At 37.5% G+C, this 72,089-nt stretch overlaps 4 protein-coding genes across 4 annotated transcripts in view; 1 reads left to right on the forward strand and 3 right to left on the reverse strand.

Annotated features, from left to right (window-relative positions):
- LOC146881575 (uncharacterized) overlaps nt 1-8,693 on the reverse strand; it is an 8,800-nt gene extending 107 nt beyond the window's left edge. Inside the window, exons 1-9 of the mRNA XM_085669244.1 lie at nt 8,355-8,693; nt 7,497-7,908; nt 7,254-7,393; nt 3,513-4,008; nt 3,026-3,144; nt 1,851-1,913; nt 331-430; nt 142-224; nt 1 (exon numbers count right to left, since the gene is read on the reverse strand). The exon at nt 1 is cut by the window's left edge and continues 107 nt beyond it. Of these exons, the coding sequence (XP_085525370.1) occupies nt 1; nt 142-224; nt 331-430; nt 1,851-1,913; nt 3,026-3,144; nt 3,513-4,008; nt 7,254-7,393; nt 7,497-7,908; nt 8,355-8,693 (1,753 nt within the window). The remainder of the gene's footprint in view (nt 2-141; nt 225-330; nt 431-1,850; nt 1,914-3,025; nt 3,145-3,512; nt 4,009-7,253; nt 7,394-7,496; nt 7,909-8,354) is intronic.
- A 19,527-nt stretch (nt 8,694-28,220) lies between these two features.
- LOC146881576 (uncharacterized) lies at nt 28,221-30,311 on the reverse strand. Its single transcript, XM_085669245.1, has 4 exons — nt 30,252-30,311; nt 29,373-29,552; nt 28,760-29,050; nt 28,221-28,634 (listed from the first exon to the last, which is right to left on the reverse strand). The coding sequence occupies exons 1-4, from the start codon at nt 30,309-30,311 to the stop codon at nt 28,221-28,223; spliced, it is 945 nt and encodes a 314-aa protein (XP_085525371.1).
- Nucleotides 30,312-30,759: 448 nt separating this feature from the next.
- On the reverse strand, nt 30,760-31,452 carry LOC114170203 (uncharacterized). Its single transcript, XM_028055689.1, has one exon. It carries the CDS (start codon nt 31,450-31,452, stop codon nt 30,760-30,762), a length of 693 nt encoding a protein of 230 aa, XP_027911490.1.
- A 28,721-nt stretch (nt 31,453-60,173) lies between these two features.
- On the forward strand, nt 60,174-60,631 carry LOC146881577 (transcription factor MYB114-like). The gene is given in 2 exon segments (XM_085668531.1): nt 60,174-60,226; nt 60,427-60,631. Coding segments are annotated over 2 exon segments (258 nt in total).
- The last annotated feature ends 11,458 nt before the right edge of the window (nt 60,632-72,089 follow it).

The following is a 72,089-nucleotide window of genomic DNA, read 5'->3' on the forward strand; positions in this document are numbered from 1 at the left end:
TCTGCCATTAGCACAATTTCATACCCAAGCAACAAATCAATTCAAACCATGCACTCACAGTCACATATAAGCACGAAAATCACGGAATAACATCAAAACAACCATTTTTGTACCAAACAATAGGGTTCTAGCTTCCCTTACCTGGAAATATGCTAGCAAAACGACCCGACACACCCTCGATATAGAACGCACAAGCACAACAGCTCTAGGAACGAACGGAGGAGCTGAAAAGATAGAGGGACAACAGCACGATATGGGTCACTCGGAACTCTAGCTGGAAAAGAACGAAATGAACAATAAAGACGAGTATGGGCTAGCCACAGTATTTACACGGAGAAGGAAACAACTTCGAACCAACTTGAAGACGGCAGGAACCTAACCCTAGCAGAGCGTATTTTTGGCGCACGGGGAAAAGATGACGGCTACGTTTCTGAAAGTGAAAGGAAGTGTGGAATTAGGGCAACACTAGAGGCTTTTATCTTATGGGCCGACCTTTAGGCCCATTGCTGTAGGGCAGCCCTTAAAAGGAACCAGAATAAAAAGGGGGCCTTACAAAATGTATCATGTATTTTTTTCATAATTGATTTTTAATTGTGACTTACCATAATATATTTTTCTTTTAATAATTATGTGCCTCAATTTTTTATTAAATTATGATAAATTGTTTTTCAATATTATGTACAAAAAATATATATTGATAAAAAATAAAAGAATAAATTCATTATTAAAAAGTGATAAAAAAGGAAACTATTGATGAAAACAAGATAGCTTATATTTCTTCACATATTTTGAAACATTATAATCAAATTGTTTAGTAGAGAAGCAATTTTTTAAAGCATTATACTAATGACGAAATATAATGATCTCAAAATTATATTATTTTGGCCCCTCCGACATTTTTAGTCAAGATCCGCCACTATATATATTAGGCAAATCCTGTCACGTATATGTGTCCTATACTTTAAGATACTTTATCGATACTTATTAATGAAGTATCTAATTTATAAAGTCATAGTACATTACAAGAGTATTTTTGAATAAAGACAAATTTTAGTGACAACAAATATTTAGTCATTATACCATGACCAATTTAGGTACCAATTTAAAATAGTTCCAAACCATTATAATTGATCTCTAATTTGAAAATTAAAATAGTTTTTATTATGAATTGGTTTCTAAATTAGTTACTAACATTATCTACCCATGTTTTGACTACTAAAATAATTGGTTTCTAAATTGTCCACTAACATTAGCTATTGATAATGATATATTTATTATATTTCACATATCTATAACATATCATATCCTATTATTTTCAAAATAAACATATCGACGTATCGAATACATGTCGTATCTGATACACGTATCATATTCGTGCTTCATAGGTTTGTTAACTTGATACTGATTTCAATAAAAAAATCCTTTAACATAAAATAGTGCTTTAAGAATAAGAACTACATAAAGGAAAACACCATTATGTTACAACCATTACTACAATCTCAATTACGTAGTCATTTGGAAGGTTCAAGTTTAATTAACATGTACATTAGCATAAAATGCGGCTAACAAAGTTTTGGTTCCCAAAATACACCACATGTTGATATTGTAACGTCCCAATTAAATGGATAATATCAATTTAAACAAAACACCACATATAAAATAATATCCAGAGAGTGCGGGAAAAAGGTAAGGAGGCACACAATACCCCAACCATGTTCATACAAAAGAGAGGAGGCACTACACTGCCTAACCTAATTAAAATAAATCAACAAAACACAAGTTCTCGTACATAAAGATAAATCTAGACAATAAAACTTCTTCAGCTGAGGGCTCCCTAGTGAGCCCCATACCCGTCCATAACCATCAAGCCGTAGCATCCTCATTGCAATTACCACCGCCACGGGTTCTCGTATCTGCTCACATCAATAGAATTGATGATCATTGCAAAGGAGGAAAACCACACACAACCATACAAACAAGCGAAAGGGTAAGCTAGTGCACAAAATTCATACATCATAATAATCATCATTCAATCATATAATCAAGCATAATTGACGGAAAACTCTCACATAATACACCAAACCCTTTCAAAACTACAAGACTTAACTATCCGGATACGCATAATTAGGCACCACCACAAGACAGTGGAATTAAGTCCTAGCAGTGAGGCATCACCACGAGGCCTTCGCGAAATTACACTCTTATCAGAGGCACCACCACGTGGCCTACGTGGAATTACGTCCTCGCCTTGAGGCACCACCACGGTACTCGTGTGGAATTACGTCCTTAACTCGAGGCACCACCGTGAACTCCTCTTTAGAAGGGTCCACGGAATTATTTCCATTAGATGAGGCACCACCATGAGCTCTCACTACAAGAGTCATGGAATTACGCCCTACTCACACATTGAACATGTTTCACCAACCAATCAGAAGTCCCCATAATACTAACATCATGTATAACAACCCCATCATGCAACTCAGGCTTTCCAATTCATATAACACACAACAACATACCATTTCTACCGCAACCTCATATATCAATCATGGCATCATCCCTCAACCCACGTAGTAAAGCATTTAGATCAAATAGGCAATCAAACATCAGTGCACCATTCAACAATAGTACCAAACTCACCCCACAGTCTCGCTCAGGCTAACAGGTCCCGCTCAGGCGAGGGGGTCCTCTCGCTCAAGCGAAACCGTTCTCGCCAAGGCGAGATCGCGAAAGGGGAAAAGCGGACTCTACGAGGTCTCGCTCAGGCGAGTCCCTTCTCGCCTAGGCGAGACCACCCCTCGCTCAAAAATAAAAACCTCTCGTCTAAGCGAGAGATCGAGCAGCAGGTCCTGGGCGAGCCTCTGCTAATCTCGCCACTGTTCTTTCGAGTGACAGCCACCCACACGCACCCATACAATCCAACATGCAACTTCAACCGATTAAATTCACACACAGACCGTTCAATCATCATAGACTCATCAAACAAGCAGATTCTACCGAAAATGTGGTGAGGTCTAGCTTCCCTAACTTTGACAGCTAAGCCCACCACTGCAGCAGCCCCGCGAGCAGATTGAAGAGCTGGAGATAGTGGCACAGAAGGGAGATTAGGTTTACTACGGTGAACCCCAACATAGAACACAAAAATAACTTAGATAGGGTTTAAGGTCATGGAACAAACTTACGTGCAGGAGCAACGGGGTTGAACTAACTTGAATGGAACGGAGGGCCAAACCCTAGCGGAGACGGCAGTAGCAACTCAAGGGTGTGTGGAAATCTGTTTTACGCAAAAGTGCCAGAATTAGGGTTTTGGACAGCTTTAGGTCATTTTTTCCCTTATTGGGCCAACCCTCAAGCCCAAAGGTTAGGGGCAGCCTAAAGAAGAAGGGCAACACGAAAAAGTGGGCCTTACATTCTCCCCAACAAGAAAATTTTTGACCTCGAAAATGAAACTTACCAGGTAAACAAATGTGGATGCGATTTTCTCATGTCCTCCTCTAACTCCCAAGTCGAGTCACCCGTCCTCCGATCCCAGATGGCTTTAACAAGATTGACGACCTTTCCTCGGCGTTCCTCAACCTTGCTATCCTCTAAAGCGATGGGTGGTACTTCCACAGTAAGATCCTTTCTGATCTGTATATCCTTAGCTTCCAATACATGGGCCGGATCGAACACATATTTCCTCAGCTGTGACACATGAAACACTGGATGGAGGTTTGCCAACTGAGGGGGTAAAGCTATCTCATAAGCCACCAGCCCAATCCTCCTCATGATCTGATATAGGCCAAGGAATTTGGGAGAAAGTTTCCTCGAGCGGAGAGCCCTTCCCACACCAGTGGTTCGGGTCACCCTCAACAACACATGATCGCCAGCTGCGAACTCCAAGGGTCTCCTCATACGATCTACATAGGCCTTCTGCCTACTCTGAGAGGCTTGCATTCTGCTCCTCACCATCCTCACCTTCTCAGTGGTCTGCTCTAACAATTCTGGTCCAACCAGTACCGCTTCTCCGTCCTAGTACCAATAGAGGGGAGTCCTACACCTTCTACCATAAAGAGCCTCGTATGGCGCCATGCCAATGCTCGCATGAAAGCTGTTGTTGTAGGTAAACTCGATCAAGGGCAACACCTCATCCTAAGCCCCTAGGTGATCCAATATACACGTCTGCAACAAGTCCTCAAGTGACTGGATGGTCCTCTCTGATTGGCCGTTAGTCTGGGATGGTAGGCCAAGCTTGTAAGACCCAAGAAATTTAAATAATTAATTAAATAATTATTTAATAAATGTGGGTAGTAGGAGCCTTTGAGGGATTTAATGTGAATTGCTATGACGTGGAAAAGTACTAGTTCAAGTGGTTGAGAGTACTTAAATGTGTGAGAGGACTTGGGTTCAAGTCTTATATATGCCATTTGTGTGTTATTTAATTATTATTGTTTTTAATAATATGCTAGAGTATGCTGAGTGATAAACTGCCGCCAGACACATGCATTTTGCCTATTTTTTCTGGGTTCCTAATAGGAACCGCCTGGCGGTGAGCTTAGTGCCGCCAGGCGACGTAAACCCCGCCACCCAGTTTTCTGGGTTGATCATGAACTGCCTGGCGGTGAAGAACACCCGCCAGGTGATGCTTTTCATTTTGATTCGATTTTCGGGTTCTGCATGTTCTGGGTTGCTTTGGTTCGGTGGAAAAGGAATTTTAACAACATTTGGACAAAAAGGAAGGGATTAATTGTGAAAAGTCATGGTTGTGCGAAGGAATCAAATGAGATTGGCTATGAATGAATGTTAGGGTGGAAGAATTGGGGTTTTCAGAAATTGTATAACAAATTGCGTAATAAACTACAAACTTATTGGATGAATTGTGATCCTAAACCTTTGAGTGGTGGGTATTGAGTCGAAACTGAAGGAAATCGGATGGTTGGGATGGTTGAGGTTCGTAGGCGCAAGGGAAGGGTTGCTGGGTTCCTGGAACTGCAGGAACCGCCTGGCGGCACCGAATTAGCCGCTAGGCGCCACACCAGAGGTGCGTGGTGTGTTGATTCACGAAAAACGCTGTTTTTCGTACTTTTCGCGCAACAGTAACCGCCGGGCGATAGTTTAGTCCCGCCGAGCGCCAATCGTTTGATTTTGGGCGCTAGGCGCCACCAATATTTCTGGTTCGCACAGTTTTTGTAAAATTGCATTTCCCGGTTCGTTAACCGTACGATTTAGGTGAAATTTTGACAGGTGGTTCATAACATGTGGTTATTCAGTTTGAACGGTGGAGATTGGATTTGGAGATCAGTAGCTAGAGATATACATTACTTAATATTGCTGATTTTAGAGTTTGTAAAATACATGAATAAGCCCTTGATTAGTTCAAGTAACTTCTAATGAAGCATAATTGGGTTATGTGGTAAGTCTCTATCAATTTGAATGTTCCTTTGGGTTAGTCACATGTGGAGAATTGGTTTGGTGAAGGCATGTGTCAATATTAAATTGCATCGGTGCATAAGATCATGTGCTTAAAATTGTTAGAGTGTCGCTGCTTATATTTTGTTTGAGCATGCTTGGGATGGTCTATACAACTGGGGGATGAATGCATATGTGAGATCCTATAAGGCCTAGAACATTATAGATGGCAATGCTTTTCATTAGGGGTACTCTAGAATGAAAGCAAATGAGAGAAACCTGTGTGAAGTGTGCTTGAACCTGAACTAAAACCAGTAATGTGCAAGTACTGGTGTAGCGACTGACGGTACGTGTCCCCCGCTAGGCAATCTAGAAGCGGCAGCGCCTAGCGGTACGTGTTCCCCGCCAGGTGATTTTGCTGTAGCAGATTGGTGTTATGCTTGCTATGATATGCGTGATCTACAAGGCTTCTAGGATATCTTAAAGGTCGGCTTGCTGGTGTTCCTTGAGTTGTGGCTCGAAATGTATCCGTTGAGTTGTGGCTCGGGATAGGGGTTAAGCACGTGGTATTCCTTAAGTTGTGGCTCGGAATAGCATCTCTTGAGTTGTGGCTCGGGATGGCGGATGAACACGAGGAACCCTTGAGTTGTGGCTCGGGTTGGCGAGTGTTGCCGGTGTGAGTGTGGTGGTTGTGGCCAGTACGGATGGGTCCAGATAGATTGCCCTCCTCAGTAGTTGGCTGACGAGTTTGGTAGTCTTGGGACGTTGCAAACTATGTTCGCATTTGGGAACTCCACCTGGCGCTACGGTGTGTGATCCATAGCAATGATTTCCCGCACGTGCTCTATCGGTTGTGGCCGATAGGTATGGCAGCAAGTCACCTCGAAGTAATCACTAGAAGATGTAGAACACGAATAACGTGGTGGTGGCCATGTGATGTGATATCAAAGGATGGAATTCCTTTGGTGTGATTGTGTGATTGGTATATGTGTGCCATATATATATATATGTTTATTTTCTTAGCTCACCCTATCTGCTTGTGTTTGGCGATGATCATGTATGCGATACACGGGCGCAGATGATGTTGCAGGTGGATCTGGTGAGGCTTAGCAGCGGAGCGGGGAAAACTCATGGGAACAGTTTTATAGAGTTTTATCATTTATGGTTTTGGAATAAAGATGTAATACATTATGAGACTGTTTTGGTATTTTATTGAATTTTGAGAAGATTTGAACTTGGTGTTATCTTTATTATGAAATAAATTCTTTGAAATTCCCGCGTTTTTGGGAAATGGATTTATAATAAATGTGATTTTATTTTCTTATTTTATATTATATTTTTAAACCCATAATATCCGGTCGGGATGTTACAAAGCTCATATTCAACTAGGTCCCCAAAGCCTCCTGTAAGGTTTGCTAGAACCGGGATGTAAATCGTGGCTCTCTGTTAGAAACTATGCTCAACGGTACCCCATACAACCTTACGATCTCCTTAATGTACAACTGGGCTAACTTGGCCATGGACATCCTCAAGTTCATCGCCAAGAAGTGGGCACTCTTGGTTAACCGATCCACTATCACCCAGATGGTGTCATGTCCTCTAAAAGTCCATGGCAAATGGGTCACAAAGTCCATCGAGATGGTGTCCCATTTCCACATTGGTATCTCTAAAGGCTGTAGAATTTCATCGGGCCTCTAGTGCTCCTCCTTCACCTTCTAACAAGTCAGACAGGCTGATACAAATAGGGCCACATCTTTCTTCATCCCTTGCCACCAGAAAGTCTCCTTGAGGTCCTGATACATCTTAGTCATGCCAGGATGCAAGCTAAGACGAATTTTGTATCCTTCCTCAAGGATCAACTTCTTCACCTCTGTATCATTAGGTACACAGATTCTACCATGAAATCTCAGTATACCATCATTACCCAAGGCAAAGTCTCTAGCCTCGTCCGACCCAAGTTGTTCTCTGACTCGGTTTAGACTGGCATCCGACAACTGCCTCTCTCTAACTGAGTCCAAAAAGTTACTAGATATAGTATGGGCACTACACCTAATGGACTCGGGCCCCAACTCCACTTCTAGTCTCATGTGCCGTATGTACAGTCTTCCTACTCAAGGCATCGGCTACTACGTTTGCCTTCCCTAAATGATACAACAGTTCGAAATCATAGTCTTTAAGGAACTCCATCCATCTCCTCTGGCTCATGTTTAGCTCTTTCTGGTCAAGCAGATACTTGAGGCTCTTATGATCGTTGAACACACGGAATTGAGCACCATAGAGATAGTGCCTCCAGATCTTCAAGGCAAATACTATAGCTACCAACTCTAGGTCATGAGTGGGATAATTGCGCTCATGCACCTTGAGTTGTCTCGAAGCATACGTCATAGCCTTCTTCTCTTGCATTAGAACGCAACCGAGCCCAAGATGAGATGCATCACAGTAGACTTCAAACGGTTTCCCCACATCACCAATATAGGACCACTCGTCAACCCCTCTCTTTAGCTCCTGAAAGCTCTCCTCACACTTGTTCGTCCATGTAAAAGGTTGGTCCTTCCGAGTAAGCAAAGTCAGGGGCGCCACTATCTTGGAGAATCCCTCTATGAATCTCCTATAGTAGCCTGCTAACCCACAAAGCTCCTGATCTCTGTAGCCGACTTAGGACTTTCCCACTTGACCATTGCCTCGACCTTCGCCAGGTCCACTACAATCCCCTGGGCGGATATCATATGCCCCAAAAACTGAACCTCATCTATCTAGACCTCGCACTTGGACAACTTGGCATACAACTACTTCTCTCTCAAAACACCAAGCACCAACCTCATGTGTTCTGCATGCTCTACTGGAGTCCTGGAATAGATAAGGATGTCGTCTGTGAAGACTACGACAAACTTATCTAGGAAGGGTCGAAAAATCCTGTTCATGTAGTCCATGAACACTGCCGGGGCATTGGTCACACCGAAAGGCATAACCACGTACTCGTATTGTCCATACCAGGACCTGAAGGTCGTTTTCTGCACATCGTCAGCCTTCACTAAAATCTGGTGGTATCCTGACCGTAGATCTATCTTCGAGAACACCGACGATCCATGCAATTGATCCATCAAGTCGTCGATTCTCGGGAGGGGGTACCTATTCTTGATTGTCATCTTATTTAGCTGCTTGTAGTTCAGACTCAGGCGCGAGCTTCCATCCTTCTTTTTCACCAACAGAACTGGTGCTCCCAAAGGCGAAGTGTTGGGTCGGATAAACTGCTTCGCCATCAACTCCTCAATCTGTTTCTTAAGTTTGACCAACTCTGCCGAAGCCATGCGGTACGGAGCCATTGACACCGGACCCGTCCCCGGCACTAGGTCGATAGAGTACTCCACCTCTCTGTGGGGAGGTAGTCCTGGCACCTCATCGGGGAATACATCCTCGAATTCCTACACCACCAGTATAGCGGACTCCATCCTTCCTCCCTCCACCTCTAGATGCGTGAAGGTCACAAAGCACTGCGCACCACCTCGCAGTTCCTTCAGAACCCCTTGGGATGATAACAACTCAGGCTCCTCTGAGTCGGGGAATAACAATCTCTTCTCTCGACAGTCGATAAGGATGTGATTGGTAGAGAGCCAATCCATCCCCAAGATCACTTCCAACACTTACAGAGGTAGGCAAATCAGATTCACTTTGTACCTCCGTTCTTCTACCTCCACCAGACACCTAACGCACAAGGACGACGTCCTGACCAAACCCGATGCTAAAGTAGACACCACAAGTTCACACTGTAGCTCACACACCGGTTCACCCAACTTTTTCACACATGCATCTGACACAAATGAGTGTGTCGCTCCAGAGTCATATAGCACACAACAAGCTTTCCCAGCAATCAAACAATGGCCTATAACAAGGTTACTTGAGCCTGCAGCCTCTGCTCTGGTCATGGCGTACACTCTACCGGTCGCTTGAGGCCTGTTGCCTCTATGCCTCTGCTAATTCTGTGCAGGAGCCTATACTGGAGGTCGCGTCACTGCTCTAGCAAGGGTGGGCAGTCCCTCCCAAAGTGGCCTTCCTTACCACAGTTGTTGCACTTCTTGAAGCCTGCAAGTTGTGGGTAAACATTCCTCTTGTGTGGTCCCTCACACTAGTAGCACTGAATCCTACTCTGCTAGGGAGAAGACTCCCTAGACCCTTGAGACTGGAAATGGGGCCTAGTATAGGGCTTCCTCCTCTCTTCATGCCTATGCCTGGACCTAGTTGGTCCTCCTACTCTCTACTGGGATGGCCGTTGAGTCTCCACCTCTACCTTCATCTTCTCCATGACCCTTGCCTTCTCCACCAAGGCGGCAAAGTCCTTGATGGATAGCGAGGCCACCATCAGACGAAGGTCTCCACGGAGGCCGTTCTCGAACTTCCTGCATCGCCACTCTTCATCCAGTGGCATGGTGTAGAAACGGCTGAGATGCTTGAACTTTTCCGTATACTCAGTCATAGATATGTTCCCCTGAGTTAGCTGTAGAAACTCCACCTCTTTATCATACTTCACGCTGTCGGCAAAGTACTCAGAGAGAAATTTTCTCCTAAAGACCTCCCAAGTAACTACTTCCTGCCTCTCCTCCATCATGGACTTCATACAGACCCACCAGTGCTCAGCCTCACCCATGAGCATATACACCGCGAATGCCAGTCTACTCTCCTCTGGGCACATCTTGGCATCAAATATCCTCTCCAGATCTTTTAGCCACTGGTCTGCTACGTCCGGACTAGTCTTACCTCCAAACTTCACCGGGTGGTGTTTCGAGAAAGTCCTCTAGACTCCACTCCCTGACTGTAGGTCGTGGCTCCAGGCCAAAAGCAGGGGCAACTACCCTGTTCTCCTCCAGCTGGCGGAGGGCCTCCATATGCTGTATGTGAGCATCCTCAGCAGCCGCCCTAGCAACCTCCATCTGCTGCATCACCAGTTGTTGTTGTTCAAGCGCTGCCGTTTGTCGCTGCATTGATGCTTCGTGTTGTTGCATCATTGTCGTGCTTTGCTGCGTCACAGCAGCTACCATTGCCTCAATCGCTCTGGCGATGTTTGACACATCTCCCTGGGAAGATTGCGGAGTCCTACGAGATAGTGCCATAGTCCACTGGCACACAAGAAATCATATGGTTAGTCTTGACAAGACAGGAATTAACGAAGAATACTTAGAAAGTCGTAGAGAAAGCTAAGCGGACACCCAAGTCCACAGACCTAAGGATCGACCGCTCTGATACCATAAATGTAACGTCCCAATTAAATGGATAATATCAATTTAAACAAAACGCCACATTTAAAATAATATCCAGAGAGTGCGGGAAAAAGGTAAGGAGGCACACAATACCCCAACCATGTTCATACGAAAGAGAGGAGGCACTACACTGCCTAACCTAATTAAAATAAATCAACAAAACACAAGTTCTCGTACAGAAAGATAAATCTAGACAATAAAACTTCTTCAGCTGAGGGCTCCCTAGTGAGCCCCATACCCATCCATAACCATCAAGTCGTAGCATCCTCATTGCCATTACCACCGCCACGGGTTCTCGCATCCGCTCACATCAATAGAATTGATGATCATTGCAAAGCAGTAAAACCACACACACAACCATACAAACAAGCGAAAGGGTAAGCTAGTGCACAAAATTCATATATCATACTAATCATCATTCAATCATATAATCAAGCATAATTGACGAAAAACTCTCACATAATAGTCCTAGCAGTGAGGCATCACCACGAGGCCTTCGCGAAATTACACTCTTACCAGAGGCACTACCACGTGGCCTACGTGGAATTACGTCCTAGCCTTGAGGCACCACCACGATACTCGCGTGGAATTACGTCCTTATCTCGAGGCACCACCGTGAACTCCTCTTTAGAAGGGTCCATGGAATTAAGTCCATTAGATGAGGCACCACCATGAGCTTTCACTACAAGAGTCATGGAATTACGCCCTACTCACACATTGAACATGTTTCACCAACCAATCATAAGTCCCCATAATACTAACATCATGTATAACAACCCCATCATGCAACTCAGGCTTTCGAATTCATATAACACACAACAACATACCATTCCCACCGCAACCTCATATATCAATCATGGCATCATCCCCCAACCCATGTAGTAAAGCATTTAGATCAAATAGGCAATCAGACATCAGCGCACCCTTCTCGCCTAGGCGAGATCGCGAAAGGGGAAAAGCGAACTCTGCGAGGTCTCGCTCAGGCGAGTCCCTTCTCGCCTAAGCGGGACCACTCCTCACTCAAAAATAAAAACCTCTCGTGTAAGCGAGAGATCGAGCAGCAGGTCCTGCACGAGCCTCTGCTAATCTCTCCTAGGCGAGGCAAGCTCACTTTTTTACGCAAAAGTGCCAGAATTAGGATTTTGGACAACTTTAGGTCAGTTTCTCCCTTATTGGGCCAGTCCTCAGGCCCAAAGGTTAGGGGCAGCCTAAAGAAGAAGGGCAGCACGAAAAAGTGGGCCTTACATATATATATATATATATATATATATATATATATATATATATATATATATATATATATATATATATATATATATATATATATATATATATATATATATATATGGCAAATCCTAAAACCATTCAAAACCCCACATTTACACCTTTTTCACAAGTCAATAAAGGGTGTTTTCCTAAAATAACTCAAACTCTATCTTTAAAAGCTTAACAACATCACTGTTGTTGCTTAGACCTGTAGGCATCACAAAGGTACACATATTTGATTCATCAACACACCTACGGGTCTCAAACAAAGTCACATTTATTCATCATGGACATTAGGAAGATTGCATGCGCTGCTCTTATTGTTGTTGCCTCCGTCAGCGTTGTGGCGGCTACCGTCGAGGTTCCTGCCTCTGCCCCTGCACCTAGTAGTGGAACTTCAGCTGTTGTGCCCCTGGTTGGCTCAATGGTCGGTGCCTCTATCTTGTCTTTCTTTGCCTTGTGACACTAAGCTTTGATGGCAAGAGGCTAATTGAAGAATCATTAGCAAGGAATAATAGAAAGAGTTGATGATGTGATCTTGTAACAAATTCATTTAATATGTTAATTACATTGAAGAATACTTTATGTTATCTATGAAAATATAACATTAGTCTTAAATGGAACTCTAGTAGCATCATCGAGAATGCAAAAGTAAAAGAAGAAGAAGAAAAAAAACTAGTTAGAGTGGCTCCAACCCATTTTAAAATGAAAATAAATTTAGAAAAGCATATTTAAATAGTGTTGCTAAAGACATCGGTAATTCAACACAATGTTAAATTTTTAGTCGTAGACGTTATGGATGAATAAATATAAAAATAAAAAATAAATAACCATGGACTATTACAACACTAAAATGAATATTTCAATTTAATATTATTTTAAAAATAAGTGTGGAGTCGGTTAGTGGGACGCTATATATGAAAAGATATTTATAAAAATAAAAATGATGTAATAGTGGTGGTCATTGAGATACAGATGAACACTACAATTTAATTTTGTATTAAAAGTTAAACCATGGCATCAGTTAGACCGATGCTAAGAAGTAATAAGAGGTGTTTGAATTGTTATTTCTAATCGAGGCCCCAACATTGAAGGCAAAGATATTTATGAACAAGGATAAGAGGTGTTTTCTTTGTTAAGGTAATTAACATTGGTGGGTGGAGGTAAAACCCCAAAGCATAAATAAAGGGTAGTATTATGAATGAGTTCGTTAAAAAATTGTACTACATATTTGATTTTGACGTTGTTTTTATGATTGAATCGAGTGTTGTGGAGGTTGAGCGAAGACTTTTGGGGTGGAGGTGAATCCTTTCTGGGCGCTGTTGAAGGTGAGGAGATTTTTGTGCATGAATTTGTTTAGGTTGTAGGTATGTGCATTTTCAAAATGTCTATGCTTTTTGCAATGACTATGTTTTTTGTGTAAATTGTATTTGTGTTCTTTCTTTAAATTTAAAACTTGTGTATTTTTTATATAAGTGTCTAATTTGTAAACATAAACGTACAATGAAATTGAACTAGTAGTGTACTCCCATTGTGCTTATATCAATTTTTCTTATTTATTCATAGATGAAGATTTGGTTGTTAAAAATGACTACCAATAACCCATATCAAGTTTATGTTTAGTTACTAAAATATGAATCTCCAACTATCTTCCTGTAATGCACTCTTCAAGTAGCATTGGGGATTGTTCACCGGTGAAATAAATAAAGTATTTTTCATATCCTCAATAACTATTTTTTTTTTGGAAGAAGGTTGTAAGAAAGGTCATATAAGATAACCAAACTAAAATGAGAGTATATTGTTCAATATCGACTGAAAGCAAAGATTATTATTGGACTATTCCAAATAATTGTTTAATTCTATATTTGATTGCTCAATAACGGAGATTGTATTGATTTAGTGAATCAATTTAAAGTGCAAACATGATAAGTAGAAAATGCACTTGACTAGTATTTATAGTATTTTTTCTGGTCTAAAGAGGTTTGGGCCTGACCCTTTTCGTGGGCCCAAGACCAGCCCATTAGGGGACCTCCAGAATCCCCCACTCAGCCCCACTCACTCTCATTTTGTTGTTTTCCTCTCCCTCAATCTCTTTTTTCTCCAATAGAGCTCTGCTAGGGTTTTGAGCAAACTTTCCCTACGAGCTAGTCACGAGTTCCCTCCAAGTAAGTAAACCCCTCAGCCTATGTTTCTCTTCGTCTTTTAGCTCATAAGTTTTGGTTTCACTTAAATCTCTGCCTTGGTCTCAATACTTCTGTTTTCAGCTTCCTAAGCTGCTCTAGTTACTGGTGCTCCTCTACTAAGAGTCTTAATCGTAGCTTCCAATCAAAAAGGTAAGGGAAGCTAGGGTTTTCATGTTTTTGTAGTATGTTGGTTGTTTTTGCATCTATTTCATGTTAAAAATGTCTGATTGATGTTTGAGCTTGTATGAGATTGAACTGGATGTTGTGTTGGGTGATTTTTCTGACTTGCATGTATGAACAAGAACGAGAACTGATATTTTCGCCCAAGCGAGCCCGTCTCGGCTAGGCGAGAATAGTAGAAGCTCGCCTTGGTTTATGCTTAAGCTCTCGCCCAGGCGAAGAGCTTTCGTTTTGAGCGATGAATCATCTCGCTCAAGCGAGAGGGTCTCTCCTAAGCGAGAATTCGTGGAAACTTGGTGGGTGCTCTATGTGAGTTGTCGCTCAGGCGGGAGATCTTAGCTTTGAGCCAAGAGCAATCTTGCTTAGGCGAGGAGGTCCCGCCCAAGCAAGAACTCGCAGACGGTCCCTGTGCTTCCTGTTGGTAGTCTCACCTAAGCAAGAGCCTGTAGCTTGAGCGAAAGGCTTCTTTCGCCTGAGCGAGAGCCCATGGCTTGAGCGAGACTGGTGTAGGGACGTGCTGTTCTCTTACATGTTTTTGGTTGATTGGTTGTATGATTGATTGAATTACCCTATTTAAAGCATGAAGTATGTGAATATGCATGTATTACTTGATTCTATGAACTGAAATTGGTATGTTGGCATGAGTAAAACACGAATTTGTAGCTGGTTAGTTGAGAATTGGCATATGATTTGGATGATATGAGATAACATGTGGAATATGGTGTGAGAACATGGATGTGGCATGGGTTAGACGTAATTCCATGAATCTCTTGCTGACATTTCATGGTGGTGTGTAATGTATATAATTAGATAAGGATTCAAGTAAGGATTGCATCCAGAGACTCTAAAGAATCAATTAGTCTCACGTAGAGCAGACTAATTCAAGTGGTGAGAGTAGCGAGAGGCCCTAATCTTTGGTAGGATAATGGCCTTAGATGTTTGGAGGCTAACCTTGTGTATGGTAGGGTGAAACCCATTAGCAATGGCTCTGCAGAGCAGTAGAGGCCACCACAAGTGCAAACATCCAGTGAATCTGATCTCATTATATGTATCCGAATAGTGAATCTAAGATAGTGGTGCCTTTGACGAGTGCTTCAGTGCTGGTTATCCCTGATGTTGGAAAACCCTTTGAGGTTTACTATGGTGCCTCTCATGAGGGTCTTGGCTGTGTGTTGATGCAGGAGAGGAAGGTGGTGGCGTATGCTTCGAGGCAGCTTAAAGTACATGAGAAGAACTACCCCACTCATGATCTCAAGTTGGCAGCATAGGTCTTTGCTTTGAAGATCTAGAGACACTACCTCTATGGTGCACAGTTCCGCATGTTCAGTGTTCACAAGAGCCTCAAGTAACTATTTGATCAGAAGGAATTAAACATGAGGCAAAGAAGGTGGATAGAGTTCTTGAAGGACTATGATTTTGAACTCTTATATCACCCAGGGAAGGAAACCATGGTGGCAGATGCATTGAGTAGGAAGACGATGCATGTGGCACACTTGATGATTAAGGAGTTGGAATTGCTTAAGAGTTTCACAAATATGAAGCTTCAGGTGGAGTTGGAACCATAATTCATTTAATGTAGCTCTCTGACTATATCTATTGAATTTCTAAGATTAATTAAGGAAAGGAAATCAGGGGATCCTAGTGTGCAGAAGCTAAAGGAGCTGCTTGGATCAGATTAAGCCAGAGTTTACCTTGAGTGATATGGCGTGTTGACATTTACAGGTAGAGTTTGTGTGTCGGATGATACTGAGGTGAGAAGGTTGATCCTTGAGGAAGGGCATACGAGTCGTCTTAACTTGCATCCTGGCATGACTAAGATGTACCAAGATCTCAAGGAGACCTTTTGGTGGCAGGGTATGAAGAAGGATGTGGCATAGTTTGTATCCACTTGTTTGACTTGTCAAAAGGCGAAGATTGAGCATTAGAGGCCCGGTGGAACGCTGCATCGTTTAGATATACCGGTGTGAAAATGGGATAACATAGTTATGGATTTTGTTATCCATTTGCCACGAACCTTGACATGTGATGATGCGATCTGGGTTGTGGTGGATCGATTAACCAAGAGTGCTCACTACTTTGCAGTGAATCTGAGGATTTCTATGGCCAAGCTGACTCAACTCTACCTCAAGGAGATAGTGAGACTACATAGGGTGCCTAGTAGCATAGTGTCTGATAGAGACTCACTGTTAACCTCTAGGTTCTGGCAGACACTGCAAGATACTTTGGGAAGCAGGTTGAGGATGAGTTCTGCTTATCATCCTCAAACATATGGGCAGTCTGAGAGTGATTTAGTCCTTGTAGGACTTGTTGAGAACGTGCATCTTGGATCATCTCGACAGTTGGGATGAAGTGTTACCGTTGGTGGAGTTCACCTACATCAACAACTACCAGGCAAGTATAGGGATGGCACCTTATGAAGCCTTATATGGGAGGAGATGTCAAACTCCATTGTGTTGGTATCAGGATGGGGAATCAGTTTTGGTTGGGCCAAAGTTGTTACAAGAAACCATAAAGAAGGTGCAATTAGTGAGAGATAGGCTGCATGCATCGTAAAGTAGGCAGAAAGCTTATGCTGATCGGAGAAGGAGACCCTTTGAGTTCGCGGCTAGGTATCATGTGTTCTTGAGGGTAATTTGAACCATTGGTGTGGGAAGGGTTATCTGCTCAACGAAGCTTTCTCCTAAGTTCTTGAGTCCGTACCAGATCTTGAAAAGGATTGGGCCTGTGGCTTACTAGATTGCTTTACCTCCTCAGTTGGCTAATCTTCATTCGGTGTTCCATGTCTCCTAGTTGAGGATATATGTGTTTGACCCGTCTCATGTATTGGAGGTTGAGAATATGCAAGTTAGGGAGGATCTCACAATGCAGGTACAACCAGTGGGCTTAGAGGATCGCTAAGTTAAGGAGCTAAAGGGAAAAAGTGTCAATCTTGTCAAATTCATCTAGGACCGGAGGACAAGTGACTCTACATGGGAGTTAGAGGAGCACATGAGGAAGTCATATCCGCATCTTTTCTGGTAAGTCTTAATTTTTGATTTCGAAAATTTTTGTTGTTGGGAAATTATAAGCCCCATTTTTTCTGGTCTAAAGAGGTTTGGACCTAGCCTTTTCATGGGCCCAAGAAAAGCCCATTAGAGGACCTCTAGAACACCCTACTCAGCCCCACTCACTCCCATTTTGTAGTTTTTCCAGAACTGTTTCTCTCCCTCAATCTCTCTTTTCTCCAACAGAGCTCTGCTAGGGTTTTGAGCAAGCTTTCCCTACGAGCTAGTCATGAGTTCCTCCATATAAATAAACTCATCAGCCTCTGTTTATCTTCGTCTTTTAGCTCATAAGTTTTGGTTTCACCTAAATCTCTGCCTTGGTATCATTTTCGTTCCCCGTATACTTTTGTTTTCAGCTTCCTAAGCTGCTCTGGTTACTGGTGCTCCTCTTCTAAGAGTCTTATTCGTAGTTTCTAGCCAAAAAGGTAAGGGACGCTAGGGTTTTCACGTTTTTGTAGTATGTTGGTTGCTTTTGTGTCTATTTCATGTTAAAAAATGCTTGATTGATGTTTGAGCTTGTATGAGATAGAACTTGATGTTGTGTTGGGTTGATTTTTCTGACTTACATGTATGAATAGGAGCAGGAACTGATATATTCGCCCATATGAGCTCGTCTCGCCTAGGAGAGAATAACATTAGCTCACCCTAGTTTCTGCTTGAGCTCTCGTCCAAGCACAAAGCTTTCCTTTTGAGCGGTGAATCATCTTGCTCAGCCGAGAGGGTCTCGCCTAAGGGAGAATTCGTGGAAACTTGGTGGGTGCTCTATTTGAGTTGTCGCTTAGGCGGGAGATCTCAACTTCGAGCGATGAGCAAACTTGCCCAAGCGAGGAGGTGTCGCCCAAGCAAGAACTCGCAGAGCCTCCCTATGGTTCCTGGTGGCAGTCTCGCCCAAGCGAGAGCCTATAGCTTGAGAGAAAGGCTTTTTTCGCTTGAGCGAGGGCCCATGGCTTGAGCGAGACTAGTGCAAGAACGTGTTGTTCTCTTACATGTTTTTGGTTGATTGGTTGTATGATTGATTGGATTACCCTATTTAAAGCATGACGTATGTGAATATGCATGTATTACTTTATTCTATGAATTGAAATTGGTATGCTGGCATGAGTAAAACATGGATTTGTGGGTGGTTGGTTGAGAATTGGCGTATGAGATAACATGTGGAATATGGTGTGAGAACATGGATGTGACATGGGTTAGACGTAATTCCATGAATCTCTTAGTGAGATTTGATGGTGGTTTGTAGTGTATATAATTAGATAAAGATTCAAGAAAGGATTGCATCCCTAGACTCTAAAGAATTAGTTAGTCTCACGTAGAGTAGATTGATTCAAGTGGTAAGAGTAGCGGGAGGCCCAAGTCTTTAGTAAGATAATGGCCTTAGATGTCTGAAGGCTAACCTTGTGTGTGATAGGGTGAAACCCATTGGCAATGGCTCTGTAGAGTAGTAGAGGCCACACAAGTGCAAGCATCCAGTGAATCCGATCTCATTATACGTATCCGAATAATTGAGTCTTAGAGTCCTGCAGAGTATTTGAATTGAATTTGTGTGCTGAAAGATTGATTTAATTGGGATTTCCCATAATTGTGTTTATTGAGCATCAGATACAAAAACATGTTAAAAATAGCTTTTTAGTTGCATAAATGTTCTTTGGATATTTTGAGGTGTGTTAGTGCAGCTGCAGCGAAGTTGAGCTCATGGAGGTGTGGAAATAAATTGCTTAAAGCTTCATGACACCTTAAAGATAAATCTAAGATTAGGAAATTACCAAAATCACAAAAATCCAAGCTAAGCATTCCATGAAGACGACAAGAAAAGCTTGAAAAAGTGAAGAAGTTTGGCTAAGCCAAGAAGAGAGCAACAAAAAATTGGACCTTGCGGTTTTCTTTATCCTTATGATATAAGATAATTTGGGAAAAATATATCTTAGATATTTTATTTGATATTTTTAAATAATTATCTTATTTAATTATATCATAAAATATTAAAAGATAATAACTACCAAATCTTTTTAAATATGACAAGATCTTCTTGAATATTTTTAGTTCCACAAGAAACAAATATATCTTGAAGATATTGAATTATTTAGAAGATAATTTAAGGAGATTGCAAAGGGTTGATTTGGAAAATTAATACAAATACTAATTGGTGATAATTTATCATATATCTTTAATTAATTAATTAATTATATTATATTAGATATTGATATTATCAACCAATTATATTTGTCAAATAGTCTATATCTCTCCAAATATATTTAAATATTTATCTTTATCTTTATTTTAAAAGATATTTGAGAGATTTTAGCAACAGAAAAGCCCAGTTCAATTCCTATATAAAGACACCAAGGGAGAAGCATAAAGAACAAGCTCGAGACTTCGAAGTTTAGGAACCCTTAGGGGGGGCCTAATTTCGTTTCCTTTCTCTCTATTCTTCTTCTATTTTGTATTTCATGGAGTGCTAAACTTCTTGGGTTGATTCCATTATAATTTCTTAATTGGATTCTAAGGTTAGATCAATTAATTTGTTTGTTCTTTTGGTTATTGTTGAGATTTGTTTTCATCTATGTCTTTTGGTTCTTAATTTAGTGAAAATAATGATTTTTACATTGTAGCAAGTTAGCACGGTGTTAAATCTACATAACATTACAATTGTATGAGTCCAAGGGTTTTAAAATTTTAATTGAGAAGTTACTTTGATTAATTTTAGAAACTTTCATATGATTGCTTGAGTTTTTGCTAATAATTGAGAAGTTACTTTGATTAAAGGTGAAAACTTAGATTAGAATTAATCAAGAAGTTACTTTGGTTAATTAGCTTTTTACTAGATATAAGAGGTAAAAGAATGGACATGATTATGATTAGTAATATTTAAGTGAGAAGTTACTTTGGTTAAATTTACTAAGATTAATCTACAAAGTTCTTGCTTTTGATTGAGAAGTTACTTTGGTTGAAAGTAAGGACGCCAACAAATTAATTGAGAAGTTTCATTGAAAGTAAGGATTCATCAAATTAATCAATGTAACTTCTTAATTAATTTGTTGGCGTCCTTACATTGTTATTTTTTCTGTGATGATTGTGACAAGAATAATATTTTATCAAAATCATTAACTTTCAACCTTGTATTATACATGAATATAAGTTTATGAACATATAATTTGGATTTAAATAAGTATTTTATTTTTATAAAATTGGATAATAGTATTTTACAATTTTTATATTGGAAATGCATTTAAGTTATTTGCATACTCTCTCGATGAACTTAAAATATTTCATTGTACATGAAAAACATAATTTTCTTACAAACTTATAATAAACTTAACAACGGACTAAAAATATCTTTATATATATATATATATATATATATATATATATTTTGATGAATATTGACCAAAAGTTTTGAAGGGACTAAAATAATATAATTCTTTTATCATATTATATTAGATCATTAGTATAATGTTTTAAAAAATTATTCGTCCAATTGAACAATTAGATCATTAGATTGGATGATTCGTTTAATGTTGTGAAAGAGTAGAATCTATATTCTTTTCATCTTCACGAATAACTTCCTTTTATCACTATTAACCAATGTATCTATTCTTTTATTCTTCATCAATATATATTTTTTAAATAATATTAAAAAGTAATTTATCATAATCTAATAAAAAACTAAGAGACGTAATTATTAAATTAAAAATATATCATAATCAAGTCACAACTAAAAATCAGTTATGAAAAAACATATAATGGATTATTTTTTCTTCTATATTCATAAAAAATAAATATACAAAAGAAGGCCGATGAGATAAAAAAATAATGTTAACTATTAAATTAATATTTGATTATCTAGTAAGATAAGAGATAGTTACCTTTTTAGTCAAGTCACAATTAAAAATCGATTATGAAAAAACACATAATGCATTATGTTTTTCTTCTATATTCATAAATATAAATATACAAAAGGAGAGTTACTTTTTCTCTTCAAAAAAGGGAGAGGACAAATGAGAAATGAGAGAAAAATGAGTTTGTGTCTAATTTCTTTTATTTTTCTTCAAAAACAAAAAAGGAAATATATGAGAGTGAGAGATAAGTACAATTTATGTTAAACTAAGAAGACAATGAGAAAGAAAATAAAAAATATCTTAATAAATATTTGGTTTAATTACTCTTTTGGTTCCAGTTTTCATCCAAAAAATGTTAAATTGGTCCTCTAGTTTTTTTAAGTCTCAATTTAATTCCGATTTATAAAATACTAATGCAATTTTGTCCTTTTCATTAAATTTCTTGAAATAGATCAATGATTTTTCATTAAAATTGAAGTTGTTAATAGAGATGGCAAATAAACCCGTGCCCGTGGGTATTGTCCGAACCAATCCCTGTTTTGACGGGGATCCTCGCATTGATTCAGTATGGGTATGGGAAATCCCCGACTTTTTCAATTGGGTATGGGGATGAGTATGGGGATGTACTTATCTCCACCATAATACCTGTCTGATGAGTGCGTATTTTTGTCCTCATTAAATGTTTAATTCTAGGTATTTAATTGAATTTGTGTGCTTAAAGAGTGATTTAATTGACAATTCTGATAATTAGACTATTTGAGCTTATGTGATAAAAATGTCTTAAAAAGTTATTTTTAGCTGCATAAATTATTTTTGGATATTTTAACGTAGTTGAAGTTAAGATTAAGCTCCTTTAAGGTGGAAAAATAAATTGATTGAAGTTACAAACCACCTTTAAATAAGGCTGAAATTAGCAAGTTCTGTAAAAATCACTTTTGCACCCCATACATTACTTATACACTCCCCTCTTTCCAAATGGGCTATAGAAAATGCCATGTGGCAATCCCTAACTTTCAAATCTGTCCAACCATATGTTGACACATATCATGATCCAGCAACACAAAATTCAGCCAACCAAATGGTGCCACGTCATCATCTTCATCTCCCCTATGAGAAACCCTAATTTCTCCTCTTACACCAAGGAGCCGCTGACAGCCTCCCACCTTGCCAGAAACGGAAACCGCTGAAACATCAACGAACCAGATTCGCACACACTATTCATCACAACACCCATGGCAGCCCGCTGGCAATAAATTGCAAAACCATCACTCGTGAGCACGCAGCACCGCATCACAGCGACATCAATCTAGATCGTGCAAACACCACCACACAAAATTGCTGCAAGTTCAACCACCATGGATGGAACTTCGTTCACGCTCCAACAGAACAATGGATTCCCTCTACACCACACCTGAACCACCGCGAGAACTCCATGTTCATGCATGTGCATAAAAACTCAACGTGAAACCCTAACGTTGGAAGGCACCTGCAGGTTTACACATAAGCCTCCGCGCTGCCACCATTCTCGAGCAACACCACTCACCTACGGGAGTCCGATCGGCCAACATTGCAGCAGCAACTATCGTCGAAAACCTGTAAAACATGGTGGAGGAGTGGAAGACGAAACCCTAATGGAGGCAGGAGAAGAAACCCTAATTCTAGAGAGAGAAGATCTCTCACGTGTTAGTCTGTCATTGCACAATCAACGGGTCAAAGCAGTCAACTTTAGGAGATTCTGGTCCAAGACTAGTCAAACTATAGGGGTTTAAGTGGAAATATTCATCTTTTTGGATTTCCCAGCAAATTTGGACTATAGGATTGAAAATGGCTTATTTAGAAAATTAATGTAAATATTACTTGGTGATAATTTATCAGATATCTTTAAATAATTTATTTATTTAATTATATCATAAATTATTAACCAACTATATTTGCCAAATATTTTTAAAACTGACTATCTCTCCAAATATTTTTAAATATTCATAATCAATATGAAGATAAATAATATTTATCTTTATCTTAATTTTAAAAGATATTTGAGAGGTTTTAACAATCGAAAAGCCCAGTCCAAGTCCTATATAAAGAGACCAAGGTGAGGTAGAAAAAAAAAAGCTTGGGACTTTGGAGTTTAGGAACCCTTAAGGGGGGACCTAATTTCGTTTCCTTTTTCTCTCCATTCTTCTATTATGTTTATTTTATTTTGCATTCCATGGAAGGATAAACTTCTTGAGTTGATTCCATTGTAATTTCATTATGGATTCTAAGGTTATAATGAAATAATTTCTTTGTTCATTTTATTATTGTTGAGGTTTTAATTCATCTTTGTCTTTTATCTTTGGATCACGTAAAAAGTAATAATTTAATTGAGACTTTACTTTGATTTTATTTAGAAACTTTCATGTGATTAAATATGTTTTTACCAATAATTGAGACTTTACTTTGATTAAAGGTATTTACTCTAACTAAAATTAATCGAGACTTTACTTTGATTAATTAAGCTTTTTATTTGGTGAGGAGATAAAAGAATAGACATGACTAGGCATAGTAAAATTTGATTGAGACTGTACTTTGGTTGAATTTATTGTGGATAATCTAAAAGTTCTCACTTTTAATTGAGACTGTACTTTGGAAAAAGTAAGAACGCCAACAAATTAATTGAAACTTTACATTGATTAATTTGCAAATCTACAACAATAATTAATTGAGCAATAATCTTTAGATAATCGATGATGGATCTATTTTGAAAAAACAATGAAATCAATCTATTTTCTTTACTATTGCTTTTATCTCTTTTTATCTTTTCTACTTCTTTCTTTGTTTATCTTAATCCTTTTATATTTTTATTATTTTATTTGACTAACTCTTTTGTATAGATTTTATAAGAACTAATTTGTTAAAATACAATTCCGTGTTCGTTGGGAGACGACTTAGGGTTAACTTTACCCTTTCTATTTCCTTAACTACTATCTTAGCAATACTGAAGTTGCTATAGTTTAGTAGATTTAATTTGATCGCGTCAACGACAGCGTTATCCCGTCCCCGCCATATCTCTGTCCCGTTTAAATTATTAAAATTATCATAATTAATTAAGTAACCATATATACTTTCTATTTTTTTATTTTTTCTAATTATTTGGTTTGTCATGAAACTCATTTGCATCTCCAATATATTTTTCATGTTATCATAACCTTTATATAATTATGTTAAAATGATGTATGTCAATTAAAAAAATTTATATCTCACATTTGAAAATTTCTATTATTATTTTTATTTATTGTATATTTTTCTTTCACATGAGAATGCTTAATACTCTCAATTTAAGTGATTAATAGCATAGACCTTTCATTTACTAGGTAATATAAAAAAACTATTTAGTTATTATTATTTTTTCATTTGAAGAACTCTTTTGTTTCTCTAAAACAATTTTTGTTATTTCTCAACTATTAAGTATATATGTTGATATTTGCAAAGTTTTCTTAGATATCTAAGGTATTTTTCATTTTATCATACCCTCAATTATACTTTTGTTTTCCTTTATGCGATTTGTTTCAATAGTTTGTCAAATTGTTTATAAGACAAACATTTGTTAATTTCTTAATATTTTTATTTGTTGTTTATTTTCATCATGTAGAATACTATTTTTAATATATTTAATCTAATTATTTTTTATTTTCTAACTCATTATTAATCATACTGTAATTTTTTCACTATAATTGTATAAATAACTTTTATTTACTACTATATAAAAATTTAATGTAATTTCCATGAATTTTTTTTATCACCATCCAACATATATTGAGTTCAAAACATACAAGATTTATGTTAAAATTTTATTATTATGTTTATTATTTGTTCTTTGCGTCATTTTTATCAAGTGATGTATTGTAACTTTTATTAGTTTATAAAAAAAGAGATTCATTAGAATTTAAAAAATTGAAGAAAACAAACATTTAAACAATATTTTAATTTGAATATTTTTTTTCCTTTTATATTTTTTTAAAAATATTTTTAAATTTTATCAACTAGATTTCATCAATGTTTGCAAATTTAACAAAATGTTTTAGTTCTCATGAAATTTTATTTGGTATTCTAATCTAAAATGTAAACAATTATAATTTATTTCAAAGTATTTGATATCGAAGAAACAACCATCCTCCCAATATTGAATATTTAATAATATTATGTTTCCTTTACTGTAATTTTTTATCATTTTAAAAAAATTAAATAAAATTAATAATGAAGTAGTAAGAAAATGGGTACAGATATGGGTACGAGATATTACCTGTTACATGGTGGTGATGGGGATGAGACAAAAGTTTGATATCCGTTGGATTTGGGTATGGGATGGGGATGAATTTTTTCTACGGGGATGGGTGTGTGATAGAGAAACTCGTCCCTGCCTCGCCGCATTGCCATTCATAGTTGTAAATAATGATGATTTGTTTTGTTGGTGTAATTAACATAATCCTAGTGTCAATTTTGATGAAATTCTTGATCTACTTCAATAAATTCAACAAAAAGCACAAAATTGCATCAAATTTTTCAAAAGTCTGGACCAAATTATGATTTGTTCCTGTAGAGAACAAATAAGATGAGTTAGGCACAAGCGTCACCTTACCATGTAGTCCGCTATCTCCTCAATTGGCCTCCTCCTGGTTGGTACATGTCAGCTTGGACCCAGGAGGGGTTACCTGCAGAAGAGACTCCGAAGCTCAAGTAAGTCAAAGCTCTCAGAAGGTCAAATTAGTGATTAATGAAGTAATGAATGCGTACCTTTAATTACTGGGGTCCACGTGTATTTATAGAGCATTAATCATCTTTGGTTATGTCATGGGCCGGGACCTGGCTTGGGCTCTAGTTTGGGCTGTAAGTGGGCCTGGGCCCTAACCCAGGCCCTTAGGAAGACCTACTGAACGCTAGGGGGCTTGGATTTTATTAAGTATATTTGGAGTAGCCGGCCTAGGCCGATTACTTTTGTTGGTGATTTACATTGGTCATGTGTCGTCTTGTTCATGTTGTCTCTCTAGACGTTCAGGTTATTGGTTTAGGCTGGTAAGGCTCAGGCCAACTCAGCCTTGGTTGATTACTTGACTGCTTTGGCATATATGTATCGTTTTATTACTATTTGGTCGAGTTGGCCAGGTGTGGTACATGATTAAAAAAATTGGAGGACCAACTTGACACTTTTGAACCAAACTAGCAGCAAAAAAATTAATTAAACCTAAATATTTTTACTCTATGTTATATTTAATTTTATGTTTTATTATCTATTATCATGTTAAATGTGTTGCTCTATGAAAGAAAGAAAAAATAACAATTTAATTCCCACTAATTTCTAAAATATAACAATTAAAAAAAATCAATAATATTTGGGGAACCATGATCCTCCCTACTCCTACCATGATTCCCATGACCTCCTTGTGCCTATCGTTATCCGCCAATATTTGTAACATCACGACCGGATATTACAGATTTAAATAATAAAAATAAGTAAATAATAAATGTTGTCCATTTAATAAATGTCATTTTCCAAAAATGTGGAAAATTTAAAACTTTATTGCATTTATAAGGTATCTCAAATTAATTCAACTTATAAACTTAATTATAAGCCTCACCAGATCCATGCTCCATCTCTAAGCCTCACCAGATCCACCTGCAACATCATTTGCTCACGTGTACCGCGTACACGATCGTTGCCAAACACAAGCAGATAGGGTGACCTAACAATAAAATAAGCATATATACAATCATATACATATATCACAACCACACCAAAGGAAATTCATCCTTTTATTCCATAACACATGGCCCCTACCATGTCAACCGTGTTCGACGTCTTCTAGTGAGTACCTCAAGATGTCTTGCTGCCACACCTATCAGCCACAACTAATAGAGCATGTGCGGGAAACCATGATATGGATCACACACCGTAACGCTAGGTGGAGTTCCCAATACGAATAACATTTGTAATGTCCCAAGACGCTAAGAGCCTCTGCACACATTGAGTTTGCATCTATCGCCTGACGGAACTAATTCTGCCGCCATGCGCCACGTTTCCCAGGCTTCTCTGATTTCCTTGTTGTCGCCTAGCGATTCGTACCTCACCGCCAGGCGCTATACCAATACAATGAGGTTTCTGGTTTTAAATGACTCAGTGCTTTTTCCCCCTTTCTAACCTTTTTTCCCTTCAACACTAGCTTGCTAACTTGAGTACTACAGTCGTACATTACAACCCATAATTCTTATTCACCTCACCACAGATTAGTTATGAATTATGATCTACTCCAATATGCTAGCGGATGATGACTTGATACAATGGAGACATATTACACCTGTTTAAACCTGAATTACTAAGTATCCATTTCTTAGTCATTAGTATCCTGTCATATACTAGAACCTCTGCCCCATGTCTTTGACTTCAGAAGGTCTCTCTCTCACTTGTTTTTGCCCTTAATTCCCCACATCAATTCCACTTTTAATTGGTTACATGGCTAAAACGAAAATTATCATTATTCCCACTTAATTCTAATTGAATTAGTGTTTTAGGATAGTTTTCCAGCCCCCCCTTGGCTGTTAGGGTTTCTTTGCCCTTTCACCTTCATGCCAAAAAAGAATTTTGGCAAAAAGAAGTTTAGTTTTGGATTTACCAAGATTCGAACCCATAACCATGTCAATGTCATATCATTGCACAACCATTCATCCAATTTATGTTTCGTGATAATTCCTATAAATTCTAGGACTACATTATCACTCATCATGTTCATGCATATCATTAAAAATAATAATAAATTAAATAGCACATAAATGGCATATTTAGGACTTGAACCAAAGTCCTCTTAACACACCCAAGTACTCTCAACCATTTGAGTTAGTACTTTTCCACGTCACATCAGTCAATAATTAATGCCATAAAGGCTCCCACTGCCCGCATTTATTAATTAATTATCAATTTAATTAATTAATTTTCACGGGTCTTACATTTCCCCCATCTTAAAAATTTTCGTCCTCGAAAATAGGACTTACTCGGAAATAGGTGAGGATAAGACTTCCTCATGAGATCCTCCATCTCCCATGTCATCTCCTGTGTTGCCTCGTCCCATAGGACTTCATAGTTTGGATCTCTTTCCCTCTGAGTTGTTTTACTTGAGAATCCACGATTCTCACTTGTCCAACTCCAATGGTCAGATCCTCGCGCACTTGGACATCATCTTGCTCTAGTACATGTGTAGGATCTACAATGTACTTCCCTAGCTGTGATAAGAGGAATACATTGTGCAAGTTTGCCATATGAGGTGGCAAAGCAATCTCGTACGTCGTTGGTGCAATCCTCCTTGTGATCTGGTACGACTCGATGAATCTAGGACTCAACTTTCTCAACTTGAGAGCTCTCCCAATACCGGCTGTAGATGTAACTCTAAGGAATACATGATCACCTGCCTCGAACTCAAGTGGCCTCCTCCTCTTATTTGCATAAGATTTATGCCTTCTCTGAATTGCACACATTCTATCCTATATCACCTTCACTTTCTCAGTGGTCTACTGTAAGAATCCTGGCCCAAGCACCATTGACTCTCCATCCTGCATCAAACACAATTGTGTCTTGCATCTCTTACCATACAAAGCCTCGTATGGTGCCATCCCAATGTTCTAGTGGTAATTGTTATTATACGTGAACTCCACCAGTGGAAGCATGTCACTCCAAGTGCCCAGGTGATCCAACACACAAGTCCTCTAATGAATGTATGGTTCTCTCCAACTGACCATCTATTTGAGGGTGATAAGCTGAGCTCATTCTTAACTATGTGCCCAGTGCTGTCTGCAGCGATTGCTAGAACTGCGGTGTGAATCAAGGATCTTTGTCTGATACAATGCTCGCTGGTACCCCATGTAGTCTGACCATTTCTCTGACATACAACTATGCCAATTTTTCCATGGACATCTTCTGGTCAATTGGGAAGAAGTGTGCACATTTCGTCAGTCTGTCTGCAATAACCCAGATCGAGTCATGTCCCCTCACAAACCTCGGCAGATGTGTAACATAATCCATGGAAATGTTGTCCCATTTCCACTAAGGGATATCTAGAAGCTCCAACGCACCACCTAGTCTCTAGTGTTTAATCTTCGCCTTTTGACATACTAGACACGATGCCACACAATCCGCTACATCTGTCTTCATACATGTCCACTAAAAGGCTGCTTTCAGATCTTTATACATCTTAATCATACCTGGGTATATGCTAAGACGACTTTTATGCCCTCCTCCATGAGCATCTTCCTTAGTACATGCTTTCTAGGCACACAAACCCTCTCTCTGAACCGCAGGATGCCATCTTTGCCCATCCTAAAGTCATTTCCTTTATCAATGTCTAACCATCCAATGATTTGTTGCAGCTCCTGATCATTTCCCTACTCCACCCGAATCTCGTCCAAGAACTCATTAGTGATTCTCAGCATGTTGCACCTTATATGACCTGCATCCATATTTAGTCCCAAGTTCATATCACGTAGCTTCTCAATAAGAATTGTAGTTCCTTCATCATCATGGTAGACAAATGAACTCTCTTTATGCTCAGTGTGTCTGCTACGACATTGGCTTTACTAAGGTGCTACAACAGCTTGAGGTTATAGTCTTTCAAGTATTCCATCCAATGCCTCTGTCTCATATTCAGTTCCTGATGATCAAATAAGTATTTTAAACTCTCATGATCGTTGAACACTTGGAACTGAGAACCATACAAGTAATGCCTCCAAGTCTTGAGGGCAAATACGACTGCAACTAAGTCTAGGTCATGCGTCAAATAATTTTTCCCATGCACTTTCAGCTGTCTCGACGCATAAGCTATTGGTCTTTTATCCTGCATCAACACATAACCTAAACCCTGATATGAAGCGTCACAATACAACTCAAACGTCTTGGTCGTGTCTGGAATGACTAACACTGGTGATTCATCAACCTCCTCTTCATATCCTCGAAGTAAGCTTGCACTCATCCGTCCAAGAGAAAGGCTGGTCCTTTTTGGTGAGCTGTGTCAATGGCTGCAACATCTTGGAGAATCCTTCTAGAAATCGTCGATAATAGCCGGCTAAACCTGTAAAACTTCTCACCTCTATGACTGTTTGTGGCCTCTCCCACTTCACCATTGTCTCAATCTTAGCCGGGTCCATTGCTATTCCTTGAGATGATATTACATGACCCAAGAATTGCACTTCATCCAACTATAATTCACACTTTGATAGCTTCCCATAGAACTTATGCTCTTTGAGAATTGCCAGCACCACTCTCATATGATCTTCGTGATCTTCCCGACTCTTAGAATCTATTAGTATGTCGTCAATGAATACAATGACGAACTAATCTATATACGGTCAGAAGATTTTGTTCATGTAGTCCATGAAGATTGCAGGAGCATTTGTCACCCCAAATGGAATCACCACATATTCGTAGTGTATCGTGACCTGAAAGTTGTCTTCTATACATCCTCAGGTTTGACTAAGATCTGATGATATCCAGATCTCAAGTGAATCTTTGAAAACATCCCTGCTCCCCTCAATTGATCCAACAAGTCATCAATCCTCGATAGTGAATATTATTCTTGATAGTCAACTTGTTCAACTACCGATAGTCAACACAAAGTCGAGAACTGCCGTCCTTCTTCTTCACCAATAATATAGGTGCTCCCCAAGGCGATGCACTCGGTCGAATGAATTTCTTCTCAAATAGGTTCTCAATCTGCTTTTTCAACTCAGCTAATTTTGTTGGTGCCATCCTGTATGGTGCCATTGAGACTGTGCCAGCTCTAGGGATGAAATCAATAGTGAAATCTACATCCCTACTTGGTGGTAGTTCTTGAATTTTGTCTGGAAACACATCAGCATACTCGTCCACCACCGGTATGCTTCTAATCTGCTTAGTTGTACTCTTCTTCTCCCCTTGAGCCACTATTACGTAACAAGTAACTCCAGCTTCTATTTCCTTCATTGCCTTCTGAGCTGAGATCAACTCCAGTCTTACTGTCTCTGGGAATACCACACTACGCCATTTATAATCAATAATAATGTGGTTACTGGACAACCAGTCCATCCCTAGAATCACGTCGAGACCCTCTATCGGCAAGCAAATAAGATTCACCTTGAACTTGCGGCCTGACACTTCTATAAGGCATCCCACACAAACATAGTTGGTGGATACCTCGCTAGATGTCGGCGTCGCGACTATTAACTCGCACCCTAGCTCTCGCATCACAAGTCTAAGCCTCCTCAAACATTCATTGGATACGAATGAATGGGTAGCTCCTAAGTCAAACATCGTGATTAAACAATAAACAAGTAGTGATAAAGGATTGATCCCTACCAAGGATGATGGCCCATCACACATGATTAGAAGAAAGGGAGTTCCTTGATCCCTTTCTTTGCTTTTATTTTCTTTACATTAAAATTCCATTAAGTTGGCTTGGTTGACTACTTTTAAGTTGACTTATTGATCTTGACTTACATCTTTATCATTCCTTTCCTTTCCATTTTATGCTTTCTTCTTCCTTTGTGTGTGTGACTTAGGTTTTACTCCTTTTATGTTTTATCCACTCTTATTTGTTTTAAATCAATCCACTCTTCTCTTCTCTAGAACCTTGGAAAGGAACCTTCACATCTAGATAGCTTGCTATCTTAATGTCCAGTGGGGATTTCCTTGGTTTTCTTAATCAATCATCACCATATTCATTAATCTTCTGAAAGGAATAAGATAAACCTACATCATTTGGTATTTATAGCTTTGGTTGTCCTTGAATATGGTGTTTTCATGTTTTAACCTTATCTTGTGTAGCTATCTTTGAATGGTTCACATAAAAACAGTACTGGCAGCAACGTGTACGTTTTTGAAAAACATACTACAGTTAGCTTAGTGGTCCAAAAGTAACGTTCTTTATATCAAAAGAAAGCCCTTTAAGTCTAGTTTCCAATAAAAAAATGAACGCATTTGGAGTTCTGTGGAGAGAGTTATGGTCAAAGGAGTGATTAAAGGTCAAAGCTGTCGAGAATACGAAAAACAACATTTTCAGGTTATGTTGTGGCAATTTTGGCTTCAATTTTGTGACTCTTTTTGCTCCTAAATGTGCTTTGATAACATGTCTTTGGATGCTTAGTCATTGAGCTTCAAATCCATGAGTTTAAATGCATCATAGCTACATATTTGTGTTTTTTTGTATGTCATGTTGAATCTTTAAATGTATCTAACTTTTGCTTGAGTCATATGTCATATGTAACTTGAAGTTTTCTTATTCTTGTTATTCCAAGTATTTGAATATTGCATTCACTTTATGTCTTCGTTGATGTATGTTCCTTGAAATTGATTTTGACCTAAAATTTGAGGAATTAAGTGACCAAGCCACCCAAAAACACCTTTCTATCATCTTGTGAAACTAGTTTGTGAAAGAAGAAAAATTTTTGGTGCTCTTCTACTATGGGCCGAGAGCAACATTGCTCTTTGGTGAACAAAACTTGCAAAAATCACTAAGTGTTATGCTACTAGTTTTCATATTGGAGTGTTGGGTGATATTGGCTAATTAGTTTCATGGTTAAACTTGGTTATGATCTTTCTTGGTGTATGCATGATTTGGGACTTGGTAGTTCATGTTCAAGTATTTTCCATAGAGTCTTTAAACATGTCCTTTTCTTTTTTAGTCTTTAAAAAAAGTTTTGTCACATATAGTGTCTTTCCTTAGAGTTTAGCTTTCCTTGCTTTTGTGCTTTTGTTGTTTGTCTTTAGGTACTCCTTGTTTTGTCTTAGTAGTTTTCCCTTAAATTTCTTTGAGTGGTTTGCTAAAACCTTGAGTTTGTCTTTGAGAAGGTTTCAAAAAAGTATATCACTCCTTTTGGTGGATTTGAGTGTAGCCTTGCCTTGTTGCTTTGGGGGGAGGTGATTTAAACACTTGGGTGAATTTCTTTGGACCATACTTGGTGATAGAGACCATACCCCACTAAATTAAAACAAATAAAATTCAGTATATGAAAGTGAACCAAGTCATCTCCCAACGACCAATATTTTCGTCTAAAGCTTCAATTTTCAGATTCAAACACAACACAATAATACAAGGGGGTTTGGCATATTTAGATTGAAGAATTATGAACAGTTTTGCAAATGTTAATAGAACGATTTAAAATCAGTATTGACTCCTTGAATTTGAATGCAATTTTACTCATCACAAGTCACATAATTAAGGTTTTTGTCTCACCCAATCCACTCGTCCAGACCCACTAAGTGAGGGTTAAAAACGTGTTTCAATATGCAATTAAGCAATGCATACATCCATTCATCTGTGACAGTTAATCCAATTCATTAAGCATGAACAAAATCAACATGAACAACCAACCCAATCTGAAATTAAGCATTAACAGATTAAAAATAACCATTCACCATAAAATCAAGATGAAAGAGAGACAAAACATGAATTGAAAACAGAACCTCAAAGTTCAACTGCATCTCCTTCAAGTAGTCAATACATTAAATTAGAAAGCCATGAAATTCGAATTAGGCTTCACCATAAATTGTGATTCAACCATTCAAATTACTTCAAATTAGTGCAGAAAACTTAAAATGGTGCAGCAAATGAAAATAAGCAAAGAGAAACAGGGGATGAATGAAAACAACACTAAAAAATGTAAATGCTTCAATATAAATGTTACCCAAGGCGTATAAAACGTGAATACAAGCAATAGGTGTTGTCCATGACTCATAAAACGTCAAAAACGAGTGGAAAACGTGAAAAAATCAGCTTGTGCCTCCATGGGTCACCTTCCAAAGCTTAAAAACATAAAAAATGGAGGTTGGAGAGAATGGAGAAGAAGAAGAGTGCGACTACATGAAGGAGAAGACCTAAATTTCGTGGTCACATCAAATCTGCCACTCATATTTACAAAATTGCGATTATGAGATGTAGAATTAAAAAGATGCCACTACTGGGCCTCACATGTTGGCCCATTCACTCAGATGATGTGGAAATGACGTGGCAATGATGTGGTGACTCTCTTCAACTGAATATTAATGTCCAAGCTCCAAAATTTGCTTCACCCAAATACCTAAAAATAATTAAAAACGAAAATTAGGCCAAATAATGTGAAATTAGTCCAATTTCGAAACAGTGACCCAATAAAGTTCAACAGATGAAAACACACTAATAGGGCAAGGAAGAGTTACTCACCCAACCACTACTATAGTCACTCATGGAAGGGAAAAGCTGAAGAGAAACATGATAAATCTCCTTCTAAGTCTCACCAAGCACCATCAAGTAAAAATAAGTCACCAACTGGTCACACTTACCATTCCACTTCTCAAAGATCAAGTTCCATTAAATGTTTTAAATGATTAGGATATAAACACATTGCTTTGAATTGCCCAATCAAGAGGACAATGATCTTAAAGAAGAGTGATGATGAGAGTGAACATTTTTCTTCCCCTTCCCCCTAAAGTACTTCTTCCCACACTTCTTCTTCTTCAATTGAAAGGACTAAGCCCCTTGAAAGTGGATTATTAATGGTAAGGCACCAACTAGGGCAAGTTCCCAAAGAACTTGATCCTTCTCAAAGACAAAACCTTTTTCATGGAGGGTGCCTTATCAATGACAAGATATGTCCCATCATCATAGATAGTGGAAGTTGTGTAAATATGGCTAGCCCAAGGGTGGTGGATAAGTTTGGCTTGAAAACCATTCCTCATGCAAAATCCTACAAGCTATCATGGCTTAAGGAAGAAGAAATAAAAGTAACTAAATAAGTCCTCATTAACTTTTCAATTGGCAATTTTAAAGATGAGGTATTATGTGACATTGTGCCTATGGAAGCCAACCATATTTTGCTAGGTCGACCATGGCAATTTGATAGAAAAGTTGTTTATGATGGTTATGCAAACACCTATGTTTTCTCCTCCCTAGGAAAGAAGTTAACAATCCTACCTCTCCCACCTCCACAAGAAAATGAGGACAAAAATAAAATAAAATATGAAAAAGAAAAAGAAAAAGGGCAAGCTTTCACCAAGGAGTTACTTCGCTACAAAAAGATTTTTTCAAAGCAAGAGGTGCAACACCACTCTTCATTCTCTTCCCAAACAAAGAGAGATAAACAAAAACACAAACAAGAAAGAGAGAGTGGCATTAAAAAGAAAGAGGGCATCTCCAAGACTAGGGATGGTATCTGTTCTTGTGGAAACAAATAAGAGATGTTAGGGATACAAATATCGCCTTACCTCAATCCTCAACTTCTCGAGTTGGCATCTTCTCGCCTTGTATATGCCATCTGCCGGTGCATGCAGTTTGGACCCTCGAGGGGATACCTACGGAGAGGGTCTGACAATCAAGTCAACAAAAGGGTTCTTAAAAAGTCAAATATCTGATTACGGGATTAATGAAAGTGTACCTTTAATTGCTGAGGTCCACGTGTATTTATAGAGTCATTAATTATTTTGCCCTTCTTATGGGCTGGGCCATTGTTTCGCTCTTAGATGGGCCTGGGTCAAGCCCAGGCCCTAAGTTAGTGTTTATTAGTACTAGGGGCCCTATTTGCAAAATTCTAAGTTTAATGTCATCAGCTTATTACTCCTTATCTTTCGAAGTAGGCGGCCTGGACTACTATGTGTTTATGCTTGACTACTTGTGTACTTAGTAATTAAATGAGGTTATGTATGGACGGCCTTGGCCGTGTGGTCTCCTTGTTCCGCCTAGGTGCAGTACACCAGTCTCCCAGCCTTTGTCGAGAGAGCTGTAGCGCCAAAGGCTTGGAAGTGTACGAGTAGTTGCCTTGATCTGCCTAGGTGCAGTACACCACCCTTCCAGCCTTTAAGTGTTATGAACAGTGTTAAGGCTAGATCATAAGGAGTGATGGTAGATGAAGGGGCGCTAGATGTCAGAGGTCCAATCAGAGGGGTTTGCGCCGCCATTTTGAGTGTTATTACGTTTCGCGTTTATTGTGACGCTTCATGTGAATGATGCTTTTGGCGGGAAAAGTTGTAGTGGTTCAAATTGTTGATTATAAATACAGTTGTTGTTGAAAATTTGTTTACGTTGGTTCATTTGCAAGAAATTTGAGAGTAGTTATTTGTGTGCGTGAGAGTTATCCGATAAGTGCTTTGCATCTGTCGTCATCTTATTGTTAAAAAGGTATGTCTAGTGCTAGTGGTAATGTGTCATTATCTTCTTCGGGTAATGGTAGTGAGCGGTTTTGGGGGAGATGGGAGTAGTCATTCTGATGGTGGGACTATGGTAGGTACAGGGAGGATTCCGATGGAGACAGTCACTGAGGTAAGGGAGGATCCCCCAAAAGAAATAGTAGAGAGCAACTGGTCGGCCAAGTCCGGATATCAATGGGTTACTCAAGATGTTCGGACCCAACATTCATTTTTCAGATGGTCTAGGTTGCTTAAGCCATGGCTCAACTACGTACCTATTTTAGAGAGGAACATAAGCCATGACATAGTGGCTTTAGAGAGGGTAAGCGTTGTCAACTGCGTTTGCCACGGTCAAGAAGAAGCAGCCGAGGGGTTCTTCTACATGTATATGTGCCACTTTTCACAGTTGTACGTGAGGCTGCCCTTTGATGATTTTACCATGGGGGTGTTACGCTTATTGAACGTTGCCCTTACGCAGCTGCATCCAAACAATTGGGCGTACTTACAAGCTTTTCGGGTTCTTTGCCAATCGTTATATCTGCAACCATCCCCGCAATCATTCTTGTATTTCTATGATACGAGGCCCAAGCATCCGACAACGTGGTTATCATTGATAAGCCGACCGAGTATAAGCAGGCTGGAAGCGTTCACCCAATCGTTCAAGCATTTTAAAGACGGTTTCTTCAAGGTGGTCGTGAAGGAGTCTGTGCGATTGTAATTTTACAACGATGACGGGAACACTAAATTCCCCTTTAGTTGGACCGACAACCCTTGGCGGTATAAGGATATGAAGAAGGAGGGATTGTCGTTGGCGGATAAGGAGGTGGTGGAGACACTGATGAAGTTTAATGATAGGTTGCCCATTAAGGGCTTAGTTAGGGTTTATAATTCAATTCATCCGATTGTTGATATAGAAGGTATCTTTTTTTTTTAAGTGCTACGTTGTGTTTGAGTAAACTAATCAGCGTTTGTTGTGATCATTGTGGGGCATATGGCACAAGTTGGAAAGAAGAACTTGAACCTTTTTCAAGCTCTTAGGAAGGAGAAAGCAGCGAAGGCCAGGGATGCTGGGAGCATTGAAGTTCCCAATCTACAAGATTCCTTAGTTGAAATGCATGTACACGGGGGATTGAAGAGAAAAGCGGAGGTGCCCGCTAAGCAGAACAGATGGAAGGATGTGAAGAAAGTAAGGGCCACCCTATTGGGGCCAGGAGTTTACCGCCAGGCGGGTCCTCTTTAGGAACCCAAAATTAGACCAGAATGTATGTGTCGCTTGGCGGCTTTGAGTATCTCGCCAGGCGGTTTCTGGAAATTTTCAAAAACACAAAATTTAACAGAACAAAAGGGAATTCATGTATAATCATCACATACTTAACATGCAATTCATGCTTAAACGTAAAGATTAACGCGTATAACTCCCCTAACTTGAATTCCCTTATTTAAAATTGAAAATGCTAGAGTTCCTTGTCGGTGGTAGCTCTTGACTCCCTTTCATCAACTCTAATCCTCTCCAATGTATCTTCAACCCACTCTCACACAAAAATTTCATCATTGAATTAGTGTTTTAGGATAGTTTTCCAGCCCCCCCTTGGCTGCTAGGGTTTCTTTGCCCTTTCACCTTCATGCCAAAAAAGAATTTTGGCAAAAGGAAGATTAGTTTTGGATTTACTAAGATTCGAACCCATAACCATGCCAATGTCATATCATTCCACGACCTTTCAACCAATTCATGCATATAATTAAATATAATAATTAATTAAATAGCATAGTTAGGACTTGAACCCAAGTCCTCTCAACACACCCAAGTACTCTCAACCATTTGAGCTAGTACTTTACATCAATCAATAATTAATGCTATAAAGGCTCCCACCGTCCGCATTTATTAATTAATTATCAATTTAATTAATTAAATTTCACGAGCCTTACACATTTCATCTACTTAAAACACGCACACATAATATCATGATATCAAACCATGAATACCATTTTAGATAAGCCCTTCGTACCTCATCAATTTGATTTGGTGGTATTGTCAAATTTGAGGATGCTTTTCCTGGATCGCGTTCTAATGAATTTTTAAATTCATTATATGTAACTCTAAGAACTTTAGAGATTTATTTTTCATTATCTTGAATTCTTGGTTCTCATGAAAATTCTAAAGTTTAGTTAACAATTTAGTTAACGTAGATGCATTTTTTTTATCTTTATCACAAACCTTCCTCTCTAAAAGAAAGAATCAATTTTTGTACTCTTTATCATAACCTTTCTAATATAAATTTATCACCTCTCTCCTATTTAGAAAAAATAAAATTTATATTCACAAATCACAATTATCACAATGCAAAACATAACGAAACTCATAACACTTTAATTCAAACATAACGAAACTCATACCGCTTTAATTAAATAAGTTAAATAAGCAACATGGTATAAATTCAAAACTTAAAAAAAATTACCATAGGCAGCAGAAAACACAAAATCCCTAAATTTCATAATTGAGGGTTATAAGAATTTGGAAAAAATTATAATTAGAGTTTATACCAATTTCATAAAAGAATCCCTAAAATCATAATTAGGGTTTATACAAATTTAGGATAAACTTACTTTGGGAGAAACATCCTAAAAAGAATCATAAATCTAACACATAAATCATAATAAGATACTAACCTTGATATGTGAGAAATCATGCAAGAATATATGCTTCAATCTCAATCTATGTGTTCCCCAACCTCTATTTCCCAATCTATCTCTTTGTATTTATTTCTCCTCATACACTTTCATGATAATTTACATGGTGGAGAGATCTTATAACTAGAAAAAAACTCTAATCTTTTTTATAAATCAATGTCTCAAATAAATTTTTTTATTTTATCTTTTATTATAATTTGTGATAATATAAACTTGATATAAATAATATATAAATATAATTTTAAAAGATATATAAATATATATAAAAACTAAATTTCAAAAAAAAAAATTGGTGGAGCCATGGCTCCCCTGTAACCACGTAGTTTCGCCATCGGATACAAAGCTGTTAAGTTAATAGGATGAGAAACAATCCTACAAGGAAGCAACATGAATCCGCTATTTGTAAAATATAAAAATAATCATAATGTTATTAAGGAAAAAAGAAAGAAGAGATTTTTTTTCTTTCTTCTAAACTTTTTGAAAAAAAACAAAAAAATGGCCGAAGAACCCCACTAGTATTAGAAAGGCCACTTCGCCCGGATATATATATATATATATATATATATATATATATATATATATATATATATATATATATATATATATATATATATATATATATATATATATAAAATTTGAATAATTTATGAAGAATATATAATTATTTCTTTAAAATTATATTTAGACACTAATTTAGAAAAAAAAAACTTAAATTTAGATTAACATATAACTACATAAAATTCATTTTAACATTTATACACAAAAATATTTAAAAAATAAAATATAAATACTTGTATTTCATTTTACGAAAATTATTTTGATATTTTTGCCGTTAAAGTAGTGTTTTTTATTTGAAAAATTAAATTTCAATTTTACTTTCAAGTTCGTAAATTTTATTTATTTATGTTAAAATAATATAAAAACTTATATAATTTACTCAAAGTAAATTAAAAATACTATAAAAACAACATGATTTAAATATGAGTGTCACTTTTTTTAGATTTCAGCATATCCCAATAAAAATAATAAAATTATAACTATTATTTATCCACATTTAAAAATTTACTACAAAGATAAAAAATACAAATCAAGAAAAATAAAAAAAAAAACATATGAAACCCATAATAAAAATTTATCAATGTCACTTGTGACATCCGTTTAATAGAAGGAAATATTATTGAATAAATATCACATAAAATAATATAAATGAGCACAAAAAGTGAGTATAATAGAATAACATTACAGTAATCCAAAATATACAACAAAATTTAAAAAAAAAATCTCATATAAAGAACATTAAACAAGATATAGAGAAAGGTCGTCAAATCAAAGCAAAATTGGTATTAAATGCTAATCGAAAAACAAAAAAAAAAAAACTAAGTGATCACGTGTGGTCCTGCACCCCTCCTAACCACTTAAATAAAAATGGCATATAAAAAATATAAAAATGGCATTCTACTTTCTGGTTCAAGGTTTCTTTCTATTCGATCTCTAACTGTGATTAAAAAAAGTGGTTTCTTTCTATTCGATCTCTAATTGTGATTAAAAAAAATGGAAAATGATACAGTGACAAACCAAATTTGATAATTTATCTTACAATGTGATGTGATACTTATAATTTTTTTTTTCAAATCTCACATTTGTTTTGTTTGAATGGCACAAAGGCCAAAACCGCAAGCGGCGTAGTTGAGGTGGAGAGAACGTTGGTCATCATCCTTAACCGTGAACTGGAAGTCTTTAAACGATGATCTTTTTCTTTAACCTTTGTTGTTCTTCTTGAAGTCCTTCATTCGAAAAGTCCCTTTTCTTCTCCGTTTTTGTCTTCTTGTTGTTTGTTGTAACGGTGTGGGTTTACCCATTGGTGGAAAGCTCTGTTGGTTCGTCCTCCATATTGATTGTCGCGGAAAGGAGTCATTTGTTGTGGAGTGGTGTGGTGACTTTCCTCGGGTGCGTGTGTCGCTTCCGTCTTTATCGTCGAAGGTTATTGGGGTCCCTTATTCTAGAGGAAGTGGGTGGTGAGTTAAGTTTATTTACGCATTTTGGTTATGATTATTACTTCTTGAAAAGGACAGGTCGAAGTTTGTTTTTTGTTGGGAATATGGATTGTTTGGGTTAGGGTTAAATATTTATCTTATTAGTTTGTATCATTTTCATTTCTGAAATTGTTCATTTTCCTCTGAAAATGCTTCTTCCTACATTTGTTGTTGGAATAAGTTTATCCGTCTTGTGTATTTAATCATTACAACAGAATATTTTATTGAGTGTACAGAACTTGATTGCTGACTCTGTCGTCATTTTGGTGTTCGATTAAGTTTTTTGGTCTTGTGTATTCACTTTAAATTACATTCCTGTAAATAATTCTTATTTTATTTTATTTACAGTGGAGGGTAATTAGAGATTCTGATAAGCAGAAGGTTTGAGTGTTGTTGAACGAAATTTGGTGCCCTCTTCATTCTTGAATCCATTGTAAACATAATGTGGCAGGATTAAAGGTATTAAATGCAAACTAAGAGTGTATTAAGTGCTTACCCAATTCTTCTGTTTTGCACTTATTCTCAACATTTACATAATGGATTGTTATTTGAAAAATAATTTTGGAGTCCTTGCCTTATTATTTAGATTGTAATCATGGACAACAATTTCAGGAATTATTATTGAGTCCTTACCTTATTAATGTTAAAGTAACAATGAATATGTGAAGTGTTTTTCCTCTTTTCTGTTAAAAATGAACATAGAAGTTATTCCAATATGTCAAGTAGGTGTGAACCCCAATCTAAATAAGTGCTATTCCATGTAATATGTTTTTAACTTACTCAAGATAACGACCAATCGCAATAATTTAGACAACTAAAATTAAATGCTTGGCTTATTTATGAAATTGTAACACTAAATAGGAGCATTACTTCTCGTAATGTTAACTTAAAAACTAATAAAATTTTTATTCCACTATTTCAAGTATGTGTTAATCATAATGCAAATAAGTTAACCCACGTTATATGTTTTTTTTTAACACCCTCTATTTTATATTAATTATATTTAATTTTGTTGTTTAAATATATAGTACGAAGTAATTTTATGATTTCATAAATAAATTGACAAAGAGCTTTATACAATGGAAAAGATGATTTTTTTTTGTGCTAACTACTTCTTATGTTGAGTTGTATAAGTAAAATTGTGATTAAAGCTTCATTAATCATTGGATTAGGCTGAAATATTTATAGAGCATTCTTAAAACATAGTTCTTCAATATGAACGGTGAGATTTTTAATTGGAGGTGTATGCAAGGAGCAGTTACTTCCGCAAAAGTAAGGTCTCCAGCTGTTGTCCAGTTCTGAGTTACCTTGGTAAATATATTATTCCTGCTTCGTTAACCGTTAGATCAAGATGACATTTTTACACAGAGTTATTAAGACATAGTACTAACGTTTGACCGTTGGGATTTGTATTTATAAGTCTGGGGTGAGAGAAATAATTTTTACAGTTTGAACTAGCGTCAATTACGTCCTGTTTTGGGTTATTTTAATAAACATTTGATTCCAGTTTTATTAACCATTGGATTGAGCTCCAATTTGTTCGACTTGTTCTAGAGACATAGGTCTTTAGTTTCACCGTGGGATTTACAAATAGATCTGTGTTTTAAGAGATATGAATTTTACACTTTGGAGTGAAAACAAGTCTTCTAAAAGTCAACAAGTCTTCTTGAAACTACCATGAAGTCTCCTACAATGGGAATTTCGACCAAGCTTCTCTCTATGGTTAAAATAAACTTATCCTCACTAAGGAATCTCATAAATTTACCATCAATACATCCTTATCCCTTTGTCCAAGATTTTTCCTATAAATAGGACTTCACTTTACACATCTTCTTCACAAAATCCAAAACAATAGAGAAGGAGAGGTCTAAACTCTTGTGAAAAACAATTGAAGTTGGAGAGGGAAATCCAGAATCTTGAGGTCTTCATTTTCATCTTAGAGTATAATTAGCATCTCCAAGGTATGGGGGGTCTATCTCAAATCTCTAAGTCATTATCTTAGCAAGTTTTCTTTAAGTATACAATCTATCTTCTTGATTATGAAAATTTCATACATTATCTTGAAATTTGGAGTTGAAAAATGGATTCCTTGAGTATGAAAACCTAGGGTTAGGTTCAAGAATCACCTTATTTGAAGCTTTACACAAAGAGTTATAAATAAAACAAGTTTGCTATTTTACTTATAAAATTTTATACGAAAATTATATTTTAATTATGATTACTGTTTTGATTAATTTTCTGTAAAGTTATTGTGAAGGAATGATTCATGCTTGGTTGTTAATTTTAAATTCTTTTTAACTTGGTTGTTTTTACTATTTTGAAAATTGTAACAAATTAGAAACGTAGTTGTTATGCTGCCAAAATTTTATGAAAGTCTCGAGAATTATAAAGATAATGTGAAAGGATGATTATAAATTAAAGTACAGAAATAAAGAATAAAAAGGACTATATGGATAGTATAGAGATACACTGGGTATAGAGTCCAGAGAAAGGTCTGATAGACCTAGGAGAATGGAGGGTGGTGATATAGATACCCTGGATTGACATACACAATTAGCCGGGTATTTGAAAATTCACAAGCCTCACACTCTATTCTCGATCGTCCTCTTGACTATACTATAAGACCAGGAAGGTGGAATAACATACACGTTGTATCTGTGAGAACGTTTAGCCTACTGGCACTATCCATATTGGCGTACCACCATTATGATTCGGAAAAGTCTAATGGTAGTGTTTGGGACCCAAAGTATATAACGAAAGAATATGAGATGAATATACTATTGAGTTGAAACTCAAAATTATACGAATATGATTATTAAAAGATTGAAAATGAGGATTTTGATATCCTAAATTTAAAACATACAAAAATGATTATTTTATTGATTAATTTGATTTTGATATTTTTGGCATGGTTAGTTATGACATTATGAAGATTTAAACTTTTGTGAAAATGTTTCATTCAATTTAAAGTTTATTCAAATGACCATACTTTGAAATGTTATGATGAAGTTTTAGAGTTAGGGGAAAGACTCACCCTTACTTTCTTTATTTTTCAGAGGAAGAAATTGGAGACCTAGAATGTAACAATGAGATTGTCTAGTTTAACTTTTCTTGTAACTTTGGATTATGTTAAAGCTACAACTGATATGGTGTAACTTGTTTGGGATGTATTTCAAACTAAAAGTACCTTTAGTTGTTTTTAAAAGTATAAACAAACTTTTGTTACAAACACTTATATGTATGATAACATTTTACTCGCATAAATATCATATATGTCTAACAGATGATACATTCTAGTGATGTATTATGATTATTTTGTTTTTGGTATTTGTTAAATGAATACAAATAAATTTTCCTTACATAAGTAAATGATACATTAGACAAGTAAAGAACATCTAGTAGCACCGGGTTTTAGTTGGGGTGTTACATTAGTGGTATCAAAGCAGTTCATTCCAAGAGGACTGGGTATGGACTATATTTGCTTGCGTTGTGTGTTTCTAGATTCTTTGACAAATAAGAATTTAGAAATATTGTTATGAAACCTACATGGTGATTTAAGTAGGAAATATATGATTTATTTATTGAAAATATATTTTTTTTGTAAAATGAAAAATAAGCATGAAAAAAAAGGTATATAAGATGATTCTTTATGAAACTAATACACTAGTTTCAGAGAATCATGGCAGGTAGACCTAACAACACAAATGGTGAACTCTTAGTTAGAATGACACAAATTCTGGAAAATTTAGTGCGTGATAGAGGCAATGAACCAATAGAATATCGGGTTTTGTCTGCTTTCACAAAACATCACCCACATAAGTTTGAGGGCAAATTCAACCCAGAAGGAGCTCAAAGATGGATAACTGAAATAGAAAAGATTTTCAATGCCATAGGCTGTCATGAAGAACACAAGGTTACATATGCAACATATATGTTGATTGGGGAGGCAGAGAATTGTGGAGGGTTGTCAATCAAACCTTACCACATGAAGGGGGAATAGTTTCATGGGAAGATTTCAAAGCTAGTTTCTTAGAAAACTATTTTCCAAAGGATCTTAAAAAACAAAAAGTTAGGGATTTTTTGGAGCTCAAACAAAGGAACATGAGCGTTGGAGAATATGCTTCTAAGTTCCACAAACTTATGAAGTATTAGCCACACCATCAAAATAATGAAGAAGAACTTTGTGCACATTTTGAGAATGGGCTAACAGCAGATGTTCGTACAACATTCAGTATCTTTAAAATTACTGATCTTTCAACTTTGGTAAGTAAATGAAGATTTTACGAGTCTAGCTTGAAAAGAAAAGATGTGAATACGAGAGTAGGAGGACCAATAAGAACTGACAAGAAATATCAGGTTCATGTTAACAAAAAGCCATATCAAAGACCTAACACTTTTCATCTTGGCCAAACAACAAATCGTAATGGCAACAATAACGTTAATAATGACAGAAAATGTTATCGTTGTGGAGGACCACATTTGAGGAGGGATTGCAATCAAATCTTTCCTTCTTGCAGCCATTGTGGAAAAGCTAGACATCTTGCTAGCAATTGTTGGTTTGCACAACAAAAAGTTGACAATGCCAAGGGAATTATGAAATCTACACATCATAATGGCACTAAACCAAAAATTCAAGGGAAAGTTTTCACCATGAGTGGAGCTAACACAACAACCTCTGATGATGTCATTTGAGGGAAGTGCATCATAAGTGATAGAGTTATTGATGCTCTTTATGACTCTAGAGCTACCCATTCATTTATATCTTTGGATTGTGTGAAAAGTCTTAATTTGCCTGTCACAACTATGCCTTATGATGTTGTGGTGTCCACTCCTACTAATAAACCAATTACTACCTCTAATGCATGCTTAGGATGTTCTATCATCATACATGGTAGAAATTTCTTAGCGGACTTGATTTGTTTGCCATTCTCTTGTTTAGACATAGTATTAGGGATGGATTAGTAAAGAACTATCTGAGGTAAAGAACCAAGTGGAGGAACTGTTGCAAAAAAAATTTGTGAGACTAAGTGTATCCCTCTGGGGAGCACCAGTACTACTAGTGAAAAAGAAAGATGGTAGTATGCGAATGTGCATTGATTACCGTCAACTCAATAAAGTGACAATCAAGAACAAATACTCGTTGCCAAGAATTTACAATCTCATGGATCAACTTCAAGGTGCCTTAGTATTTTCAAAAATTGACCTGCGATCCGGATATCATCAAATTTGGGTGCAAAAAGAAGATATTCCAAAGATTGCATTTAGGACCCGTTATGGTCACTGTGAGTGTTTAATTATGCCTTTTCGCGTAACAAATGTTCCTGCAGTATTCATGGACTTTACATGGCCCAAGATGAACTTTACATGGGCCAAGGAAGATGTGAACACCTAGCCTAAAACTCTTTGTTTGTAAATATTAGAATAGGGTTTATTTTTGGGCCTTGTATTTTGGGCTTTTTAGAATAGGGTTTTTGTTTGGGCCATGTATTGGACCAAAGAAGAGTTGGGCTTGAAATTTTCCCAACAAAGAGAGAGAGTGCATTTGTGAGAGGATCTAGATCCTTCTTGCTCCAAGCTTGGTCACCAAGCTTCTCTTATGCGCCTAGAAGCAAGTCCCTTGTGACTTGCTTAGGTGGCAAGTCACACTTGCCTCATGCTCTCTTTTTGGTTCCAAATACCACATTCTAGATCATTTTTCCCTCCCTTTTTCTAGACCATTTGGCTTTCTTTTCTACTATAAATAGAGAGCTTAGGACCCTTGTATTTTCATTCATGAATATAGTAGAGAAACTTTGTTGAGATGACTCCAGACTCCTCTCTTTTTGTGAATCAACTTAGGCTAGAGTTCTCCTTTTTGGTTTCCTCTAGCCCCCTTCCTTGAGTGTTGGCCTAACCTCACTTGAGAGCTTCTCCAAACACCATTTCCGCACCACTTCTCCTCTTATTTTCTATTTCATCTATTTGAGTCATTTTAATTTTCTCATCCATATGTTTTGTCTAGAGTAATGTGTAGTTCAATTATGTCTTAAATTCCTTTGTTTAGCTTTCCATTTTTTGCTGCTATTTTGCTGTTGTATTGCTACTATTTTGCTGTTGTTTTTGGTTCATAAATACACCTTATCTTCTCCCTTGGAGCCTTGGAAATGAACCTTCACATCTAGATAACCTTTGTTATCTTAATGTCCAGTGGGAATTTTCCTTGTGCTTGCTTAATCACCTAAGTTTCATTTTTGTTTCTTGTGTGCTTTGTGTGCTTTTAATTTTCGCATTTGAGTTCATACTTGTTAATTAGTTCTTGGAAAGTTCTTTAGAGTTAATTTCCATTGTGTTTCCTTGAGTTTCATAATCTTCTTTTGATTCCTTTAAGTTCCCTTCTCTTTTGTTTCTTTTAAAATGGAAATGATCAAGGATAGTGTGGTGGTGATTCTAATTTGTGGTGGAAACTAGCTGTTGTAAGAGCTATAAAAAAAGAAAGAAAAAGAGCACAAAAAGAGTACAAGCAAGTGCCAAAAATAATCAAAAGAAGTACACTAGAATCACAACCATCACTTGAGTTTAAGAGCATTTTTTTGTTGCATTTTACTGTTGTTCCAGTGTTGTCTGTCTGCATACTTTCTGTATTTGTTTTATCACAAAAAAATTGTCTATTGCAAATCTAGATCTAATTTTTGCCTCTTGTAGCTAAAACATAGACGAAAAAAAGAAAACAAAAATCATTGAAAAATATTGAGAAATGAAAAAATGATAAATCGCTGAAGTAGAGGTTGAATTTCACATTTTTTGGACTGGCAGTGGCTGAAAATTCAAATTTTGTGCAGATTTCTAGCTTGTTTTTGGTTTGTTTTTAATCCATTCTAGTGCCATTCTTTAGGTAATTCATTTGACTGCTTAACTTGTTTCTTTGCCTTATTTCTAGTTTGTCTTTCTTTGTTAAATCTTTGAGTATGTTTCAACTATATTCCACTTGAGTTTAGCTCTTCTTTCATTTAAGCTTTTCTTGTTTGTCCTTATTGGCTTCTTTGGTTTGGTGTTACATTCTTGGTGGAAGTTTTCTTTGGAGGTAACCAAATACTCAAGGTAACATCCTAGGAGGTGGAAACCAAAGTGGAACTCCAAGCTACAAGTGAAGTTCACAAAGGAGAAAATTCAAAGCAAACACTTAAGGGAGACACACTTTGGAGGCTGGACCGAGAGCTTGAGAGACATAGCTTGGCATAGCATAGTTTTATTTCGGTTTTTGCTGTTTTGATGTCACGGATTTTGTGTAATTTTCTTTTTTTCAGTTTTCTCCTTTTATTTGGCTTAGGTGGGAAAATGCTTTAGAGCAATCCCATCCTTAGCATTTAATTGTAATAGTTTAAGGTGTAGTGTGAGGTTCAAGGGGTTCCAAAGGCCACTTGAATTTTCACTTAGGATTTTCGTCTAGTTTATGTTTTCAGTTTTTATGTTTTTATGTTTTAAATGTCAAGGTTTTGTGTAATTTGTATGATTGCTTCTATGTGTTAGGTCACCGTGATATCTAGGTGCAAATCTTTAAACACTTAGTTGACCTTTCTTTGGTCATAAGATTTCACACACTTTGGAAGTTGTTTTTCATAATTAAGATCTGTCTTGTTGGGAGATTTTATTGAGAATTTTTGTGAAAGAAATTTAGAGATTTCTGGCTAGGAATGGTTTGGTTTCTAAGCCTGTCCATGAGACTCACCTCCCTTTCCTGGGAACATCTCTATAAATCTTTTCCTTTATATTCTCTTTAAAATTCCTAAAGTTTCTTTGTGAAAAGTTGTTTAGATAAGTGTTTCAAAAGTGTTTTCCAAAATGAGTTATCGTTTGTACAATAGATTGCATTTAGGTAGTCATAGTTAACATAAAATGCATCATACACATGAGAGTACATTCCCTTTCTTTGGTGAGGACATAAGTGCATTATCATACATATCTTGGGAGAGGGAAATAGATGATTTGGTGCATTCATTCCATCTTAGACATAGTAAATACTACTTTCTTACTTTGTGCATTTCAAGTTTTGTAGGACATGCAAGAGAGTGGTGGGATTATAGGCAGTTTAGAGTGGAAAAGGGAAGAAAATCTCCCATTCAAAATTGGAGTGAGTTGAAAGCATGCATGAGAAGAACATTCATACCACCTTCCTTTGATTTTGATCGTGAGATAGAGAAAAAGAAAATTGAGATATCAAGAAGGAAGGAGGAAAAACTCACAATACTCTTAAGAGAGATGAGGGAGTTGGAAGAAAAAGAAAAAAATAAGAATTCAGAAAAGAGAGCAAAAAGAAAGAGAGAAATTGAGCAAGAATTGAGACAAGAAGAGTAAAAGTTGAGAAAACAAAAGGAGGACGAAAAGAGAATAGAATATGAAGAGGAAAAGAGAGTAAGACAAGAGGCAGAGTTCAAAAGAAAAGAGGAAGAGATTGAGAGGAAAGAAATAATGCTTAGGGAAGTAGAGATACAACATCCTACGACTCCTTGCATAGACTTCAAGGGAGTAATTCCATCTTTCAACTCTTCTTTATTAGTCATTAATACTTTTGTCTTAACTCTCCCTAAAATTGTTTTTCCATCTTCACCAATCATTCCATATTCCTCAAAAGATTTGCAAAAGTCAATCTCTGACTTAGAATTACCTTTTTGGACTCAATTAGGTCAAAGTGAAAATCAATGTTTTAGTGAAGTGGGTTTCATTGAAAATATTTCCAAACATAAAATCCCATTGTCATGTGTCTTCGGAAAACATAGTCTACATGATGTCCAAAATTTTAATGAAAATTTATTTGATGATTTTTGTATATGTGTTTTTGATCTTGGAGGAATCAAGCTTTCAAAGCTGTGGGCCTTAACGAATCCTCTAGATCTGAGGACAAATCCTCTTTAAGAGGGAGAGGATGATGAATATCACCCTATAGGGCTTTTTAGCTTGGGCCAATGGCCTGGCCAATTTAGTTTTTTCTTTGTCATTAAATAAATACATATTTTTGAATGATTTAATTTCAGTCTAATAAATAAAGCAGTGTATTTGGGCTTAGACTACAATATCTGCCAGCAACCTACTAATGTTCTTAGTGTGGATCATTGTATTCAGAAGCTTGCTTAAGCTAGTTGGACGTGCAAAGAGAATCATCCCAATATTTGAGTGGTACAGATGATGAGATGCCTCTAACCAAGGGACCCACAACAAGAGCAATGGCTAGGAGGATACAAGAGGAATGGGCCTCCAATGCACATACAAGGCCCAAGATGAACTTTACATGGGCCAAGGAAGATGTGAAGACCTAGCCTAAAACTCTTTGTTTGTAAATATTAGAATAGGGTTTATTTTTGGGCCTTGTATTTTGGGCTTTGTAGAATAAGGTTTTTGTTTGGGCCATGTATTGGGCCTTGGAAGGTTTTTGGGCTTTGAAGAGAATTGGACCAAAGAAGAGTTGGGCTTGAAATTGGCCCAACAAAGAGAGAAAGCGCATTTGTGAGAGGATCTAGATCCTTCTTGCTCCAAGTGATGAGTTCAAATTTTTGCCCTCACACACCACGGTTGCAGCCATCATCGCGAGTCATCTTCTCTTCGCAAGGAAACCATGGCAGCAGTGGAGACGTTCGTGCACCATTTCGCATAGCACCATCACAACGAAGCATCCTCCATTCGCACAACTTCCATCTTCTCCGCAAGCGCATCCTCCACGCAAGCAGATCCACCATTTCTTCATCTCTGACAGTGAAACAGCTCCGGATCTGCAACTAAAACGAACCAGAACAATCCACCATGGAAGCACCACGAATCGCTGCAGCCACCATCACGAGTTCATCACGCACCTGCAGCGTCTTCATCACCGTTCCATTTTTGTGCAGCACCTTCACCAGTTCGCAACACCATCTTCTCTCCACGCACCTGGACCAACAGCGGCGACGCGACCATCCTCTATCAGTTCCGACGCAGAATTGCCTTACCATGACAGCTACCATGTTCAATCTTCACTCACCTCGCCGGAGAAGAAGACCCTACCAGAAAACGCACCAGCAGCCGTCAGCGGCGCAGTTGCCAAGGGAGGGAGAAGAGTGTGAGAGTGAAACCCTAATTCTGGAGAGAGAAAGCACTCTGCCACGTGTCAGCATCTCATTGCACAGTCAAACTGGTCAACTGGTCAAAGCCAGCAGTCAACTCTAGTCAAAATTACAAAAAATGGTTAAATAAGAGGGGCAGAATTGGAAATTGGACAGAAATTAAGTTGCTAATTAATTAAATAAAAATAAAAGATTTTAGCAACCGACAGATAAAGCCCAAAGTCCAGTTGAAGCCTATATAAAGAGACTTAAGGGAGCAGAAGCGACACAAGTGATAACTTAGACACTTAGAACTCTCTGGTTTTGGCAGACACCGTCATCCATCACATTTCTCATTCTCTTTTCTTTTATTTTCTTTCCTTCATCATATATTATCATGTATTCCATCAAAGTCATGGAGGGCTAAGCTTTAAGGGTTGATTCCACTGTAATTTCTTAACTGGATTCTGAGGTTAGATGAATTTATGTGTTTCTTATTTTGATTATTGTTGTGGTTTTTGTTTATCTATGTCCTTTGCTTCTTAATCGAATAGAAAATAATGATTTTAAATCTACATGCATGCTAATCATATGAGTTAAAAGGTTTTTAAATTAAATTGAGACTTTATTTTGATTTTATTTAGAAACTTTCATTTGATTAAATAAGTTTTTGCCAATAATTGAGACTGTACTTTGATTAGAGGTAATTACTTTAACTAAAATTAGTCAAGACTTTACTTTGATTAATTAAGTTTTCTATTTGGTGAAGAAACAAAGGAATGGACATGATTAGGCATAGTAAAATTTAATTGAGATTGTACTTTGATTGAATTTACTATGGATAATCTAACAATTCTCACTTTTAATTTAGACTGTACTTTGATTAAAAGTGAGAATGGCAACAAAGGAATTGAGTCTTTACATTGATTGATTTGTAAATCAACAACAATAATTAATTTAACAATAATCTCTAGATAACCAATGAAGAATCTTATTTAGAAAAAGCAGTGGAATTGACCTATTTACTATTACTGTGTTTACAATCTTCCGTGTCATTTTCTTTGCATATCAAAACCCCCTATTTTTATAGTTGCTAGTTTTAATTGCATTTTTAAGAATCAAATATTTGAGATCAATTCCGTATTCGTTGTGAGACGACTCAGGGTTATCTTAACCCTAACTATTTTGTTCACTACTAACTTGGCAATACTGAAGTTACTTAAGTTAAGTAGTGGTAATTTGATCTCGCTTAACGACAGCGATATCAAATTTGGCGCCGTTGCCGGGGAATACGGTTAGTATTTCTTATATTTTGATTCTGTTTTTATTTATTTATTTATTTTTTTTTACGCATATACGTTTAATAGAGTTTGTGTTTTTTGTAGTCTTTAGTTTTCTTTTAATATATTCCAAGCAAAGTTCTATTTTTGTTTTGATTAAGAATTTCTTTTAAGAAATTTTTTGAGACTAGTTTGGAAAACTCTGTTTAGGAAAGACTTGGTATTTAAGTTGTCCACTGTGACACACTTCTCTTTCTTGGGAGTAGACCCAACGACATCTTAACTTATTTCTTTCTTGAAATCTTTCTCCAAAACAAGAATAGGAAGAAAAAAAAATACACACAGGGAAACACTTTCAGGTGGACTGCATAGTGCATGACTCGGGCCAATCTAGGTCAATTCTATCAACTTGATTCAGAACTTGAAAGGAACTTGCGTAAATCACGCAGGAGACTTGAACTCAGGTGTTCTACTGAAGGAGCACCATCATCATCTGAACCTACCACTGAAAGTGTACCGCTAGAATCACCTCCGGTGATTAACATATCTTCTGATCCATCACCTGAACCAGAAATTCAAGAAGATAGAATGGAAGAAAGAACAATAAGAGAGTTGGCTTCACCGGTTGCAGCAATTGAACAAAACATGTGCATCCAATATCCAGATGGAGAATGTGAGCTTAAGTATGGATTAATCCATCTTCTACCTAAATTCCATGGATTAGCAAGAGAAGACTCGTACCATCATTTGAAGGAATTTCATGTTGTTTGTTCATCCATGAGACCTACAACAGTGACAGAGGAACATATCAAGCTTAAGGCTTTTCCATTCTCATTGCAAGATGCCGCTAAGAATTGGTTATACTACCTTCCACCAGGATCCATCAATACTTGGGAGACTCTGAAAAGATTATTTCTGGAAAAGTTTTTTCCAGCATCTAGAGTTGTTGTTATTCGCAAAGATATTTATGGGATAAGGCAACAAGAAAGAGAAAATCTTCACGAGTATTGGGAAAGATTCACAAAGTTATGTGCTTCCTGTCCTCATCACCAAATAAACGAGCATCTCCTCATTCAGTACTTTTATGACGGATTGAGTATCATGGATAGACAAATGATAGATGCTGCAAGTGGAGGGTCATTGGTGGACAAAACGCCAACAAATGCAAGACAATTGATTGAAAATATGGCGTCGAACCATCAACAATTTTCCACCAGGAGTAATTCTATAACTCTATTGAAGGGAACCCATGGAGTAGAAGCTTCATATGTTGCAGATCACAAGAAAATAGAAGGGAAGTTGGATGACTTAGCGGCAATGGTAAGGACCTTGACAGACTTACAGAAAAAGCCTATCCCTTCTACCTTATGTGGAATTTGTGCTTCTACTAATCATCCTACCAAGGCTTGTTCTATGTTAAAAGAGACAGGGACGTTAGACAATGAACAACCTCAAGCATATGCTGCAAATATTTATGGCAATAATAGACCACCTCGGTTCAATACAACCATGATTTGTCCTCCAACAAGTACAACCCAGATTGGAAGGAATATCCCAGCCAGAAATGGGGAAATCAACAGCCTCAACACCAACAAGTCTATGTTCCACCTTAACAGAGGTAACAGCCACAAGCAGCTGCAACCTCTGGTGATTCAAACATGGAAGCAATGATGAAAATGATGGCTGACATGATGAAGGGAAAAATCAATGAGTTGAAACAGACGATGGAAGCAACCAATCAAAATTTGCAGAACCAGATTGTACAAATGGCAAATGAGTTAAATCAGATGAAGTCTCAACAAGGCTCGAGCAATTTGTCTGCACAAACTGTAATTAACACGCGAAATGTAAGTGCTATTACTTTAAGATTGGGTAAGAAAATACAAGGCCTTAGGGATGCCCAAGAAGACGAAGATAAGGACAATGAAGTTGTAACTCATAATGAAAGTGGAAGATCAGATGAAGCAACACAAGCAACATCTGAAATGCCTGCACCCAGTGATAGCTCCAGGTTGGTATCCCTAATACTTCCTCTGAAAATTCTTCTCCTTATTCTCCTCCTCCTCCCTATCCAAACCGTTTGAAACCAAAAACTAAAAAGATGGAGGAGTTAGACAAAGAAATCTTGAATACTTTCAAGAAAGTGGAGATAAACATTTCTTTGTTGGATGCTGTAAGACAAATTCCTAAATACGCCAAGTTTCTCAAAGAATTATGTACACATAAAAGGCGTATTATGGACAAAGAGGTAGTGAACATGGGAAGAAACGTCTCTAGCTTAATTAAGAAGCCTGCAGTCAGAATTCCGCAAAAGTGTAAGGATCCAGGTATGTTTTTTGTTCCCTACATTATAGGAAGTACTAAGTTTGACAATGCTATGTTAGATTCAAGAGCTTCCATTAATGTAATGCCTTTATCAATTTTTACTTCACTTCATCTTGGACCTCTTAAGTCTACTGGTGTGGTCATTCAATTGGCCAACCGTAGCACAGTTAACCCTACAGGTGTGCTAGAAGATGTGCTTGTCCGTGTGGACAAGTTAATTTTTCCTGCAAATTTTTACATCTTGGACATGAAGGATGATGAAGGAATGAGTTCAACCACAATTATCTTGGGAAGACCATTCATGATGACAACACGTACCAAGATAGACATGCATGCAGGATCCTTAATTATGGAGATAGGAGATGAGAAGGTGCAGTTCAATGTGCTAGAAGCCATGAAGCACCCAATTGAAGACCATTCTTTGTTTTGTATTGATTTATTGAGTAATGTAGTGAACAATTATGCTTTTGGACTTTTGGACGTTTTATCTGGTTTTTCTTCTTCTTTGGATTTTTCTTTTTCGAATATTTCGGGCTCAATTTTAGACGAAAGAGAAAATTGTAAAACAGGTGATATTGAGGACGCTGTGTCACTATTTGATGCCTCTGTGGCGTCCGAGTGTTATGCTGAGGTGGCTGAAATTACCTTAGGGAGTAAAATGTTGCCATCTGTGGAACAGCCACCCATTTTTGAGTTAAAACCTTTACCATCTCATTTGAAATATGTTTATCTTGAGAGGGATGGGAAACTCCCTGTTATTATATCTGCCTTGCTTACTGACGAGCAGGAACAAAACCTATTGCAGGTTATCAAAGATCACAAGCGAGCAATATGCTAGACTTTGGCAGATATTCCTGGTATTAGTCCTTCTTTCTGCATACACAAAATACTCTTGGAGGAGGATGCTAAGCCAGTAAGGCAACCTCAGAGGAGACTGAAATCCTCAACTGATGGAGGTTGTGAAGAAGGAAGTCACCAAGTTGCTACAAGAAGGTATTATATATCCCATTTCTAACAACACTTGGGTGAGTCTTGTACATGTGGTCCCCAAGAAATCTGGGATCACCGTGGTCAAGAATGAGAAGAACGAGTTGATTCCTACTCGTATTTAGAATAACTGGAGGGTCTATATTGATTATAGAAGACTAAACCAGGCCACCAGAAAGGACCACTTTCCTTTACCATTCATGGACCAGATGTTAGATCGATTGACAGGTAAGTCTCATTACTATTTTCTTGATGGATTCTTTGGGTATTTTCAGATTTGTATTGCCCTAGAGGATCAACATAAGACTACCTTTACTTGTCCATTCGGTACATATGCTTATAGGAAAATGCCATTTGGCCTTTGCAATGCTCTTGGAACATTTCAGCGATGTATGATGAGTATTTTTACAAATTTGTTAGAGCATTGTATTGAGGTTTTTATGGATGATTTTAGTGTATATGGTTCATCTTTTGATCACTGCTTGTCTAATCTTGCTAGAGTCTTGGAGAGATGTGAAGAAACTAACCTTGTTTTAAATTTTGAAAAATGTCATTTTATGGTAGAACAAGGTATAGTTTTAGGTCACGTTGTTTCCAAGAATGGTATATCTATAGATCCTGCTAAAATTGATATTATTTCATAATTGCCTTACCCCACTTCTGTGAAAGAGGTTTGATCTTTTCTTGGACATGCAGGATTTTACAGGAGGTTTATTAAGGACTTCAGCAAGATAGCCAACCCTCTCTCCAACTTGTTGCAAAAGGATGTAGTATTTGACTTTGGAGAGAGGTGCAAAGATGCATTTGATACATTGAAAAAGGCGCTTACCACCACTCCTATCATCCAGCCACCTTACTGGACATTACCATTCGAGTTGATGTGTGATGCATCAAACTTTGCAGTAGAAGCGGTGTTTGCACAAAAAGATGGGAAGCTATCACATGTGATATATTATGCTTCCAGAACGTTGGACACAGCGCAGGCTAACTACACCATGACTGAGAAGGAATTATACTGATCATGCAGCATTAAAATTCCTTTTGAAGAAAGCAGATTCGAAACCAAGGTTGATCAAATTGATGCTACTGCTCCAAGAGTTTGACATTGAGATTCTAGACAGAAGTGGGGTGCATAACTTAGTAGCTGACCATCTTAGCAGGATTGAAAATGGAGAAGATAACATTCCTATTAAGGATGACTTTCCTGATGAAATCCTCCTAGCATTGACTGCTGTGAAAGGTATGTTTCCTGAACCTTGGTTTGCTGACATTGTTAACTATTTGGTTGTTTCTGCTATTCCTCCTTCCTTCTCCAAATATGAAAGAACCAAGCTAAAAAGTGAGGCAAAGTATTATATCTGGGAAGACCCAATCTTATGGCGTATTGGTAGTGACCAAGTCATAAGGAGGTGTGTTCCAGATATTGAGATACCTCATGTGCTTGAGTTCTGTCATTCGTCTCCTTTTGGTGGACATTATGGCACACAAAGAACAGGTAGGAAGGTGTTGGATTGTGGATTATATTGGCCTACTTGGGAAGGACCATACATTGTTACAAAAGTTTTCCCTTATGGAGCAGTGGAGATCAAGGAAGAATGCTCAGCAAGAACTTTTAAAGTTAATGGGCATCGTCTTCGGATATTCAATGAAAATCCATATATGCTGAATAAGACGATGGATGGGATGAACTTGACTTCTCCTTCATACCTTCCACCTTGAGGAGGTAAGTACCCTTCATACTTTTTCTTTGCATTTTATACATATTGAATACATTAAGGACAATGCATGGATAAAGTGTGGGGGTGTGGGGAGATTTCCCCCTTTTCTGATTTTGTTTTCTATTTGTTTTGTTTTTTCTTTTCTAATTTTGTTTTCTGTTTGTTTTTATTAAAAACAAAAAAAAAAAGTTTTTGCATTCAATAAAACATATTGACATTGGATTTTGGGATTTGATTCACTAATTGGAACGATCATAATTCTGGAAAAATAAGAGTTATGTGCTATGAATGGATTATTTCTGTGATTTACTAATTAAGTTGATTTGAGAGTTTCTGGAATAAATCTTTTGTGAAAGAGTTTTTGACCTTGTGAGTTTTGAGCTTTATTGTAAGGATGAACTACCATGTGTCATTCCTATTTTTCTTGTGTCAATTGCTCATGTCTTGTTGATACTCAAATGTTTAGCTTAATTCTGTTGTTTTGCATCTTAGGTGAACATGCATGATTTGATATGACTGAGACATTTCTTGTTTTTAGCTACTTGGCCAAATAAGCTAACCATGACATTGAACTCATCACCAAGCTTGGTCACCAAGCTTCTCTGATGCGCCTAGAAGCAAGTCCCTTGTGACTTGCTTAGATGCCAAGTCACACTTGTCTCATGCTCTCTTTTTGGCTCCAAATACCACATTCTAGATCCTTTTTCCGTCCCTTTTTCTGGACCATTTGGCTCTCCTTTTCTACTATAAATAGAGAGCTTAAGACCCTTGTATTTTCATTCATGAATATAGTAGAGAAACTTTGTTGAGATGACTCCAGACTCTTCTCTTTTTGTGAATCAACTTAGGCTAGAGTTCTCCTTCTTGGTTTCCTCTAGCCCCCTTGCTTGAGTGTTGGCCCAACCTCACTTGAGAGCTTCTCCAAACACCATTTTCGCACCACTTCTCCTCTCATCTTCTAACTTCCGCACCTTCATCCTTCTCCATGGAAGCTTCATCAATTCCGCATGGCTTCTCCTTGGCTTCCTTACTCTTAAAGATGGACTCATCACATCCTAATCTATTCAAAAAGCCTTGAAACGCATTTAGAGCATTTGAGGATTGTGTTGCAAATTCTAAAGGAAAGGCAACTATTTGCTAAGTTATCAAAATGCGAACTTTGGCTAAGTCAAGTTCAATTTTTGGGGCACGTTGTTTCAAGTGAAGGAATAAGGGTGGACCTATCAAAGGTTGAAGCAGTAACACGATGGGAACGACCAACAACTCCCACAGAAATTTGTAGTTTCTTAGGATTAGCTGGATACTATCGAAAGTTCATAAAAGGCTTTTCTTGTTTGGCTTTACCGCTAACCAAGTTAACCCGAAAAGAACAAGCTTTCAAATGGAATGATGATTGAGAAGCTAGTTTTCAAGGACTAAAAAGAAGATTAACTTCTGCACCAATTTTAATTCTTCCCAACCAGAGAAGAATTTTTAAGTTTATTGTGATGCGTCGGACAAGGATTAGGTTTTGTATTGATGCAAGAACAGAAAGTTGTTGCATATACTTCAAGGCAATTAAGACCCCATGAAGTGAATTATCCAACTCATGATTTAGAATTAGCAACAATAGTTTTTGCATTGAAAATTTGGAGACATTATCTGTGTGGGACTAGATTTGAAGTCTTTAGTGATCATAAGAGCCTAAAGTACTTATTCGATAAAAAAGAATTAAATATGCGACAAAGGAGGTGGATAGAATTTTTAAAAGACTATGATTTTGAACTATCATACCATCCGGGAAAAGCAAACGCAGTAGCAGATGCCTTGAGTAGAAAGTCCTTAAATATCTCTGCTATGATGGTCAAGGAATGGGAATTACTAGAACAATTTTGTAATTTGAACTTAGCAATAGAAGTGCGACCTAAAAGTTTGTACCTAGGAACCTTCCAGAAGGGCAAGCGTGGCTAACGGATTATTGGGGTTTTTAGCAACCCCTGGAAGTAGCATAACTTACTGGGGTTTCGAAAACCCCCGTTAATACCCGGCGTTTCGAAAACCCCCGTTAATGCCTGGGGTTCTGAAAACCCCGATTAATGGTTGAGGTTTTGAAAACCCCCAATAATGCATGGGGTTCTGAAAACCCCCAAAAATCCCTGTTAATTTCTCGAAAACCCTTATTAATACCAAAATGTTAGTGCTCATATTGTTATAACATTGTTATAATGCTAAAGTTGAACTTTCTTGATAATTGATTTGTTTAGTTAATTATTTGAGTACGAAAAGAACCTTATTCTATGGAATTTCCTATTTATTGCTTAACAGTTTGGTACCAATCAATACAAATAAGCAAAAACTTCAAGGCCACCTCAAAATAAGAAATCAACACAAATATTCATTCAAATGGTACCAATAGTGGACTAGCAGTCATAATGCTCTTAATATAATAAGTGTTTGAGAGGTAGCATTTGAATGATAGTGACATAATAAGCAGTGCACTATCTACCTACAATAAACTAAAATGTAAAAGGAAATTAGAGTTATTCCCCATTAGCATAATTAACCAAAAGTTTCCTAGAAGCATATTTGTTGACAAATTCCAAAAGTAAACGAAAAATATCATCTAATGCGGATACCTAACATATCAAAATTAATGATAACTAATAACCTTCCAAATAATAATATCAAACATATATTAATTTAATCAAGATTTAAATATTACCGTTGGTGCATGATGCATAGTAAAATCACAAGGCAACTCATTTTCTTCAACACACACTTCATCCTCCACCACACTCAAACCACCACCTTCTTCCAATGGTTGACTCCAATACCTCTTCCACTCAAACTTCTTCACATTCTTCTGGTATGTATATTCATTTTCACTCTATTCCTTCTTTTTCAGATCTTACTTACCATGCAAAACAAATATTTCAATGCATTTTTTATCATCTTAAATTCATTTTACACTTTATTTGCTACAACAATTATACTAGGAGGGTAGCTTACCCAAACAATTATACTACAACAATTGCTACAACACTTTATCATAACAATTTGAGTCTCTTAGAGTTGACACAGTAAACCCTAAATTTTCTGAAGATGAGGAAACTCTTATCATCAGGATGTATAAACTAGTTGGGAAAAGGTGAGAAAAATTTGTTGTTAACATGATTTGAATCTCAAGTTCTTTGATTGTTGGAAGAATTCCTAGAAGAACAACAGATGAAATAGAGAAGTATTGGACTTCGAGACTCTCAAGTTCTCGTGAATGAAGTGGCAAAGTATTAATGTTAAGTTGTGGGAGTGATTTTTTGGATTATAAATTGAATTAAAGTTGGTATTATTTATTTATAGGTATTTGTATTTGTATTGGCCATAAAAGAAAGAAACAACAGCTATATAAGCTAGTTTGTTTGCAAAATGACTTTTTCAGAAGCTAAATATCCAAAATGTTTGTATGCAGAACTTTGTTTCGTTGGTGTTATATTATTACATAGAGCTTGCTGTCGTACCTACTAAGAATTTACTATGAAGAGAAAACTTGAATGCATTAGAATATAATAGAAGACAATCAGTGCAAAATTATTTCTAGTGATGATAAAAAATCTCCTAAAATACATATTTTGTGCTAATATAAAATGGAACTTGAAACGAAGCAAGCTACTGAGTGATGATAATATGCCGAAAGACAAAGTTGCTATCTCTTTTAGTAATTACCTTATTATCTGTATATAATGCTTGCATTTTGTTCTCATTTCTAGTCATGCATACTGATAGTAATTCAAGGTTGTGAAAGGGATAGTTGAAGGGATAGAGAAAATGTGTAGATAGTAGAGTGTGAAAGTAGTAGTTGGAGAAGTGTATTTGTAGTTGAGAATAGTTGTATTGGATGTTGTGTTAGTTGTTCTTGATGTTACAAAATGGTAGGATACATGGGTATTTATAGTCCCATAGATTATTCTAGAAACTCCTAGCTAGAACTAATGCAAATACTTCTAGATTTTTCTACATAGTTGAATGTTCTTGATTTTTCTTTCTATCCTAGGCTTTTCTCCAATACTCTAGAAGTTTCTTTACATTTCAATAACTCTATCTTATATTTTTTTAGATTCTTCTAGAATTTGCATTATACTTTAATACTCCTCCTTGATGCAAGTTCGGTAACTCCAAGCATAGCGCGTAGTAGTTCAAATCTTGGTCTTGGTAAGGCCTTTGTGAAGATATCTGCAATTTGATCTTCTGTCGGGCAATACTCAAGTCGTATCTTCATATTTGTTTCCGCTTCTATGATGAAGTGGTATTTAATTGCTATGCGTTTTGTTCTACTGTGATGTATTGGGTTCTTCGTCATTGCGATAGCTGATTTATTATCACAGTTGATTGTAGTAGGTCCACTTTGTTTGTCTCCCATATCTTTGAATATCTTTTGAAGCCATGTAGCTTGACTTGTTGCTTCAGCAGCAGCCACATATTCTGCTTCAGTTGTTGATTGTGCAACAGTTGCTTGCTTCTTTGATGCCCAAGAGAATATTCCCGATCCAAGCGAGAAAGCATAGCCTGAGGTGCTCTTCATGTCATCTTTTGATCCTGCCCAATCACTATCGGTGTAGCCAATGATCCTTGAGTTAGTCATGGTTTTGTACCATATTCCAAACTCCTTTGTGCCTTGTAGATATCTTAAAATTCTTTTCCCTACTCCATAATGAATCTGACTTGGCTTTTACATGAATCTTGATAGAAGACTTGTGGCATACATAATGTCTGGTCTTTTGGCTGTGAGATATAAGAGACTTCCAATCAAACTTCTGTAGCATGATGCATCTGTTTCTTGTGCTCCATCATCTTTTTGTAGTTTCTCATTTACCACCAATGGAGTAGCGACAGGTTTACAATCATACATCTTGAACTTCTTCAATAGGGCTTCAATATATTTCTTTTGAGAGATAAATATGTCGTCTTCTTGTTGTTTCACCTCTATACCGAGGAAATAGTTCATCAACCCAAGGTCGGTCATCTCAAATGTCTTCATCATGTCTTCTTTAAATTCTTTCATCATCTCCAAATTGTTTCCTGTATAGATAAGATCATCGACATATAAGGAGACAATGAGGTGATACTGACCTTGTGCTTTAATATATAGTGTTGGCTCACTTTTGCTCCTCCTGAATCCTTGATCGATGAAGTATTGATCAATCTTGCTATACCATGCTCGAGGAGCTTGCTTCAAGCCGTATAAGGCTTTTTTTAGTCTTAGTACTTTGCCTTCATTGCCTTTATTGATGAAGCCTTGAGGTTGTTCAACATAAATCTCTTCTTCGAGCACTCCATTTAGGAAGGCTGATTTGACATCTAGTTGATAGATGTTCCATCCTTTTTGTGCTGCTAGGGCTATTAGAGCTCTTATTGTATCTAGTCGTGCGACTGGAGCAAATGTCTCATTGTAGTCGATTCCTGGTTGTTGTGAGTATCCTTTTGCGACCAATCTGGCCTTATGCTTTTGTATAGTTCCATCAGGATTGAGCTTTGTTTTATATACCCATTTCACTCCAATGATGTCTTTTCCTTGAGGACAGTTTACGAGCTCCCAAGTGTTATTCTTCTCAATCATTTTAACCTCTTCTTCCATAGCCTTGACCCATATTTCTTGCTTTGATGCTTCCTCATAGCAGTTAGGCTCAATCATGGCCATATTGCAGGTTTCGTATATGTCTACCAAAGATCTTACTCGTCTTGGAGTGGACTCTAGTGAAGAATCTTCTAATGGAGGTGGAGAAGGCGTACCTGAAGCTTCTGCCTCTTCTTGAATTTCTTCTTGATATTGTTGCACTGGAACTAAAGTGGTGCTTTTAACAACTTTTTCTTCTTCCCAATTCCAAGAAGCATTTTCATCAATTTCAACATCTCGACTAATGATGAGCTTTTTTGTTTGTAGGTTGTAAACTCGATAGCCTTTTGATTGTGTGCTATATCCCAAGAATATTCCTCGTATAGTCTTGTCTTCAAGCTTGTGCCTCCTTTGATCAGGAACATGTATGTAGCAGATAGATCCAAATACTCGTAGGTGTTTGGCTGATGGCTTTCTTCCACTCCAAGCTTCAATAGGAGTCTTGTCTTTGACTGCCTTAGTTGGACATCTGTTTAAAATGTAAACTGCAGTGTAGACTGCTTCAGCCCAAAAAGTGTTAGGCATACCTTTCTCTTTTAGCATTGATCTTGCCATCTCCATGACTGTGCGATTTTTTCTTTCTGATACACCGTTTTGTTGTGGAGTATATGCGACTGTGAGTTGTCTCTCTATGCCTTCATCTTCGCAGAATTTGTCAAACTCGCGAGATGTATACTCCTTTCCACGATCACTTCTAAGTACTTTTATTTGTTTTCCACTTTACTTCTCAACAAGGGCCTTGAATTTCTTAAATATTCCAAAGACTTCTGACTTTGCCTTTAAGAAATAAACCCATGTCATTCTAGAGAAGTCATCAATGAAGAGGATGAAGTACCTGTTGTTGTGATGTGAAGGCGTCCTCATTGGTCCACAAACATCAGTATGGATCAACTCTAGTAAGTCTTTAGCTCTCCATGCTTTGTCGGTCGAGAATGGTAATCGATGTTGTTTACCAAGGAGACATCCTTCGCTTGATTCATTATTCTCTTTTAAGCATGGAAGATCTCTCATCATATTTTTCTTATATAGAAGCTTTAAGGCATATGTGTTGAAGTGGCCAAATCTCCTATGCCAAAGCCACGAGTCATCAACTTCTGCCTTCATGGCAATATTAGTTCCAGGTTTCAAACTTATGGGAAAGCTTCTATTTCTCTTCTCCATTTTTACTTGGCCAATTTCTGTCTTTCTACTGTCATAAATTTTGCATGTATCTTTCTCAAAGTGGAGAGAATATCCATTCTCCATCATTTGACCAATACTTAAAAGATTTTCTTTAAGATTGGGAACCAATAAAACATCCTTGATGAATTTCGTACCTTTCTTTGTCTCCACCATGACAGTTCCTTTGCCTTGAGACTCCACTGTGGTACCGTTTCCTAGTCGAACTTTGACATTGACAGATTTATCAATGTCTTTGAAGATGCTTTGATCTTTGGCCATGTGATTGCTGCATCCACTATCCAAGTACCAACTTTCTCCTCCGTTAGGAGATTCTTGATTGGCATAAAATAAGCGTTGCTCCTGATTATGTTCTTCAGCAAAGTTTGCTTGATGCTTATTTTTATTACGACAATACTTCTCTACGTGGCCAAATTTCTTGCAGTATTGACATTGAGGTTTTCCATGATGCCAACAATCTTTTTCCATGTGACTTGTCTTTTTACATATGCCACATGGGGGATATTTTCCTTGACGAGTCATAGGGAAGCTTCTAGAATTTTCTTTATTTCTAGAAATTTCTCCTCTACTTTTATTTCCTTCATATTCTTTATTCTGAGACTGTAATTTTAGTTTTGATTGAAAGGCATTTTCGACTGAGTCTTCTTCATGCCTTTTCAATCTTTGTTCATAAGCTTCAAGAGAGCCCATTAGTTGTGTTACTGACAATGTGGCCAAATCTTTTGTTTGTTCAATCGTAGTTGCGATTGCATCATATTTTTGGGGAATAGAAATTAAAATTTTCTCAACGATTTTTTTGTCAAGAATAGTTTCCCCATAGGCTCTCATCTGACTAACTATTTCCTTTATTCTAGAATAGTAGTCTTTAATGGTCTCAGATTCTTTCATTCTTATTAATTCAAACTCTCGTCTTAGAGAATGAAGTTTAACATTGCGTACCTCATCACTTCCTTGAAACTCTTCTTGTATTGTGTTCCAAGCTTGCTTTGCGTTTGTGGCACCTATTATTCTCGGAAAGATTGTGTCATCAACTGCTTGTTGAAGAGCAAATAAAGCCCTTGAATCCTTCTGTTTGTTTTCCTTCAACTCCTTCTTCTGAGCTGTAGTAAGAGTGAAAGTGTCTTCTGGAATAGTGAATCCCTCTTCTATAATGTCCCATAAATCTTGGGAGCAAAAGAATGTCTTCATTTTGACACTCCAAAAATCATAATTTTCTCCTGTGAAAATAGGTACTGGAATTGATGATGTTTGATTGGTAGTGGCCATAGGTTGAGAAAATATTTTGGAAGTAGTATAGAATGGAGTTCTAATTTTTTTTCAAGTAGTTGAAAAGTTTATCTACGCCCAGTAGATGACCGAACGTAGCTCTGGTACCACTGATAGTAATTCAAGGTTGTGAAAGGGATAGTTGAAGGGATAGAGAAAATGTGTAGATAGTAGAGTGTGAAAGTAGTAGTTGGAGAAGTGTATTTGTAGTTGAGAGTAGTTGTATTGGATGTTGTGTTAGTTGTTCTTGATGTTACAAAATGGTAGGATACATGGGTATTTATAGTCCCATAGATTATTCTAGAAACTCCTAGCTAGAACTAATGCAAATACTTCTAGATTTTTCTACATAGTTGAATGTTCTTGATTTTTCTTTCTATCCTAGGCTTTTCTCCAATACTCTAGAAGTTTCTTTACATTTCAATAACTCTATCTTATATTTTTTTTAGATTCTTCTAGAATTTGCATTATACTTTAATACATACACATATATACTACTTTTTATAGTGCTTCTTACCGTACCAATTATAGTTGACTTCTATCTATCAATTACAGCAGAATCACTTCCTTCGTATCAACAAATTAAACTTATCAATAAATCATAAAGTCAATCATTTCTTTTATTTCATCATACACCACACACATATATAAATACACTCAATTTTCTTCTACAATTTTGACAGAAAAACCATAGATTATACATGTTATCTAGTCTAAGAAAATCTTAGTCTGAAATGTAGTAATGCTACCTAATTTTCTAGTCTTATAAAGAATTCTACAAGGAGTGTGATACTCTGCAAGGAGTATTTACATGAGTGATTATTAAAAAACCCTTGAGCACTTGGATATTATTTTCTTCTGTTTTCTTCTCATTATTTGTGACTGCTACTCTATTCATATGCAACCGCACCCTCAACATCAATCCTCTTTCTTCAGCATTTTATAAATCTACAATATGCCTGAAGGAGGACATCTTCTATGGCACATCTAATGTTGATGAGTCCTTCAGTTAATATTTCGAAGAGCTTCACGGTTCTTATTTTGAACAGTGTTCAATGGTTAGACTTCCAATAAGAGATGCAGAACTTCTACCTAACTCGAATGGAAGCCTCTTTGACTATGTATCAGCTGATATTCTGGTTAAAATAGAAGTGTTTGATGAGTGTTCTTCTTGTTACCGTCTTAGACGAGGCCAGTGTCAACTTGACAACCAAGGGAAGTTCTTATGTATACAAGGTACCTTGTTTATTGATGGAAATAATTTGTTTCAACTAGCTCCTAGGCTGATGATTTATCTCTCGTAATTCTGATGTGGAATGAAGAAACCTGATCTAAGTATATCTAACTGGTTACGTTATGAAACAAGCACTTAAGGATCCAATATGAGTTCTCACTCTCTCATGAAGTTTAGTTATAAGAAATGGTTATTTAACCAATCCAAGTTACCACTTATTTCTACTTAAGGTTTTATTGTTATTTGTTTTTGTTTAATTCCTATTTTTTTCATGTTTTGCAGAGAAAACTAGTAGAAAGGTGAAGATAGTGGTAGCAGGAACAAATTTTTCAACCCCTGATTCTCTCTACAGTGATTTATTTAACTTCGAACATAAAAGTACAACATTTTGTAAATTATTTGTCAATCTTGTATCATAGCAGGTTAAATATCTTCACTGGTTGATGGAGTTTTCCGATATAAGTTCATCTTATGAATAATGATGAGTGATTAAATACAGAAAAAAGATGTAGATGTATGGTGACTTCCTATAACAAAAGTAAATAAATAAATAATCTCCTGCAAACAATCTCATAAGAAAATAAACAAAGCATCATGGGGGGTATGTTTTTTTCTTATTTTAAATCCTTACTGTAATAAACCTACAGCTACATCAGCTGCTGGAGCATTGGGAATTTTGATGGTGTTGGCTTGCATCTTACGAAGATACTATTTCCACAAGAAGAACCCCATTTACATAATGATTGAGAACTTTCTCCCATCTGCTCACCTTAATAAATTGATGATCATCGCAAAGAGAGAAAAACCACACAAAGCACCTACAAACAAGTAGAAAGGGTAAGCTAGAGCCAAAAAATGGGTTATCATACAGTTACATAATATTTCATAGTTCAAGATACATATGTCGACCAATCATGTTATGACTTGCAAACAATACACTAAGACTCAGACCCGACTCATCTAGATACATATAATTAGTCGGATTCACCGGATGCTTGCACTTGTGGTGGACTTCCCTGCTCTACCGAGCTAAATGTTACAATGTCTCATCCCCCACACACAAGGTTAGCCCTTAATGTGTTTCGGGCCTCCTGCTACTCTCACCACTAGAGTCAGTACGCTCTATGTGAGACTAACTGACTCTTTAGAGTGTCAGGATACAACCTTACCTTGAATCCTTACTAAATTATATAGATGGGGCACCACCATGAACTCCCACTAACAATGGTCATGGAATTACGTCTCGACCAACTGCGACACCACCATGATATCTCACCTAGAGACCCATCGAATTACGCCCTAACCAATGAGGCAACACCACGAAACTATCGTGGAATTACGTCCTAACCAAACCAAGAACAGATTCCATTAATCATTACAACTTTCATGGTCATACTCAATCCATGATCGCATATATAACCAACCATTCATTCATATTCCATACTAAGATCATGCCAAACTCATCATTCACCACCCATAAACATCTTTACTCATGCATATTCACCAATCTCATGCTTTAATATATTAATACAATCAAACACACGCCAAACAACCAAGAACAGGGATATCAAAACAAGGATGCACTCTTGCCCAGCTCCTCGCTTAGGCGAGCTCCTTTCGCGTAGGAGAGAGCTCGAAAAGTGGGGAACAGTGGCTTGCGCATCCTCTCACTAAGACGAGACCTCCTCGCCTGAGCGAGATGGGCTCTCGCTCAAAACAGGAGCTCACAGCCTGAGCGACAGCTCGCGCAACACATGATTGAGTTTTTTGATACTCTCGCTTAGGCGATATCCATTCCCTTGGGCGAGATTATTAGATCTCTACCACTATTCCTGCAATCCAGCATAGAAATCAACCAAAACAAGGCATAATATATATTTATACTAACTTAAAAACCATAAAATCACCCAAGAGCACAAAACAGAACTAAAAACGCAGCCAATATATATTCAAATGCGAACCCTAGCTTCCCTTACCTGGAAAGAGTCTAATATCAGACTTTGACCCTTATGCCAGCGAACCCAATAGCTCCAGAAGCAGATTCTACGAATTGGAATAATGGCACAAAAAGAAAATGAGGTTACCACAATGGACTTCTAGTGGATGTACGAAAAGGGGACTTAGAAAGGGACTAGAATGAGCTGAGAGTTAACTAGAGTAGGGTTAAGCTAGCTTGAGCTGGACTAACGACTAAACCCTAGCAGAACCTCTGTGGAGAGCAAAAGAGGAGTAAGCAAGCACTGTTTTGCATGAATGACAAGTGGAAGGGGTTTGGTTGCCTTAGGGGCCTTGTACGCCTTATGGGCCAGCCTTTAGGCCCATTAGATTGGGCAGCCCTTAAAATAAAGGGTTAGAATATAAGTGGGTCTTACATTCTCCCCAACAACAAAAATTTTTGACCTCAAAAATGAAAACTTACCAGGAAAATAAATGCGAATGTGACTTCCTTATAACCTCTTCTAATTCCCAAGTAGAGTCATTGGTCCTCTGATCCGAGATGATTTTGACAAGACTGGTGGTACTTCCATAGTAAGATCCTCCCTGATCTGAACATCCTCAGCTTCTAACACATGAGACAGATCAAACATACTTTCTCAACTGCAACACGTGAAACACCGGATGGAGATTTGCCAACTGAGGGGACAAAGCAATCTCGCAAGCCACTGACCTAATCCTCCTCGAGATTTGATAAGGGCCAAGGAACTTAGGAGAAAGCTTCCTCGAGCGGAGAGTCCTTCCCACACCAGTGGTTCGGGTCACCCTCAAGAATACATGATCACTAGCCGCAAATTCTAAAGGCCTCATCCTACGGTCTGCATATGCCTTTTGTCTACTCTACGAATCCTGCATCCTATCTCTCACCATCCTCACTTTTTCAGTGGTCTGCTCTAACAACTCTGGCCCGACAAATACTGCCTCCCCATCCTTATACCGACATAAGGGAGTCACACACTTCCTATCATAAAGAGCCTCATATGGCGCCATGCCAATGCTCACATGAAAACTGTTGTTGTAGGTGAACTCTATTAAAGGTAGTACTTCATCCCAAGCACCCAAATGATCCAGCACGCATGTCCTCAGCATGTCCTCAAGCGACTGAATCGTTCTCTCAGACTGGCCATCGGTCTAAGGATGATAGGCTGAACTCATAGTCAACTTGCTTCCCAAAGCACTCTGCAAAGTCTGCCAAAACTGTGAAGTGAACTATGGATCCCTGTCTGATACAATGCTCGAAGGTACTCCATGCAGCCTCACAATTTCCTTAATGTACAACTGGGCCAACTTGGCCATGGACATCCTCAAGTTTATCGCCAAGAAATGAGCACTCTTGGTTAATCGATCCACTATAACCCAGATGGTGTTATAACCCCTAAAAGTTCGTGGCAAATGGGTCACAAAATCCATCGAGATGCTATCCTATTTCCACATTGATATTTCCAAGGGCTGTAGGATCCCACCAGGTCTCTGATGCTCTACCTTGGCCTTCTGACATGTTAAACATGCTCATACAAATTGTGCAACATCCTTTTTCATACCTTTCCACTAGAAGGTTTCCTTGAGATCTTGATACATCTTAGTCATGCCAGGATGCAAACAAAGACGACTATTGTGCCCTTCCTCAAGGATCAGCCTTTTCACCTCAGCATCGTCAAGTACACACACTCTGCCTTGGAACTGCAGTATACCATCATTTCCTAAAGCAAAATCCTTTGCTTCATCCGATCCAAGCTGTTCTCTCACCTTGTTCAAACTGGCATCTAATAAATGCCTCTACCTAATTGAGTCTAAGAAATCACTAGATATAGTTAAAGTACTACACCTAATGAACTCGGATCCCAACTCCACCTGTAACTTCATATCTCTGAACTGCTCTAGTAGCTCCACCTCCCTCGTCATAAGATGCGCAGTACGCACTTCCTTCCTACTCAAGGCATTTGTTACTACATTTGCCTTCCCCGGGTGATATAGTAGCTCAAAGTCATAATCCTTCAGGAATTCCATCCACCTTCTCTGTCTCATGTTTAGCTCCTTCTAATCGAATAAATATTTGAGGCTCTTGTGGTCACTGAACACACTAAACTGTGCACCGTAGAGATAATGCCTCCAAATCTTCAAGGCAAACACAATAGCCGCTAACTCCAAGTCATGAGTTGGGTAGTTTCTCTCAGGCACCTTGAGTTGTCTCGAAGTATATGCCATTGCCTTCTTTTCTTGCATCAACACACAACCAAGCCCTAAGTGAGAGGCATCACAATAGACCTCAAAAGGTTTCTAGACATCCGGAATGACCAATATGGGAGCACTCGTCAACCTCCGCTTAAGCTCTTGAAAGCTTTCCTCGCACTTATCCGTCTAAGTGAAAGGTTGGTCCTTCCGGGGAAGCTGTGTCAAAGGCGCCATTATCTTGGAGAATCCCTCTATGAATCTCCTATAGTAGCCAGCTAAACCCATAAAGCTTCTGATCTCTGTGGCCGACTTGGGACTCTCCCACTTAACCACTACATCCACCTTTGTCGGATCCATCGCTATCCCCTGGGCGGATATCACATCACCCAAAAACTGCACTTCATCCATCTAGAATTCACATTTGGATAGTTTAGCATATAATTGCTTCTCCCTCAGAACACCAAGCACTAGTCTCGGGTGCTCGACATGCTCCTTTTGAGTTCTGGAATAGATAAGGATGTCGTCTATGAAGATTACGACGAACTTATCTATGAATGGCTGAAAAATCCTGTTCATGTAGTCCATAAACACTGTCGGAGCATTGGTCACACCAAAAGGCATAACCACATACTCGTAGTGACCATATTGGGACCTGAAGGCCATCTTCTTTACATCATCAGCCTTCACCAAGATCTGATGGTATCCTGACCGCAAATCGATCTTCGAGAACACCGATGATGTATGTAATTAATCCATCAAGTCATCAATTCTCGGGAGAGGATACTTGTTCTTGATGGTCATCTTGTTTAACTACCTGTAGCCCACACACAGACATGAACTTCCATCCTTCTTCTTCACCAACAGTACCGGTGCTCCCTAGGGTGAAGTACTGGGTCGTATGAACTGTTTTCCCAACAATTCCTCTATTTGCTTCTTGAGCTCCACTAACTTCGTCGGGGCCATATGATATGTGACCATCGACACTGGACCGGTTTCCGATACCAGGTCAATAGAGAACTCCACCTCTTTACAGGGAGGCAACCCTGGTACTTCTTCTAGAAATACATCTTCAAACTCGTGCACCATCGGTATAACTGATGCCCTTCCTTATTTCTCCATCTCGAGATGCGTGAAGATTATGTAACATTGTGTGCCTCATTGGATCTCCTTCATAAACCCTTGAGACGATACTAACTCAGGCTCCTCTAAGTTGGGAAAC

This window comes from Vigna unguiculata, chromosome 11 (genome assembly GCF_037176805.1).
Source record: "Vigna unguiculata cultivar grain cowpea cultivar isolate G323 ecotype 2 chromosome 11, ASM3717680v1, whole genome shotgun sequence".
NCBI classification, from domain to species: domain Eukaryota; kingdom Viridiplantae; phylum Streptophyta; class Magnoliopsida; order Fabales; family Fabaceae; genus Vigna; species Vigna unguiculata.

Excerpts from the sequence above, each read along its gene's own strand:
- LOC146881576 (XM_085669245.1), bottom strand. The coding sequence starts at position 30,311 with ATGGACCCGGCTAAGATTGAGACAATGGTGAAGTGGGAGAGGCCACAA. Across the intron at positions 29,553-30,251 it reads GGCCACAAACAGTCATAGAG|GGAAATGATCAGGAGCTGCA; the intron begins GTGAGAAGTTTT and ends CGGGTGGAGTAG. Across the intron at positions 28,635-28,759 it reads ACCATACGAGGCTTTGTATG|AGAAGGCATAAATCTTATGC; the intron begins GTAAGAGATGCA and ends TGTGCAATTCAG.
- LOC114170203 (XM_028055689.1), bottom strand. The coding sequence starts at position 31,452 with ATGTTTGACTTAGGAGCTACCCATTCATTCGTATCCAATGAATGTTTG.